The sequence below is a fragment of the Triticum urartu genome, chromosome 3 (genome assembly GCF_003073215.2).
Source record: "Triticum urartu cultivar G1812 chromosome 3, Tu2.1, whole genome shotgun sequence".
NCBI classification, from domain to species: Eukaryota; Viridiplantae; Streptophyta; class Magnoliopsida; order Poales; family Poaceae; genus Triticum; species Triticum urartu.
Genome location: NC_053024.1, coordinates 702,360,191 through 702,432,279, shown reverse-complemented (window position 1 = coordinate 702,432,279; position 72,089 = coordinate 702,360,191). Strand labels below are relative to the sequence as shown.

Sequence of the window (72,089 nt, the reverse complement as noted above, 5' to 3'; positions counted from 1 at the left end):
TTATCCGTCTGCTTGAGAAGCAGCTCTTGAATATGAGGGTCCTGCACCCAGCCCATCGATGGTCCAGCGTCGTCTGCTCCGCCGGCATCATCATCTTCATGATCATGCCGGTCGTCTGCTCCGGCATCTTCCTCATCATCATGTCTTGCCCGGCCCGCCCGATCATCTCCTGGGGATTCTTCGTCTTCTCGCCCGCCCGAGCCGCGGTGGTTGTCTTGCTGACCTTCCTCATTTCTTGCCAGGCCCCCATGGACGACTTCGTAGTCATCTTCATCATCTTGCCACCGATAGCCATCCATGAAACCACGCAAGAGCAGGTGGTCCCGCACCTGCCCGGATTCCGGGTCCGCAATAAGGCTCTTCAGCTTGCATCTTCGACACGGACATCTTATCTCCGTCTCGTTCTTTTGAAGCATCTCGGCCTTCGCGGACCTTAAAAACCTATTCACGATGCCTTCGGTCATCATGCAGACCATGGTCGCCTGCGGGATAGAGCAAAACGATATTTTAGAACCAAGAAAAAATTTGGCATGACTTTCCCTAAAAATATGACCAAAAAGAATGCTTAATGCCAAAATTCTCGCCGAAACGGAAATGAATCAACATTCCGGCAAAATATTGGCAACCATCGCATTTCAAATACCGGTACACATCCAAACACAAACACATATGCAACACCACAAACATATGCAACACCACGAACATACATAGATCTAGCTAGGCCATAAAAAGTGCATGTGCACATTGTTGTAGGGAGAACAACATAAATATAGCTTCCCCCATTACTTACCTATCAAAACAAGGTAATTTAACCACTTAAATTGAATGAATCTATGGTGGAAATGAGGTGAAAAAGAGGAGGCACCCGAGACAAGGAGGAGGTGGAGAGAATGAAGTGGGGAGAAAGTGAGTGTGGGTAGGAGAGGCTCCCCAAAATATCTTGTTGATGCCCACTTACTAATGGCGCACCAACTCGAAATGCGCCATTAGTAATCCAGGTTACTAATGGCGCACCATATGGTGGTGCGCCATTAGTAGTTTTGCAAAAAAAAATTTACTAATGGCGCACTATCACACAGTGCGCCATTACTAGTTTCAACTAGTAATGGCGCACGGTGGAACAGTGCGCCATTAGTAGTTTTGCAAAAAAGGGAATAAAAAATATAATAAAAAACAACATTAGTGGCGCACTCCCCGACCGGTGCGCCATTACTAGTTACAACTAGTAATGGGGCACTTTGTCTGGATGCGCCATCAGTATGTTTGGACAGGCGCACTAGTTCAAAAAAATTGATACTATTGGCGCACCCTTTGCCAGGTGCGCCATTAGTTGTTTCAACTCTAATGGCGTATCAGAAGGTGGTGCGCCATTAGTATATACTAATGGCGCACTGCTTGTCTGGTGCGCCATTAGTGTTAATCCCATCTATAGCCCTTTTTCTAGTAGTGTATGATCGCATTTGTTTTCGCATTGAAATGTTTTACATAGTTTCAATGTATGGTTTAATTAATTAGATGCTCTGGAGAGCTATATGTTATTAGATGAGAACTATGTATGCACTTTGGTTTTAATGTGATGATGAACTTCTATTAATTTGGACACTTAATTATATATAATGCACGCAGATGAACCGGCAATGGATGTACGGTGACAGAGACACCCGCGAGTACATTAAGGGCGTGCATGAGTTTCTCGATGCGGCTGAGGCAAACAAGCAGAATGGTTTTATGTGTTGTCCATGCACTGAATGTGGGAATACGAGGTCTTACCCTAACCGGAAAATCCTTCACTCCCACCTGCTTTACAAGGGTTTCATGCCACACTATAATGTTTGGATGAGGCACGGAGAAATAGGAGTTATGATGGAAGACGGCGAAGAAGAAGAGTACGATGAAAACTATGTGCCCCCTGAATACGGTGATGCTGTAACGGGGGGAGCTGGTGAAGATCAAGAGGAACCAGACGATGTGCCCAATGATGCTGCCACGAGTGAAGCTGCTGAAGATCAAGAGGAACCAGACGATGTGCCCGATGATGATGATCTCCGCCGGGTCATTGTCGATGCAAGGACGCAATGCATTAGTCAAAAGGAGAAGCTGAAGTTCGATCGCATGTTAGAGGATCACAAAAAAAGGGTTATACCCCAATTGCGAAGATGGCAACACAAAGCTCGGTACCGTACTGGAATTGCTGCAGTGGAAGGCAGAGAATGCTGTGGCTGACCAAGGATTTGAGAAGCTACTGAAAATATTGAAGAAGAAGCTTCCAAAGGATAACGAATGCCCGGTATGCCCTCTAGGATTGGAGGTGGAGAAGATACATGCATGCCCTAATGACTGCATCCTCTACCGCGGTGCATACAAGGATCTGAACGCATTCCCGGTATGCGGTGCGTTGCGGTATAAGATCAGACGAGATGACCTCGGTGATGTTGACGGCGAGCCTCTCAGGAAGAGGGTTCCTGTGAAGGTGATGTGGTATGCTCCTATAATACCACGGTTGAAACGTCTGTTCAGAAACGAAGAGCATGCCAAGTTGATGCGATGGCACAGTGAGAACCGAAAGAAAGATGGGAAGTTGAGAGCACCCGCTGACGGGTCGCAATGGAGAAAAATCGAGAGAAAGTACTGGGATGAGTTTGCAAAGGACCCAAGGAATGTATGGTTTGCTTTAAGTGCGGATGGCATTAATCCTTTCGGGGAGCAGAGCAGCAATCACAGCACCTGGCCCGTGACTCTATGTATGTATAACCTTCCTCCTTGGATGTGCATGAAGCAGAAGTTCATTATGATGCCGGTTCTCATCCAAGGCCCTAAGCAACTCGGCAACAAAACTGATGTGTACCTAAGGCCATTAGTTGAAGAACTTTTACAGCTGTGGAATGGAAACGGTGTACGTACGTGGGATGAGCACAGACAGGAGGAATTTAACCTTAAGGCGTTGCTGTTCGTGACCATCAACGATTGGCCCGCTCTCAGTAACCTTTCAGGAAGAATGTATACCTGGACAGACAAACAAAGGATACCACGCATGCACGCACTGTTTAGATGACACTGAAAGTATATACCTGGACAAATGCAGGAAGAATGTATACCTGGGCCATCGTCGATTTCTTCCGACCAACCATCAATGTCGAAAGAAAGGCAAGCATTTCAAAGGTGAGGCAGATCACCGGAAGAAGCCCGCCATGCGCACCGGTCATCACGTGCTTGCTATGGTCAATGATTTACACTACGTAATCTTTGGAAAGGGTCCTGGTGGACTAGCTGTTCCGAATGACGCTGAGGGACACACACCCATGTGGAAGAAGAAATCTATATTTTGGGACCTACCCTACTGGAAAGACCTAGAGGTCCGCTCCTCAATCGACGTGATGCACGTGACGAAGAACCTTTGCGTGAACCTGCTAGGCTTCTTGGGTGTGTATGGGAAGACAAAAGATACACCTGGGGCACGGGAGGACCTACAACGTTTGCACGAAAAAGACGGCATGCCTCCGAAGCAGTATAAAGGTCCTGCCAGCTACGCTCTTACGAAAGAAGAGAAAGAAATCTTCTTTGAATGCCTGCTCAGTATGAAGGTCACGACTGGCTTCTCGTCGAATATAAAGGGAATAATAAATATGCCAGAGAAAAAGCTTCAGAACTTAAAGTCTCATGACTGCCACGTTATCATGATGCAACTGCTTCCGGTTGCATTGAGGGGGCTTCTCCCGGAAAACATCCGATTAGCCATTGTGAAGCTATGTGCATTCCTCAATGCAATCTCTCAGAAGGTGATCGATCCAGAAATCGTACCAAGGCTAAGGAGGGATGTGGCGCAATGTTTTGTCAGTTTCGAGCTGGTGTTCCCACCATCCTTCTTCAATATCATGACGCACGTCCTAGTTCATCTAGTCGACGAGATTGTCATCCTGGGCCCGTATTTCTACACAATATGTTCCCCTTTGAGAGGTTCATGGGAGTCCTAAAGAAATATGTCCGTAACCGCGCTAGGCCAGAAGGAAGCATCTCCATGGGCCATCAAACAGAGGATGTTATCGGGTTTTGTGTTGACTTCATTCCTGGCCTTAACAAGATAGGTCTCCCTAAATCGCGGTATGAGGGGAGACTGACTGGAAAAGGCACTCTTGGAAGAGACTCAATAATATGCAGGGACGGATATTCTTGGTCTCAAGCACACTACACAGTTCTACAGAACTCTACCTTGGTGACCCCGTATGTCGATGAACACAAGAACAGTCTGCGCTCCAAACACCCAGAGCAATGCGACGACTAGATTACATGTGAACACATCAGGACTTTCAGCAGTTGGTTGGAAACACGTCTCAGAGGTGACAACACTGTTTGTGATGAGTTGTACTTGTTGTCCAGGGGACCATCTTTGACTCTATTGACTTACAAAGGATACGAGATAAATGGGAATACATTTTACACGATCGCCCAAGATCAAAAGAGCACCAACCAAAACAGCGGTGTCCGCTTTGATGCAGCAACCGAGAGCGGAAAGGATACATATTATGGTTACATAGTGGACATATGGGAACTTGACTACGGACCTGATTTTAAGGTCCCTTTGTTTAAGTGCAAATGGGTCAATCTGTTAGGCGGCGGGGTACAGCAGGTAGACCCACAGTAAGGAATGACAACAGTGGATCTGAAAAATCTTGGGTACACTGACGAACCGTTCGTCCTAGCCAACGATGTGGCACAGGTTATCTATGTGAAGGGCATGTCTACCAAACCGAGAAAAAGAAAAGATAAGGAAGCGAATACATCATACGATGAGCCAAAGCGCCACATAGTTCTTTCAGGAAAAAGGGACATCCTGGGAGTGGACGGCAAGACAGACATGTCTGAAGATTATGAAAAGTTTCATGAAATTCCTCCCTTCAATGTCAAGGCTGACCCAAGCATCCTGATAAACAATGAAGATTATCTATGGTTACGGCGCAATAAGCAAATGACACAAGCGAAGAAAAAGTGAAGACTTTCTCCCGCAATAAGCAAATGCTATGTGGGTGAAATTATGATACCATCCCAACTTTCAACTTTTTCAGAGTTCATTTGAAATGCTTTCATGTCTTATGGTTTGAAACTTTGATACTTCGAAAGTGATTGTCCATTTTGATACTTTGAATGCCTTCATGTCTTAATTGTAAGTATAAATAAAAAATAAATAGCAAAGAAGAAAAAATTCTAATTTTATAGTAAATTTATTCATAAACTAGTGATTCACACAAATTTTTAAAAATTCAAATTTAAACTATTTAAAATTTAAAACTAATGGCAGTAACAGAAAGTTTATAATTTTTGTGACCTAAAAGCGAAAAGAAATCACTAAAAAACTGTAAGTATTTAGTTGTAAGTAGAAATAAAAAATAAATAGAAAAAAATTCTAATTTTATAGTAAAGTTATTCATAAACTAGTGATTCACACAAATTTTTAAAAATTCAAATTTAAACTATTTAAAATTTAAAACTAATGTCACTAACAGAAAGTTTATAATTTTTGTGACCTAAAAGCAAAAAGAAATCACTAAAAAATTGTAAGTATTTAGTTTTAAGTAGAAATAAAAAAATAAAAAACCAAAAAAATGTAGAAATAAAAAAGAAAAAACCAAAAAAAATGCCACCTACTGGGCCTCCACGGCTTGAATACGACTAGAAACCCTACATGGGCCAGGATTCAGGCCCGCACAGGCCCAATAGGCCCACAGGCAGTAGCAGGTTTAGGCCCGAAAGCCTGCATTAGAGAGGAGCTCGAATGGGGAGGCAGAGCAGCGCTTATAAACCAGTATCGGCGCCCTTCAGCTAGCGATGTGGGACTAAACTTTTGGGCGCGGGGCGCACAAGGGCATTGGTCCCGGTTGGTGGCACCAACCGGGACTAAAGGGGTCATTGGTCACGGTTCGTGGCACAAACCGTGACCAATGCCCCCCTTTAGTCCCGGTTGGTGCCACCAACCGGGACCAATGGCCTTGTGCGACCAAACTTTTGGGCGCGGGGCGCACAAGGGCATTGGTCCCGGTTGGTGGCACCAACCGGGACTAAAGGGGGGCATTGGTCACGGTTTGTGCCACGAACCGTGACCAATGCTCTGGCTATATAAGCCTACACTTGTGAAAATTTTGGATCAGTTCTTCAACCCGCCCCGACGACACCGCCAGGCTGCCCCTCTGCTCGCCTCGCCGTCGCCGCCGTTGCCCCTGCCCCGCCCCCGAGCGCGCCCTGCCTCGCCGTCGTCCGCGGCCGCCCGTCCACCGCCCCTGAGCACCCCCTGCGCCGCCGAGCACCCTCTGCGCCTCGCCCTCGACGCCGTTGTCCCTGCCCGGCCCGCCCCGAGCGCGCCCTACCCCGCCGTCGTCGCCGGCCGCCCGTCCACCGCCCCCGAGCACCCCCTACGCCCCCGAGCCCGTCCGCCGCCGCCGAGCGCGCCCCGCCGTCGCCCTCGCCCTCGCCGACCCCGAGCCCGTCCTCATCGCCGTCGCCCCCGACGCCGGCCGCCCGCGTCTCCTCCCCGATCCCTCCGGGAGAGGTAGCTACCGCCTCCTCCCCCCTTCCTTCCTTCCCTGCTCCTGAATTTGCAGATGTATGTATGTATGTATGATGAATTTTGATATTTGTTCATATATATATACTGTAGATGTATGTATGTATGATGAATTTTGATAATTTTTTTGTTCATATATACTGTTCATATATACTGTAGATGTATGTATGATGAATTTTGATATTTTTTTGTTCATATATACTGTTCATATATACTGTAGATGTATGTATGATGAATTTTGATATTTTTTTGTTCATATATAATGTAGATGTATATGTATGTATGGAATGATATCGATGGATGTATGTATATAGAACGTTCGTAGAAAATATAATGAGAGGAAGAAGAGGATAAAAAAGAAGAGGAATAAGAAAAGAAAAAAGAGGAGAAGATCTCCTCTATTCTTTCTTCTCCTCTTTTTTTTCTTCTTCTTCCTCTTTTTTTTATCGGGAACGAGGGTCGTCGAGGGTCGCCGAGCGGTAGAGGAAGAAGAGGATAAAATAGAAGAGGAAGAAAAAAAAGAGAGGGGTCGAGGGTTGAGAGGGGGTCCAGGGTCGCCGAGAGGGGAGAGGAAGACGAGGAGAAATAAATAAGAAGAAGAAAAAAGAAGAAAAAGAAGAGGACAAGAAGAAATGAATAGAGGAGAAGAAGAGAAAAATAGAATATATTCTATTTTTCTCTTCTTCTCCTCTATTCCTTTCTTCTTCTCCTCTTTTTTTTTCTTCTTTTTCTTCTTCGACACGTGGGGGGGGGGGTCGAGAACACCGGACATTCATGAGAGAGGCGAGGAAGAAGGGGAAGAAGAGGAGAGGAAGAAGAGGAATTCTTCTCCTCTATTCTTTCTTCTCTTCTTTTTTCTACTTCTTCTTCCTCTTTATTTTATCGGGAACGAGGGTCGTCGAGAGGGTCGCCGAGCGGTAGAGGAGAAACCCTAAATAGAAAGTATCGTCGGTGTGAGATACATGTACCGTCGGTGTCGGACACTACATCCACATCCCACAAGTGGCGCGGGCTTCGACGCCCACGTCACTTGTGGGACGTGGATGTAGTGTCCGACACCGAAGGCCACATGTATCTCACACCCACGATACTTGCTAGCTATTTAGGGTTTCCTTTGACACTAGGCAACCTCCCGATCCCTTGGCGATCCTCTCGAACATGAGAGGAAGAAGAGGGTCGTCTAGGGGTCGAGGGTTCGAGGGGTCGAGGATCGCCGAGGGGTCGAGAGAGGTTTCCTAGTATCAAAGTATTGAAGAAATCCATGCCTTCATCATTAGCCGGAAGTAACCAGGGCATGTTGGTACGAAGTTCTGCAAAGTTGTTCTGGAATGGAGTCCTGGATAGAATAATCCGCCTTTTGGTACCAATTCAGCAAAGGCCTTCCAAATAGTGATATTCGGAAGGCTCTTGCTGAACTTTGTACCAAAAAGCGAATTATCCTATCCGGGACTATGTTCCAGAACAACTTTGAAGAGCTTCGTACCATCATGCACATGTTACTTTCGCCTAATGATGAAGACATGGTTTTGTTGAATCCTTTGACACTAGGCAACCTCCCGACCCCTCGGCGATCCTCTCGAACATGAGAGGAAGAAGAGGGTCGTCTAGGGGTCGAGGGTTCGAGGGTTCTTCTCCTCTATTCTTTCTTCTCCTCTTTTTTTTCTTCTTCTTCCTCTTTTTTTATCGGGAACGAGGGTCGTCGAGGGACATAGATGTAGTGTCGTCGTTGTCGATATATACCCCCTCCCGATAGCTTACTATGATTAGGTAGCTAGTTCTACGTTTGGCACTAATATATCCATCTGTCATGTTTGAATAATAATTGCCATGTTGTAAATATTTGTAGAAACTATGGACACCACCCTAGACGAAGCAACAAAAGAAGCGTTGTTGAGGGAGATAATCGCACAAGGAAGTGATGTCGTCTCGTACTATCTCAACGAAACCGATGGTCTGGAAGGAGAGGGTGAACAAGCTGGCTACGGTGACCTAATGCCGGTGCAAGAAGAAGAACATGAGGACGGCTCCGGTGACCCAATGCCGGTGCAAGAAGGAGACCGTGATGACGGCTCCGGTGACCGAACCGAGTCCGGCCAGGTATATATATTAGTTAAGCCTATGCTGACTAGCTGATTGATGCATTCATTGTTTTGGTATGTACACATATTAATTAAGTCTTTGTTCTTTTTTCTAGCCCTCCGGATCGAGCACAACTTCGGTAAAGAGACGAGGCCCGAAGAAAAAGTTGAGCTCGGATGAAAAGCTTGAGATCACAGCAATCGCGCCCGACGGCCAACCTATTGAACCCCTCCGGACAAAGAGCGCATTTGTTGCTCAGTGCGGGGTTCTGGTTAGGGACAAGATCCCGATAAGCATCCAGCAATGGTTTAAGCCGGCTACAGAAGACCCTGAGGTGTCTTATGTCAATGATATGCAGAAAAATGATCTTTGGACTGAGCTGAAGTCAAATTTCACCCTACCGCCAGAGGATAATCCAGAGAACCCAATTAAAGAGAAATTAATCAAGTCTTTTGCTCTGAAGAGGATGGCAGATCTATTCAGGAGGTGGAAGAAAGAGCTGAATAGGTTTGTCGATAAAAAAGAAACACCAGAATTCAAGGGCAGATATGAGAAGATCAGAGATCACTGGCCCGCATTTGTGGCCTACAAGACATCGGAAAAGAGTCAGAAGATGTGAGCGACAAACAAGCAAAATGCTGCGAAGAAGAAGCTTCACCATCGCACGGGGTCAGGTGGCTACCTCGTAGCCCGGCCTAAGTGGTCCAAGGTTGAGAATGATCTGGTTCATAAAGGGATCGAACCAGAGACAAATAACTGGCCAGACCGTTGCCGGACTTGGTTCTTCGGGGCTGGCGGAACCTTGGACCCTGAAACAGGGAAGTGCATTTGGACGAACGAACAAATGGACATACCAGTCAGTAAGCTTAAGCAGTATATCGAAGCAGCGCAGGAAGGGACGTTCTTTCCAGACAGAGAGCACGACGAGCTCACAATGGCCCTCGGGAATCCTGAGCACCCTGGACGGACACGAGGCACGCCAGGCTCCGTTCCGTGGAAGGTTGGGTTTCCGGACGCAGGCGGTTACAAATCCCATGAGAGGAGGAAAAAAGTGCAGCAGACCGAACTGCAGGCGCTGCACGCAAGGGTACAAGAGATAGAGGAACGAGAAGCAAATCGCAGCAAACGTACTGCCGAAGCCTCCCCCGAAGCTACCCCGCCATCTCAGCGCAGAAGCAGCGTGGCTTCCACCGAGCTGCTTCAGCCAGAGCATGCCTTGACGGCTCTTGCCAGCTATCCTGTGGATGCTATAACGGAGTCTCAAAATTGCCACCTTATGACGCAATGGATGAATTTGAAGGTCAAGGCGGCTGTTGGCTCTGTTTATCCTACTGAACCCGGCGCAACTTTTCACTGCCGGACGATTCCAGAAGGATATGCTAGGGTGATGGTGGATGAGATAACGGAGGGATTTGAGGACCTCCAGCTTGACCAGCCAACCGGTGAAGGGGAGACTCGGCCGGGGTCTGCTCTGAAGACTCCATGCCTATGGCGGAAGGACCTCATCAACCTTCTGAACTGGACGCCTCCGCCTCCTCCTCCTCCTCCGGCGAGTTAGGGCACTCCGCCTCCTCCTCCGGCGAGTGACGATCAGGGCCCTCGGCCGTCTCCTTCTCCGGCGCGTGGCGGCACTCCGCCTGCGCCGACGCGCCCGAGCAGCCAGCCTCCTCCTTCTCCGCCTTGTCAGCAAGGGTGGAAGAGACCTGCCGCCGCTCCAGCTGCTCCGGCGGGTCGTAGTCCTTCTCCTCCGCCTCTTAAGCTAGTAAAGAAGACAACCGCTTCGTCTACTCGGCCGGCGTCTAGCAGTACAACCAGAGGCGGGAGGACATACAGATTCGGTCCTTCTCTGAAGACTCCAGAGAAGTTACCATACGAGAGGACCCAGGAGGAGAACGCCGAGATCGCGCGAGAAGAAGTGAGGAAATTCTTTGAAGGGGTGAAAGCAAAGAAACATCCACCTCCGGAGGAGAAGGTAGATCGGGTGAAAGTGAAGCGCACTCTGGCTGCCCTGACAAAACCACCGAAGTCTGATCCGCCGAAAGGAAACTATGACCGCATTATTGGAAAGGAATTTGCCGAAGCGGAACGGTCGGGAAGTACTGTCAGTGATCAAAGGCTGAAAGAACGACGAGCTGGGAAACAAATTGCCCAGCTCGGCAAACAAGCGAAGCAATCATGCCCCCCGCTCAAGGTGCCTAGCCACAACGTCGCTAATGATCCGAGGATGGTGCCCAGTTATAGCAATCTTGCAGATTACCTGCCCGACGAAGTACATTATGAACCCATGGAGATGCAGATACAAAGATACGAGTACGGGAAGCCTCTCGTCAAAGATGAAAGATCTCTATCAACGATGATGCGAAGATTGCATGATTGGTACTTGAAAATCTACAGAGACTCTGGGGGGAGGAGTACTTTGTATGTGAAAGTTAAAAAGGAGCATGACCTCATTGGAATTGATCTGTTGCCTGTTCCATTTGAGGAGTTCTATCAGTTTTTCAATCAATTGGCCCTCGATAAAACAACGGTCGCCTGCTACTGTCTGTATGTAGTACTACTTCTGTCATTAAGTTTCTCTATATAGCTTAGCTCTTTCATTGCATGTATTTATAATCATCCTCACTATATCATGCAGATTGATGATCGTCGAATTGAAGAAAAGACAAGTCGGTGATATTGGGTTCATTAACACATATCTCATAGATGCAACTCAGGTTAAACTTCATGCCGCAGCTACCGAGGCCAACTTGATACAATCGTTCGTAATAAATCAAAACAAAGACATAATACTCTTTCCTTACAACTTCAAGTGAGTGTTACTGTCTTGTGCGTATTCGGTTTCCCTTATATATTAGTCAAGGTTATAGTAATGTAATTCATGAGTTATGCATGCATGTGCAGTTTCCACTATATTCTCCTAGAGATTAAGCTTGAGCAGGGACTAGTAACCGTCTTAGACTCAAAACGAAAAGATCCCCAGGACTATGCAGACATGACTGGAATCCTCAAGAAGTAAGTTAAATCGATCATTATCCACCATATCAGCAACTTTGTTCATTTCCTGATATCAAGTAATTGTTTTCTTTGTCCGGCAGGGTTTGGAGAAAATTCACCAAAAAAGTTCCGGGACTGCCGAAGGAGCTGGAATTTAGACACCCGAAAGTAAGTACTATAGTAGCATGTTCCGCGCATCTCCTAGTGATTCAAGCGCTAGTTTCATCAATACCATTTAGCATTCTTGCTTATCAGTTTGATTGACCTCTATTTCTTGTAAAGTGGTTGTGGCAGGAACAAGGGAATGATTTCTGTGGATACTACATCTGCGAGTCCATCCGCCACACGACGTGTGAGCGGGGCGGGTACTCTAACGAACAATATGAAGTACGTAAATAACAATATTCACAATTTTATTTTATTACCATCATTTGTGTTGAGTTTCATTCATTCATATATATATGTATTGACCCCCTTCTTCAGATTAGATGTTTCGGAAGCGGGATGAACTCCTAGCACCAGCTCGCATGCGAGCAATTCAAGAGGAATTGGCGGCATTCTTTCTTGACCACGTGATCCCTGAAGACGGAGAATTCTATGTGAACCCTGAGTCCGTATGATTATATTTGTAAGAGATAATTATTGTATATATGTAGCCGGTAGTGTCAGATAGATATACGAGAACTTGTTGTTCGACCAATCTCTCGGAGAAGGAGAGGTGGTCGATATCACTTCTCTCTGTATGCATATATGTTCATGACGATCTTCTGTTTCCTTCGTTTGCTTTACTAGCTAGCCAGCGTGTCTAGTCCTCTCTATACGTATGTATAGTACGTAGCGTCGACCAAGCACGGACATAAGAGAGGACACTTCTCTATATTAATTATAGCTAGCTAACACAATATATGAAACACCTAAATTAACCCCCCAAAACCCCCAAACCACCCCCCCCCCCTTAAAAAAAAAAAACAAAAACCCCAGCCACAGAAATGCTGACGCGTGGATGCTTATTGGTCCCGGTTGGTGCCACCAACCGGGACCAAAGGGTCTCCTACCTGGGCTCCGCGCACAGGCCACGTGGAGGCCCATCTGTCCCGGTTCTGGATTGAACGGAACTAAAAGGGGGGAGGTATTAGTACGACACTTTAGTCCCGTTTCAGGAGCCGGACTAAAGGCCCCTTACGAACCGGAACTGTAAGCCCTTTTTCTACCAGTGTAATCAAATTATTCAATGAACTCCCACACAGATAGACATCCCTCAAGTCATCTAAGTATAACATGATCCGAGTTAACTAGGCCGTGTCCGATCATCACGTGAGACAGACTAGTCAACATCGGTGAACATCTTCATGTTGATCGTATCTTCTATACGACTCATGCTCGACCTTTCGGTCTTCTGTATTCCGAGGCCATGTCTGTACATGCTAGGCTCGTCAAGTCAACCTAAGTGTATTGCGTGTGTAAATCTGGCTTACACCCGTTGTATTCGAACGTTAGAATCTATCACACCCGATCATCACGTGGTGCTTCGAAACAACGAACCTTCGCAACGGTGCACAGTTAGGGGGAACACTTTCTTGAAATTATTACGAGGGATCATCTTATTTAAGCTACCTTCGTTCTAAGCAAATAAGATGTAAAACATGATAAACATCACATGCAATCAAATAGTGACATGATATGGCCATTATCATTTGCTCCTTTTGATCTCCATCTTCGGGGCTCCATGATCATCGTTGTCACCGGCATGACACCATGATCTCCATCATCATGATCTCCATCATCGTGTCTTCTTGAAGTTGTCTCGTCATATATTACTTCTACTACTATGGCTAACGCTTTAGCAATAAAGTAAAGTAATTACATGGCGTTTATGTTGACACGCAGGTCATAAATAAATACGAGATCTATTTTCTTTTTCTTTAGCTAAAAAAGGAACGTCGGGAGGAGGATATGTGGCAACCGTTGGATAAAAAATGGTGTGCGCGGAGCACGGATGGGAGTACCGAGCGGGAGCAGGCAAGCCCCGTCCAAGGGGATGGAGTACTGAAGGTCTGGAGGTTGAATGCAAATCTGGCCACACGTGGTCAATCAAACGGTTGAATGAATTTGAGATGACGTGGCTGATTGTAAGGACAGGAAAATCATGTAGTGGGGAGCTTTTATTTAGATATAGTAGATGCAGTACTACAGTTTCCTCCTTATATATAAAACGAAAAATCATCTTCGAAGGCAACACGGCAGGGCGCAAACGGAAGACGTCGTCACGGATCTCATGCGCGTGCGATCAGATCCAATTGCGTGAGAAGTGCACTACGCCGACGGCGCCATGGGCAGCCTGCCGGACGAGCTCCACCTGGAGATCCTCAACCGCCTCCCGCCGCTTCCGCAAGTGCTGGCGCGTGCCTCCGTCGTGTGCAAGACATGGCGCGGCGTCGTGAACGACCCTGATTTCCTCCGCGAGCTACACCGCAAGCACCGCGGGCCTCCGGCCACGCTAGGCTTCTTCCACAACTCAGACGAACTCCCGCACAGGTTCGTGCATGCCGGCGACCCAGCAAGCTTCGCCCTTGGATTCGGTGATCGGAGGACTGACTGGCAGATCGTGGACTGCCGCCACGGCCGCGTCCTCCTTAGCGACGGGTGGGATCATCGGTTCCTAGTCTGGCACCCTATGACCGGCGAGCGCCATCACTTGGCATGCAGGAGGCACCCGACGACAACAACCAGGTCGGTGCCGCGCTGCTCTGCGACTGCGCCACAGGCGAAGAGGGCAAAGGCCAAGGCATGGGGTGCCATGCCAGTCCCTTCCGCGTGGCCGTCGTGTTCAAGAACTCGCAGACGAACTGCATGATCGCCAGTGTCTTCTCCTCGCTCAGCAACCAGTGGAGCACGCCGGCGGAGCTGCCGCTGGGCATGGCAAGTCCGTTCGGAGCCTTGCATCATTGTCGGCAACATCTTGTACCAGCCGCTCACCGACCGTGGTATCCTTGCCTTTGACACGGACGAACGGAGCCTGGCCACGTTGCAGGGACCAACACGCGGTAACGTGCGTCTCCTCAAAGTTGATGGCGGCGTGCTCGGCCTAGCCGGAGTTAGGTGCGAGCTGAAGCTGTGGGCGCTGGAGCTGGACGCTGAGACTTGGATGCTGCGCAAGACAGTTGACCTGAGAGAGATTCTCCCTGGTCTGCTTACGGCGCCGTCCCCCAAAACAGATCCTCGTTTTACTTCTATGCCATGGGTGAAGATCATCGGGGTCGCAGAGGAGGGCGATGCCCTGTTTCTGTGGACCATGATCGGCATATTCATGCTATGTGTTAAATCCATGAAGGTGACCAAGGTGCACGAGACTGCTGAGCTGAAGACCGTTTATCCTTACGCAGCCTTCTATCTCCCTGCTACTACTGGCATGTAGCCATGTAGTCACGTTGTGTCATTTTAAAGTCTGTACGATTCACTCGGATTATATAACAAGTTGATGACGTGAGAATTAGAATTTTGATCAAATATTTACCGGCATATATTGTAAAAACTGTGCACAACTTTAGGGTTTGAATACGCATTATTAAACTCAGCTAGTATACATGTTCGGAGCCTTAGACCTTGCACAATGCAAGACGCTTAGAGGAGATACTTAGAGAAATAAATCGGTGGTTTTTTAAGCACCGGTGTTTATTTGTAGAAGATAGACGCTTACAAGCGTCCCTTCTGTAGAAATAGGCACTAGTGTTTTAGCAAAATTAGGTTTATTTTTCTAAGCACCTAGCATTGTATAAGGCCTTAGGAGCCTGAGAGTTTTACTATCATGCTACTAGTGAAGACATGCTTGTGAGAATTATTTCAGTCATTGTTGGGTTGTCGGATCACCCCCCCCCCCCCCCCCCCCCCCCCCCCAAACCTCCCTTCGATGCCGGCGGAACCTCCATCTGCCGCCACCCATGCCTAGCAGGCACTGCCGCGCGTAGCCCCCCTATAGCACCTGGATAGTGAAGCTTTTTACTAACCTTTGTCTGGTGATGTCACAGCCACATTGTGGGCTCATCGCCGGCTTCACGTACTCTAGGTGGTACCTTGCCGGCGCGACGTGCCCGTCTTCGGCTGACGCAACACGTACACATGAATCAACTGACACATAAAATTTCCCGGTTGCCAGAGGAATAGCAAAACCTACACTGTACACATGAATATATGAGAGATTCGACAGAAGAAACACCCCCTTCCCCTCGTGTCGCTCACGCGAGCGACCGAGGTGGACGCACCCGCCCGTGGCGGCCTCTACGCCTCCTCCTCCCCTCCATCCCCTGTGCGTTGCCAGGCTAAACCAGGCAGGTGCCGGCGGCGGCAGGGCCTCATATCTCCCTGGCGCTGTGGAGTTCGGCGCGAGCCGGGATCCCTGCATGGAGGCGTGTTGCTAGACCGGACGGTGCATCATCCGAGCAGCTCGTCGGTGGCCGGGTTTACTTGGTGGCGTGGTAGGTTGTGCTTGTGGTGTGGGACGGCTGGCGGTGTGCTGTGGCGGCGAGGTGTGCTCGGGGTGGTGGTGAGGGCTGGCCAGATCCAATCTGGGGTGGGGCGTCTCCTCCGGCCGCCGCTCCGCGGGCGACATGGGCTGTGGCGGCGCGGGCCGGCCGCCTCCGGGGGCTGCGGGCACTAGCGGGGTCTGGTGTGGTGGTGTGCCTTGGTGCGGCGTGGCCGTCGGTGAAGGCCACTATTTAGGGTTGTCCAAGGTGTGGGCGGTGCGAGCTGTGGGGCGGTGCTGTCCTCCGGCGGCCGTGCCTCGCAGCGGCGCAGAGTGGTGGTGGCGATCCGGCCATGTGAGCTATGGTGGGAGCATTGTGCTGAGCTTGTGAGTTTCTTTGCAACCATGGAGAAAATATGGACAAGAAGTTGGGAAATTTCAAGCATGAGCTAAATTATTTTGTTCGTTTATTTTTTATTGGTTTAAAACTATTCTTATAAAACACTGAGAAGCCCATATTTAACAAGCTCATTCATGTAATGGAGTGGTAGGCAGCAGCTCTCTCATACTTCATGTAGATGATGAAAACCCAGCTCGACATTATTTTGCTTTTGCTTCAACTTTATGCCTGCTGTTGGAAATTATATAAAAAACGCGTAGATATGACTTTAACCTGGGTCAAATAAAATGGATTTAAGGATCACATCATTAGGCTAGACTGGTGTTCACGCTAAAATTTGAGCCACAAAGCTATGTGTCCTATTATTGAAATTGAAATATATCCAAATCTAATAAAACTTGCATTCATTTGTCCAAAATAAATTTTCAGATGGTTCCTACTATTGTGGCTGGCTTGTGTCAGGCTGGGGGCCCACTGGCACATTTAGTCCCGGTTCGTGTCACAAAGATTATATAATTGAAAACTTCTTTTGAATACGAATTCAATGGTAATTAGTGATATTTAGTGTTATTCATACTGCAATCTCTCTCTAAAAAGATCAGATTTAGTGATATTTAGGGAGCAGCTATGTTTGGATGACATGCAAGTACTAGGAAGCACTGCTGCAAATAACAATGTAGAGAGTGCATGCTAATTCATCCTCCAAAAGCTACTGATTTAGTTTTCCCCCTTCCTCCATGTGCAAATGGATTTCAAGTGCGTACAACAAAGAGATGCTGGCATCCATCGACAGCACTACCTTAGATGGAACAATGAGACATGACATTAACAATGTATCATGCACACTCACCGACAAAATAAACTACCACACGGCCCGGCAATGCCCAACTACTCCCTCTACCCAAATCTAACACACCTAACTTGGAACGGAGGTAATACATAACAGTTCCTCCCTCTACTTTCATCCACTTTGATTCTCCTGCTTCTGAACCTCTCGCCTACTCATCATACTGATGTAATCAGTGGCATGTCTGAGTGCATGAAGAGCTATTTTCTGAACCTTAGTACATACATAATACATGATCTCATGAAAAGAAAAGAAAAGGAAATAACAGGTCTGGAGCTATTAAAACCAACACAAATACGGAATCATAATAAGGATAGTCATATAAGTAAATACATGATTTTTAAACTATCAAACAACATTATCGACAGAACTAGTTAAAGGATGTGTATAAAGAATCTTGTTCGTCGGTACATTTATTATCTTGCATTGAAAGAATCTTGTAACGCGCCGGATACAACTTTTCATATTTGTACTCCGACTCTTGCTTTTTCCGGAGTTGCGATAGGAGATTCCCTTCGTGGTTGGGTTTTGTCTTCGTTTTGCATTTTGTTATTGTCATGCATATCATATCATGTCATCATGTGCATCGCATTTGCATACGTGTGTTTTGGGATGTATATGGGCATGAGCTCTACATGTGTTTTGGGATATGCCATGCCATCTTTACAGTGGTATATGCCATGTATTTTTTGATCAATTTGGTGACTAGCACATGCATGCAAAGTAGCTCTCGTAATATTGCTGATTTCAGAAACTTAGAATTTCACTAAGTCATTTCCCTGCTGTTATTTTTATGCCATGTATTCATGTTGCTACAGAGAGATCCATGCTTCTTTTGAGTATGTTCAGTAAGGATGATTTGAACATATGGTTGTGCTCATCCATCCATGTCCCTGTTTGCATTTATGGAGTGCCCTATTATGACTCTATCTTGCTCTACTTTTGCTATAAAATGTTCCTGGCAGATTGTTTACTTGTCAGTCAATTTTGCCAAGCTTGTTGTAGTTGATCCATGCATGCTATGAGCTTGTTCTTGCTTTGGTTAGCTTCATGAACTTGTCTTCTTGCTGGTAGTATGCTTAGCTTGTCATGTAATGCCTTGTGTTGAGTGCATCGAGCTCGCAAACATGCCTTCATAATTCTGATTATGCCATGCTCTGTTTTCTGCTAAGTCTGAATCTGTTAACGAAACTTGTTGTGTTTACATGGCTTCCATCATATTTTCTGTGACCTTTTCGCTTATGGTCAGTAAGGGACTTTTGTTATATGCTTTGAGTAGATTCATGCCATGCCTTCGTTTGCTATGTCATGTTCCTGTAGCATGTTGTTAGCTTCCTCTAAACATTGCTTCCTCATGTTAATTCCTGACATGTTAGTATTTTCACTAAGTCTGTGATGCTGATATCTTTTGCACTTTTGACATGCTTGTTTGAATCTGCTCTTGTGTGATTTAGCCATAGCTCAGTGTTCATCTTTTGTCAAGCATCTTGAGTAGATCCCTGCCATGTGCTTTGTTGCTATGTTGGAGTGCAGTAGCTTAGTTTTTTTGTTGCATTCTAGATGGCATCGTGCTGTTAATCGCAGATTTGTGCCATTATTGTTTTGCTTGCCATTTGCAAACAGTGCATCCGTTTCCGGTGATCTTTATATCGATTTCGACCGAAATCAACTCATCTTTCCAGCGGCACTCTTTGTTTGCCAAGTTGAGGCCTGGTTCAATCTTTTCCTTCCGGAACATGCATATGCATTGCATATCACATCCCGCATATCATGTCATGTTTTGCATCATGTTGCTTGCGCATTGCACCGTGGTTGATTGTTGTTTCCTTTGCTTGTGGTCTTACCTTGGGTAGAGCCTGGATACGAGTACGTGATCGAGGAACCTGTTGAGTACGCTTATGAGGATCAAGCTTTCGTAAATTTGGAGACATTTGCAGGCAAGATGACCATACCCTCGAAATCACTTCTATCTTTGCTTGCTAGTTGCTCGTTTTTTGCTATGCCGCAATACCTACCACTTGCTATATCATGCCTCCCATATTGCCATGTCAAGCCTCTAACCCACCTTGTCCTAGCAAACCGTTGTTTGGCTATGTTACCGCTTTGCTCAGCCCCTCTTATAGTGTTTCTAGTTGCAGGTGAAGATGGAGTTTGTTCCAAACATGATTATTGTTGGGATATCATTACTATCATATCTTGTTATGCCTCTAAGTCGTGCTCCGACACGTGAGAGATATAGCCGCATCGTGGGTGTTACAAATCTAGAATATATTTTCAACTGGATTATATTTATATTAAACTTTTATACTTATTTATAACTCATCTTTATCAATCAGCAATGAAATTTAATATTCTTTTCATAAATTAAATATGATGATTAATGTTGTTAAATACTTATAATAGTGTTGTCATGATGCATTTGTAATGTCTCACTGGAAGTTGTGCACACACTCAAAATTACATTAGTTTATTTCTTTTTAATGAATTTCACATTACAAGTATTCACACACTACTCCCATACACTTTAGAAACTAAGCAAAACGTAGAATCAGATGGTTTCACAGATTAATTTGTGATACTCTCATGAAATGTTTGTTTGTTTGTGTGTGTGTGTGTGTGTAGATGTGTGTTTATTTAAATATCTTGGGAGAGTTCCTCTTTCAAACATATAGATTCAAAAATGTCCAACCTATCGTTTTCTAATTTATGATTAGATATAAAAAAATGAAAAGGGATTGTATAAAAACATGTACGAGAAGCTTCTCGCATGCCACACTTAGTAAACTATCCTGAGCCAAATGTGTCTCATATTTCATAGAGGGCTCAATAATCGATACATTTATGCTATCTATATTTGGAACAAAATTGTAATTGTTCTAGAAAGGAGGCCTAGGGCCGGCATTGTCCAGTTTTTCTAGAAAGGAGGCCTAGGCCTGGTGGCTAATTAGTAACGCCAGGTAAACATATGACAAATTTAGAAGGTATACGATTTTTGAAGACAACCTTATATTTCACCCGAGAACAGTACTTCAACAAGACCATTGCCAGATACAATCAATAAAAGTCAGACCTTGGGTTTTCATCCTGGGAATCGAGACTCAGTACTCGAGGAGCACCACCAAAAATGCAGTCCTCCAGTGCTGCCGCCCCCGCTTGCCGAGGCCGCTGTTGCAAGTCACCAAACAGCTGGCACACAGTCTTCATCGCTTTCAAGATACCCTTCCACCAAAGCTTCAACCTCCAATCGCAACCGCCATGACTTTCTCCATCTCTATCAATGCCTTAGTAATCTTGACTTAGACATTTCCCATGACACCAATAAGAAATCGAAGCTTCGCGTCGCGCCCTTTTGAGGCCGTGTTGCTTGATAATATGAGCGCGTGCGACCTCTTGGATCTCATTTCATTTTCAGAAATTGTTGTTTGAGTCGTTTGACCCCATGGATCTGCCTGTGTGTGGTCAATGAGTAGAGTTTGTTGTTGCTGAATTAGCTTGTTGTAGACCTTGCTAAATTAGCTTGTTGTGGACCTTGTTGAATTAGCGTAACCTGAAATCTGTTCATTGTTGTTTGAGTCGTTTGACCCCATGGATCTTCATGCATCTATTGGACCCTTGTCTTTGTCCTATTTGTCTGTATAGTATCCATGTCCTACCTTTCTGTATAGTTTCTATCCATTTATTCAAATTTTAATACTTCACCTATAGAGTATCTGAAAATTGTTTTATCTTTTTGTGTTTATGGCATGGATTTGGCCCTCGTAGAAATTGGAGATAACTTTTGTATGTGGTTAACTGCTTATGCATGTATTGCTTCTGGACAAATTTTAGGTGTCGAAATCCTTAAATTCTGTGACATATGGCTTGTTCTGATGTCCTCAAACTCGAGCTTCACAAATTCTCAGTGAGAAACCAGCCCGAACGCCTCAACTCAAGGATGCTAAAATCCACGATGCCATCTTAGGCTATAGTGCGATTTTCTGAAGCTAGGGAAACCCAGCTCCGTGTATACAGGATTTTGGAGTTGAACTTATTTATGACCATAATGCCACCGCCAAAGAAAAAGCTTTGATCTCTCAGCTCCTCCTCGCTCGTATAAGTACCGCATGAACCCACTACTCCTTGTTCGCCCTGAAATGGCAACGGACGGGCCGACAGTACCCCCGGCTGCGCTGCCAGCTCAACATGGCGCTGGGAGAAGCTACAAGACAGAACGCCATGTTTGAGTGCTGGATGTCAGTGTGGGATTTGGTTAAGTTTGGACATCGAGGGGCCCATGGAAAGGAGAGAAAATAACCTCCGAACAATGTGGTATATATATATGGTTATCCATGGAGGAGCAAATCCTACATCTTCTCTACCTGATCACATTGAAATATTTCAAATATCGTATTTATGCCATTAAAATGTGATCCAAGAGTATACGGTGGACTGTACACACTGTCAGCTCTTTGTAATCCATAAAAAAGAATACTTTTATGGTCTCTACTCTTTGGAAACATAGGTGCACCTTGAAACTTAAATCAAAGCCTATAATATGGCTTCTTTTTCTTGTCAATTATTCATTGATTGATTGTAACTGAAAGAAAACCTTTCTGCAGGGGCTTGCTGACCACAAGGGTCGACTTGGAGCTCCTCTCTGCCTCTGCAGGTGATTAACCACCTTGTTATTGGAGCTTGAGAATAGAAGAGGCCCTCGCGCACTCCTCCTCCGCCGCCACGTCTCGTCGCGCTGCGGGTTGCGGGAATGAGCCGAGCCGAGCTCACACCTACGCACTTATTTTTGCCAGTCACTAACGAAGAGTTTCTGACAGCTGGGCCACGATCTGAGAAGTCGGATCGTGGGCTGTCACGGACTCGGACGTGTGTCGAGCCCACGTCTCTTCACGTGGTTGTACCTATATAAGTGAAGGAAATATTCCCCGGAGGCAATAATAAAGTTATTATTTATTTCCTTATATCATGATAAATGTTTATTATTCATAGTAGAATTGTATTAACCGGAAACATAATACATGTGTGAATACATAGACAAACAGAGTGTCACTACTATGCCTCTACTTGACTAGCTCGTTGATCAAAGATGGTTATGTTTCCTAACCATAGACATGAGTTGTCATTTGATTAACGAGATCACATCATTAGGAGAATGATGTAATTGACTTGACCCATTCCGTTAGCATAGCACTTGATCGTTTAGTTTGTTGCTATTCCTTTCTTCATGACTTATACATGTTCCTATGACTATGAGATTATGCAACTCCCGTTTACCGGAGAAACACTTTGTGTGCCACCAAACGTCACAACGTAACTGTGTGATTATAAAGGTGCTCTACAGGTGTCTCCGAAGGTACTTGTTGGGTTGGCATATTCCGAGATTAGAATTTGTCACTCCGATTGTCGGAGAGGTATCTCTGGGCCCACTCGGTAATGCACATCACTATAAGCCTTGCAAGCATTGCAACTAATGAGTTAGTTGCGGGATGATGTATTACGAAACTAGTAAAGAGACTTGCCGGTAACGAGATTGAACTTGGTATTGAGATACCGACGATCGAATCTCGGGCAAGTAACATACCGATGACAAAGGGAACAACGTATGTTGTTATGCAGTCTGACTGATAAAGATCTTCATAGAATATGTAGGAGCCAATATGGGCATCCAGGTCCCGCTATTGGTTATTGACCAGAGAGGTGTCTCGGTCATGTCTACATAGTTCTCGAACCCGTAGGGTCCGCACGCTTAACGTTCGTTGACGATATAGTACTATGAGTTATGTATGTTGGTGACTGAATGTTGTTCGGAGTCCCGGATGAGCTCACGGACATGACGGGGAGCTCTGGAATGGTCCGGAGGTAAATATTCATATATTGGATGATATGGTTTGGCCAAGGGGTCAGGCCCATGGGGCTATAAGTCGGTGCAAAAAGAGTTTTGCGGAGGCCAGGGGGCCAAACGCCGGAGACCTTGGCGTCTGGCCCTGGGCCAGATGCCAAGGATTGTAGCGTTTGGTCCTGGAGTCCGAGTGGGACTCTTTCCTTTCGGGCAAAACCGACTTTGAGGAGGCTTTTGCTCCAAGTTTCGACCCCAGGGCTCAACATATAAATAGAGGGGCAGGGCTAGCACCAAAGACACGTCAAGAAACACCAAGCTGTGTGCCGGCAACCCCGTCCCCTCTAGTTTATCCTCCGTCATAGTTTTCGTACTTCTTAGGCGAAGCCCTACGGAGATTATTCTTCACCAACACCGTCACCAGGCCGTCGTGCTGCCGGAACTCATCTACTACTTCGCCCCTCTTGCTGGATCGAGAAGGCGATGACATCACCGAGCCGAACGTGTGCAGAACTCGGAGGTGTCGTGCTTTCGGTACTTGGATCGGTCGGATCGTGAAGACGTACGACTACATCAACCGTGTTGATACAACGCTTCCGCGAACGGTCTACGAGGGTACGTAGACAACACTCTCCCCTCTCGTTCCTATGCATCGCCATGATCCTACGTGTGCGTAGGAATTTTTTTGAAATTACTACGTTCCCCAACAGTGGCATCCAAGCCAGGTTTTATGCATTGATGTCATATGCACGAGTAGAACACAAGTGAGTTGTGGGTGATATAAGTCATACTACTTACCAGCATGTCATACTTTGGTTCGGCGGTATTGTTGGATGAAGCGGCCCGGACCGACATTACGTGTACGATTACGCGAGACTGGTTCTACCGACGTGCTTTGCACACAGGTGGCGGGCGGGTGTCAGTTTCTCCAATTTTAGTTGAACCGAGTGTGGCTACGTCCGGTCCTTGCGAAGGTTAAAACAGCACCAACATGACAAACTATCGTTGTGGTTTTGATGTGTAGGTAAGAACGGTTCTTGCTAAGCCCGTAGCATCCACGTAAAACTTGCAACAACAAAGTAGAGGACGTCTAACTTGTTTTTGCAGGGCATATTGTGATGTGATATGGTCAAGACGTGATGAGATATAAGTTGTTGTATAAGATGATCATGTTTTGTTGAAGTTATCGGCAACTGGCAGAAGCCTTATGGTTGTCTCTTTATTGCATAAGATGCAAGCACCAAATAATTGCTTTACTTTATCGCTATGCGATAGCAATAGTTGCAAGAGCAATAGTTGGCGAGACGACCATGTGACGACACCTTGATATAGATCAAGATGATGGAGATCATGGTGTCATGCCGGTGACGATGGAAATCATGACGATGCTTTGGAGATGGAGATCAAGGCACAAGATGATGATGGCCATATCATGTCACATATTTTGATTGCATGTGATGTTTATCTTTTATACATCTTACTTTGCTTAGTTATGACGGTAGCATTATAAGATGATCTTTCACTAAATTTCAAGATAAAAAGTGTTCTCCCTGAGTATGCACCGTTGCCAAAGTTCGTCGTGCCCAGACACCACATGATGATCGGGTGTGATAAGCTCTACGTCCATCTACAACGGGTACAAGCCAGTTTTGCACACGCAGAATACTCAGGTTAAACTTGACGAGCCTAGCATATGCAGATATGGCCTCGGAACATTGAGACCGAAAGGTCGAGTGTGAATCATATAGTAGATATGATCAACATAGTGATGTTCACCATTGAAAACTACTCCATTTCACGTGATGATCGGTTATGGTTTAGTTGATTTGGATCACGTGATCACTTAGAAGATTAGAGGGATGTCTTTCTAAGTGGGAGTTCTTAAGCAATATGATTATGTGAACTTAAATTTATCATGAACTTAGTCATGGTAGTATTAGCATATCTATGTTGTAGATCAATAGCTCGCGTTTAGCTCCCCTATTTTATTTTTGATATTTTCCTAGAGAAAAACTAAGTTGAAAAATATTAGTAGCAATGATGCGGATTGGATCCGTGATCTGAGGTTTATCCTCATTTCTGCACAGAAGAATTATGTCCTTGATGCACCGCTAGGTGACAGACCTATTGCAGGAGCAGATGCAGATGTTATGAACGTTTTGCTAGCTCAATATGATGACTACTTGATAGTTTAGTGCACCATGCTTAACAGCTTAGAATCGGGACTTCAAAGACGTTTTGAACGTCATGGATCATATGAGATGTTCCAGGAGTTGAAGTTAATATTTCAAGCAAATACCCGAGTTGAGAGATATGAAGTCTCCAACAAGTTCTATAGCTAAAAGATGGAGGAGAATAGCTCAAGCAGTGAGCATGTGCTCAGATTGTCTGGGTACTACAATCGCTTCAATCAAGTGGGAGTTAATCTTCCAGATAAAATAGTGATTGACAGAATTCTCTAGTCACCATCACCAAGTTACTAGAACTTCATGATGAACTATAATATGCAAGGGATAACGGAAATGATTCCCAAGCTCTTCGTGATACTGAAATCAATGAAGGTAGAAACTCATTTGTGGCACTTATTTGTGGCACTGCCGTTTAGGTCATATTGGTGTAAAGCACATGAAGAAAATCCATGCTGATGGGCTTTTGGAATCACTTGATTATGAATTAGTTGAGGCTTGCGAAACATACCTCATGGTAAGATGACTAAGACTCCGTTCTCTGGAACAATGGAGCGAGCAACAGACTTGTTAGAAATAATACATACTGATGTATGCAGTCCGTTGAGTGTTGAGGCTTGCGGCGGGTATCGTTATTTTTCTGACCTTCCCAGATGATTTGAGCAGATATGGGTATATCTACTTGAAGAAACTTAAGTCCGAAACATTTGAAAAGTTTAAAGAATTTCAGAGTGAAGTGGAAGATCATCGTAATAATAAAATAAACTTTCTACGATCTGATCGCAGAGACGAATATTTGATTTATGAGTTTTGCCTTCAATTGAAACAATGTGGAATAGTTTCACAAACTCATGCCACCTGGAACACCACAGCGTAATGGTGTGTCCGAACGTCATAACTGTACTTTATTTGATATAGTGCAATCTATGATGTCTCTTACCGATTTACCACTATCGTTTTGGGGTTATGCATTAGAGACAGCTGCATTCACGTTAAAAAGGGCACCATCTAAATCCGTTGAGACGACACCGTATGAACTGTGGTTTAGCAAGAAACCTAAGCTGTCATCTCTTAAAGTTTGAGGTTGCAATGCATATGTGAAAATGTTTCAACCTGATAAGCTCAAACCCAAATCGGAGAAGTGAGTCTTCATAGGATACCCAAAAAGAAAATCTTGGGTACACCTTCTATCACAGATCTGAAGGCAAGATATTCATTATTGGGAATGGATCCTTTCTAGAGAAGGAGTTTCTCTCGAAAGAAGTGAGCGGGAGGAAAGTAGAACTTGATGAGGTAACTGTACCTGCTCCCTTATTCGAAAGTAGTTCATCACAGAAATCTGTTCCTGTGACTACTACACCAATTAGTGAGGAAGCTAATGATGATGATCATGTAAACTTCAGATCAAGTGGCTACCGAACCTTGTAGGTAAACCAGAGTGAGATCCGTGTTGGGGAACGTAGCAGAATTTTAAAATTTTCTACGCATCACCAAGATCAATCTATGGAGTCATCTAGCAACGAGGGAGAGAGGAGTGCATCTACATACCCTTGTAGATCACGAGCGGAAGCGTTCAAGAGAACGGGTTGATGGAGTCGTACTCATCGTGATCCAAATCACCGAAGATCCTAGCGCCGAACGGACGGCACCTCCACGTTCAACACACGTACGGAGCGAGGACGTCTCCCACGCCTTGATCCAGCAAGGAGGAGGGAGATGTTGAGGAAGAGGGCTCCAACAGTAGCACGACGGCGTGGTGGTGGTGAAGCTGCAGTACTCCGGCAGGGCTTCGCCAAGCTCTTATGGAGGAGGAGAGGTGTTGGGGAGGGGAGGAGCTGCGCCTTGGATGTTTTATGCAGCCCTCCCCTCACCCCTCTATATATAGGGGAAGGGGGAAGGGGGCCGGCCCCCTCTAGATGAGATCTAGAGAGGGGGGCGGCGGCCAAGGGGAGGGGGCTTGCCCCCAAGCAAGGGGGCGCCCCCCTTAGGCTTTCCCCCAAACCCTAGGCGCATGGGCCCTAGGGGGGTGTGGTGCCCCAGCCCACTTGGGCTGGTTCCCTTCTCCATACAGCCCATAAGGCCCTCCAGAAGAGGTGGCCCCTCCCGGTGGACCCCCGGAACCCCTCCGGTGGCCCTGGTACAATACCGATATGCCCCCGAACCTTTCCGGTGACCGTATGACAACTTCTCCTACATATAAATCTTCACCTCCGGACCATTCCGGAACTCCTCGTGACATCCGGGATCTCATCCGGGACTCTGAACAACATTCGGTAATCACATACAAGTCGTCCTAACAACCCTAGCGTCACCGAACCTTAAGTGTGTAGACCCTACGGGTTCGGGAGACATGCAGACATGACCGAGACGACTCTCCGGTCAATAACCAACAGCGGGATCTGGATACACATGTTGGCTCCCACATGCTCCACGATGATCTCATCGGATGAACCACGATGTCAAGGATTCAATCAATCCGTATACAATTCCCTTTGTTAATCGGTACGTTACTTGCCCGAGACTCGATCGTTGGTATCCCAATACCTTGTTCAGTCTCGTTATCGGCAAGTCACTTTACTCGTACCGTATTGCATGATCCCGTGATCAACCACTTGATCACATTGAGCTCATTATGATGATGCATTACTGAGTGGGCCAGAGATACCTCTCCGTCATACGGAGTGACAAATCCCAGTCTCGATTCGTGCCAACCCAACAGACACTTTCGGAGATACCTGTAATGTACCTTTATAGTCACCCAGTTACGTTGTGACGTTTGGCACACCCAAGGCACTCCTACGGTGTCCGGGAGTTGCACAATCTCATGGTCTAAGGAAATGATACTTGACATTCAGAAAAGGTACAACAAACAAACTACACGATCTTTGAGCTATGCTTAGGATTGGGTCTTGTCCATCACATCATTCTCCTAATGATGTGATCCCATTATCAATGACATCCAATGTCCATAGTCAGGAAACCATGACTATCTTTTGATCAACGAGCTAGTCAACTAGAGGCTCACTAGGGACATGTAGTGGTCTATGTATTCACACATGTATTACGATTTCTGGATAACACAATTATAGCATGAACAATAGACAATTATCATGAACAAAGAAATATAATAATAACCATTTTATTATTGCCTCTAGGGCATATTTCCAACAGTCTCCTACTTGCATTAGAGTCAATATTCTAGTTACATTGTGATGAATCGAACACCAATGCAGTTCTGGTGTTGATCATGTTTTGCTCTAGGGAGAGGTTTAGTCAACGGATCTACTACATTCAGGTCCGTATTTACTTTACAAATCTCTATGTCTCCATTTTGAACACTTTCAAGAATGGAGTTGAAGCGACGCTTGATATGCCTGGTCTTCCTGTGAAACCTGGGCTCCTTGGCAAGGGCAATAGCTCCAGTGTTGTCACAGAAGAGAGTCATCGGGCCCGATGCATTGGGTATGACTCCTAGGTTGGTAATGAACTCGTTCACCCAGACTGCTTCTTGTGCTGCCTCCAAGGCTGCCATGTACTCCGCTTCACATGTAGATCCCGCCACAACGCTTGCTTGCAACTGCACCAGCTTACTGCCCCACCATTCAAAATATACACGTATCCGGTTTGTGACTTAGAGTCATCCAGATCTGTGTCGAAGCTAGCATCGATGTAACCCTTTACGACGAGCTCTTCGTCACCTCCATAAATGAGAAACATTTCCTTGGTCCTTTTCAGGTACTTCAGGATATTATCGACCGTTGTCCAGTGTTCCATGCCGGGATTACTTTGGTACCTTCCTACCAAACTTACGGCAAGGTTTACATCAGGTCTGGTACATAGCATAGCATACATGATAGACCCTATGGCCGAGGCATAGGGGACGAGACTCGTATTTTCTCTATCTTCTGTCGTGGTCGGGCATTGAGCCGTGCTCAATCTCGTACCTTGCAGTACAGGCAAGAACCCCTTCTTTGACTGATCCATTTTGAACTTCTTCAATATCTTGTCAAGGTACATACTCTGTGAAAGACCAATGAGGCGTCTCGATCTATCTCTATAGATCTTGATGCCTAATATATAAGAAGCTTCTCCAAGGTCGTTCATTGAAAAACACTTGTTCAAGTAGGCCTTTATGCTTTCCAAGAATTCTATATCATTTCCCATCAACAGTATGTCATCCACATACAATATGAGAAATGCTACAGAGCTCCCACTCACTTTCTTGTAAATGCAGGCTTCTCCATAAGTCTGCATAAACCCAAACGCTTTGATCATCTCATCAAAAGGAATGTTCCAACTCCGAGATGCTTGCACCAGCCCATAAATCGAGCATTGGAGCTTGCACACCTTGTCAGCATTCTTAGGATCGACAAAACCTTCCAGCTGCATCATATACAATTCTTCCTTAAGGAAACCATTAAGGAATGCCGTTTTGACATCCATTTTCCATATCTCATAATCATAGAATGCGGCAATTGCTAACATGATTTGGACGGACTTCAGCTTCGCTACGGGTGAGAAAGTCTCATCGTAGTCAACCCCTTGAACTTGTCGATAACCCTTAGCGACAAGTCGAGCTTTATAGATGGTCACATTACCATCCGCGTCTGTCTTCTTCTTAAAGATCCATTTATTTTCTATGGCTCGCCGATCATCGGGCAAGTCAGTCAAAGTCCATACTTCGTTTTCATACATGGATCCTATCTCGGATTTCATGGCTTCCAGCCATTTGTCGGAATCCGGGCCCGCCATCGCTTCTTCATAGTTCGAAGGTTCACCGTTGTCTAACAACATGATTTCCAAGACAGGGTTGCCGTACCACTCTGGTGCGGAACATGTCCTTGTGGACCTACGAAGTTCAGTAGCAACTTGATCTGAAGTTTCATGATCATCATCATCAACTTCCTCTCTAGTCGGTGCAGGCACCTCAGGAACATTTTCTTGAGCTGCGCCACTTACCGGTTCAAGAGGCAATACTTCATCAAGTTCTACTTTCCTCCCACTTATTTCTTTCGAGAGAAACTCTTTCTCTAGAAAGGACCCATTCTTGGCAACAAAGATCTTGCCTTCGGATCTGAGGTCGAAGGTATACCCAATAGTTTCTTTGGGTATCCTATGAAGACGCATTTTTCTGATTTGGGTTTGAGCTTTTCAGGTTGAAGTTTCTTGACATAAGCATCGCATCCCCAAACTTTTAGAAACGACAGCTTAGGTTTCTTCCCAAACCATAATTCATACGGTGTCGTCTCAACGGATTTCGACGGAGCCCTATTTAAAGTGTATGCGGCAGTCTCTAAAGCATAGCCCCAAAATGACAGCGGTAAATCGGTAAGAGACATCATAGATCGCACCATATCTAATAGAGTGCGATTACGACGTTCGGACACATCATTACGCTGAGGTGTTCCCGGCGGCGTGAGTTGTGAAACTATTCCACATTTTCTTAAGTGTGTGCCAAATTCGTGACTCAGGTATTCTCCCCCACGATCTGATCGCAAGAACTTGATTTTCCTGTCACGTTGATTCTCAACCTCACTCTAAAATTCCTTGAACTTTTCAAAGGTCTCAGACTTGTGTTTCATTAACTAGACATACCCATATCTACTCAAGTCATCAGTGAGGGTGAGAACATAACGATAGCCACCGCGAGCCTCAACACTCATTGGACCGCACACATCAGTATGTATGATTTCCAATAAGTTGGTTGCTCGCTCCATTGTTCCTGAGAACGGAGTCTTGGTCATTTTACCCATGAGGCATGGTTCGCACGTGTCAAATGATTCGTAATCAAGAGACTCTAAAAGTCCATCTACATGGAGCTTCTTCATGCGTTTGACACCTATGTGACCAAGGCGGCAGTGCCACAAGTATGTGGGACTATCATTATCAACCTTACATCTTTTGGTATTCACACTATGAATATGTGTAGCATTACGCTCGAGATTCATTAAGAATAAACCATTCACCATCGGAGCATGACCATAAAACATATCTCTCATATAAATAGAACAACCATTATTCTCGGATTTAAATGAGTAGCCATCTCGAATTAAACGAGATCCTGATACAATGTTCATGCTCAAAGCTAGCACTAAATAACAATTATTGAGGTTTAAAACTAATCCCGTAGGTAAATGTAGAGGTAGTGTGCCGACGGCGATCACATCGACCTTGGAACCATTCCCGACGCGCATCGTCACCTCGTCCTTCGCCAGTCTCCGTTTATTCCGCAGCTCCTGCTTCGAGTTACAAATGTGAGCAACCGCACCGGTATCAAATACCCAGGAGCTACTACGAGTACTGGTAAGGTACACATCAATTACATGTATATCACATATACCTTTCGTGTTGCTGGCCTTCTTGTCCGCTAAGTATTTGGGGCAGTTCCTCTTCCAGTGACCACTTCCCTTGCAATAAAAACACTCAGTCTCAGGCTTGGGTCCATTCTTTGGCTTCTTCCCGGCAGCTTGCTTACCGGGCGCGACAACTCCCTTGCCGTCCTTCTTGAAGTTCTTCTTACCCTTGCCTTTCTTGAACTTAGTGGTTTTATTCACCATCAACACTTGATGTTCCTTTTTGACTTCTACCTCTGCTGATTTCAGCATTGAATATACCTCGGGAATGGTCTTTTCCATCCCCTGCATATTGAAGTTCATCACAAAGCTCTTGTAGCTCGGCGGAAGCGACTGAAGGATTCTGTCAATGACGGCGTCATCCGGGAGATTAACTCCCAGCTGAGTCAAGCGGTTATGCAACCCAGACATTTTGAGTATGTGCTCACTGACAACTATTTTCCTCCATCTTACAGCTGAAGAACTTGTCGGAGACTTCATATCTCTCGACCCGGGCATGAGCTTGAAAAACCATTTTCAGCTCTTCGAACATGTCATATGCTCCGTGTCTCTCAAAACGCTTTTGGAGCCCCCGTTCTAAGCTGTAAAGCATGCCGCACTGAACGAGGGAGTAATCATCAGCACGTGTCTGCCAAGCGTTCATAACGTCTTGGTTCTGTGGGACGGGTGCATCACCTAGCGGTGCTTCTAGGACATAATCTTTCTTGGCAGCTATGAGGATGATCCTCAGGTTCCGGACCTAGTCCGTATAGTTGCTGCCATCGTCTTTCAGCTTGGTTTTCTCTAGGAACGCGTTGAAGTTGAGGACAACGTGGGCCATTTGATCTACAAGACATATTGTAAAGATTTAGACTAAGTTCATGATAATTAAGTTCATCTAATCAAATTATTCAATGAACTCCCACTCAGATAGACATCCCTCCAGTCATCTAAGTATAACATGATCCGAGTTAACTAGGCCATGTCCGATCATCACATGAGACAGACTAGTCAAGATCGGTGAACATCTTCATGTTGATCGTATCTTCTATACGACTCATGCTCGACCTTTCGGTCTTCTGTGTTCCGAGGCCATGTCTGTACATGCTAGGCTCATCAAGTCAACCTAAGTGTATTGCGTGTGTAAATCTGGCTTACACCCGTTGTATTCGAACGTTAGAATCTATCACACCCGATCATCACATGGTGCTTCGAAACAACGAACCTTCGCAACGGTGCACAGTTAGGGGGAACACTTTCTTGAAATTATTACGAGGGATCATCTTATTTAAGCTACCGTCGTTCTAAGCAAATAAGATGTAAAACATGATAAACATCACATGCAATCAAATAGTGACATGATATGGCCATTATCATTTGCTCCTTTTGATCTCCATCTTCGGGGCTCCATGATCATCGTTGTCACCGGCATGACACCATGATCTCCATCATCATGATCTCCATCATCGTGTCTTCTTGAAGTAGTCTCGTCATCTATTACTTCTACTACTATGGCTCCTATGGCTCCTGCCGGTTGTCATACTCATCGACATGCAAGTCGTGATTCCTATTACAAGAACATGATCATATCATACATCACATATATCATTTATCACATCCTTTGGCCATATCACATCACAAAACACTTGCTGCAAAAACAAGTTAGACGTCCTCTAATTGTTGTTGCAAGTTTTTACGTGGCTGCTATAGGATTCTAGCAAGAACGTTTCTTACCTACGCCAAAACCACAACGTGAATTGCCAATTTCTATTTACCCTTCATAAGGACCCTGTTCATCGAATCCGATCCGACTAAAGTGGGAGAGACAGACACCCGCCAGCCACCTTATGCAACTAGTGCATGTCAGTCGGTGGAACCGGTCTCACGTAAGCGTACGTGTAAGGTTGGTCCGGACCGCTTCATCCCACAATGCCGCCAAATCAATATAAGACTAGTAACGGCAAGATAATTGACAATATCGACGCCCACAACTGCTTTGTGTTCTACTCATGCATAGTAACTACGCATAGACCTAGCTCATGATGCCACTGTTGGGGAACGTAGCAAAATTTTAAAATTTTCTACGCATCACCAAGATCAATCTATGGAGTCATCTAGCAACGAGGGAGAGAGGAGTGCATATACATACCGTTGTAGATGACGAGCAGAAGCATTCAAGAGAACGGGTTGATGCAGTCGTACTCGTCGTGATCCAAATCACCGAAGATCCTAGCGCCGAACGGACGGCACCTCCGCGTTCAACACACGTACGGAGCGAGGACGGCTCCCGCGCCTTGATCCAGCAAGGAGGAGGGAGAGGTTGAGAAAGAGGGCTCCAACAGCAGCACGACGGCGTGGTGGTGGTGAAGCTGCAGTACTCCGGTAGGGCTTCGCCAAGCTCTTATGGAGGAGGAGAGGTGTTGGGAAGGGGAGGGGCCATGCCTTGGATGTTTTATGCAACCCTCCCCTCACCCCTCTATTTGTAGGGGAAGGGGAAAGGGGGCCGGCCCCCTCTAGATGAGATCTAGAGGGGGGGCGGCGACCAAGGGGAGGGGGGGCTTTCCCCCCAAGCAAGGGGGCGCCCCCCTTAGGGTTTCCCCCAAACCCTAGGAGCATGGGCCCTAGGGGGGTGTGGCGCCCCAGCCCACCTGGGCTGGTTCCCTTCTCCATACAGCCCATAAGGCCCTCCGGAAGAGGTGGCCCCTCCCTGTGGACCCCCGGAACCCCTCCGGTGGCCCCGGTACAATACTGATATGCCTCCCCACCTTTCCAGTGACCGTATGACAACTTCCTACATATAAATATTCACCTTCGGACCATTCCGGAACTTCTCGTGACGTCCGGGATCTCATCCGGAACTCCTAACAACATTCGGTAATCACATACAAGTCTTCCTAACAACCCTAGCGTCACCAAACCTTAAGTGTGTAGACCCTACGGGTTCGGGAGACATGCAGACATGACCGAGACGACTCTCCGGTCAATAACCAACAGCAGGATCTGGATACCCATGTTGGCTCCCACATGCTCCACGATGATCTCATCGGATGAACCACGATGTCGAGGATTCAATCAATCCGTATACAATTCCCTTTGTCAATCGGTACGTTACTTGCCCAAGACTCGATCGTCGGTATCCCAATACCTTGTTCAGTCTCGTTACCGGCAAGTCACTTTACTCGTACCGTAATGCATGATCCCGTGATCAACCACTTGATCACATTGAGCTCATTATGATGATGCATTACTGAGTGGGCCCAGAGATACCTCTCCGTCATACGGAGTGACAAATCCCAGTCTCGATTTGTGCCAACCCAACAGACACTTTCGGAGATACCCGTAATGTACCTTTATAGTCACCCAGTTACGTTGTGACGTTTGGAACACCCAAGGCACTCCTACGGTGTCCGGGAGTTGCACAATCTCATGGTCTAAGGAAATGATACTTGGCATTCAGAAAAGTTACAGCAAACGAACTAGACGATCTTTGAGCTATGCTTAGGATTGGGTCTTGTCCATCACATCATTCTCCTAATGATGTGATCCCGTTATCAATGACATCCAATGTCCATAGTCAGGAAACCATGACTATCTTTTGATCAACGAGCTAGTCAACTAGAGGCTCACTAGGGACGTGTTATGGTCTATGTATTCACACATGTATTACGATTTCCGGATAACACAATTACAGCATGAACAATAGACAATTATCATGAACAAAGAAATATAATAATAACCATTTTATTATTGCCTCTAGGGCATATTTCCAACAATCCGCACCAGAGTGGTATGGTAATCCTGTTCTGGAGGACATGTTACTTGACCATGACGAGCCTATGAACTATGGGGAAGTGATGATGAGCCCAGATTCCACAAATGGCTTGAGGCCATGAAATCTGAGATGAGATCCATGTATGAGAACAAAGTATGGACTTTGATTGACTTGGCCATTGATCGGCGAGCCATTGAGATTAAATGGATATTCAAGAGGAAGACGGACGCTGATAGTAGTGTTACTATCTACGAAGCTAGAATTGTCGCAAAAGGTTTTCGACAAGTTCAAGGTGTTGACTACCATGAGAGTTTCTCACTCGTATCTATGCTTAAGTCTATCCGAATCATGTTAGCAATTGCCGCATTTTATGAAATCTGGCAAATGGATAAACAAAACTGCATTCCTTAAAGGATTTATTAAAGAAAGAGTTGTATATGATGCAACCAGAAGGTTTTGTCAATCCTAAAGGTGCTAACAATATATGCAAGCTCTAGCGATCCATCTATGGACTAGTGCAAGCATCTCGGAGTTGGAATATACGCTTTGATAAATTGATCAAAGCATATAGTCTTATACAGACTTGCGGTGAAACCTGTATTTACAAGAAAGTGAGTGGGAGCACTACAGCATTTCTGATAAGTATATGTGAATGACATATTGTTGATCGAAGATAATGTAGAACTATTCTGCAAAGCATAAAGGAGTGTTTGAAAGGAGTTTCTCAAAGAAATACCTCGGTGAAGCTTCTTACATATTAAGCATCAAGATCTATAGAGATAGATCAAGACGCTTGATAAGTTATTCAATGAGTACATACCTTGACAAGATTTTGAAGTAGTTCAAAATGGAACAGTCAAAGAAAGAGTTCTTGCCTGTGTTACAAGGTGTGAAACTGAGTAAGACTCAAACCCCGACCACGGCAAAAGATAGAAAGAGAATGAAACTCATTCCCTATGCCTTGGCCAAAGGTTCTATAAAATATACCATGTTGTGTACTAGATCTATTGTATACTCTACACTGTTTTTGGCAAGGGGTACAATAGTGATCTAGGAGTAGATCACTGGACAGCGGTCAAAATTATCCTTAGTGGAATAAGGATATGTTTCTCGATTATGGAGGTGACAAAAAGGTTCGTCGTAAAGGGTTACGTCGATGCAAATTTTGACACTGATCCAGATGACTCTAAGTCTCAATCTGGATACATATTGAAAATGGGAGCAATTAGCTAGAGTAGCTCCGTGTAGAGCATTGTTGACATAGAAATTTGCAAAATACATACGGATCTGAATGTGGCAGACCTGTTGAATAAACTTCTCTCACAAGCAAAACATGATCACACCTTAGTACTCTTTGGGTGTTAATCACATAGTGATGTGAACTAGATTATTGACTCTGGTAAACCCTTTGGGTGTTGGTCACATGTCGATGTGAACTATGGGTGTTAATCACCTGGTGATGTGAACTATTGGTATTAAATCACATGGCGATGTGAACTAGATTATTGACTCTAGTGCAAGTGGGAGACTGAAGGAAATATGCCCTAGAGGCAATAATAAAGTTATTATTTATTTCCTTATATCATAATAAATGTTTGTTATTCATGCTACAATTGTATTAACCGGAAACATAATACATGTGTGAATACATAGACAAACAGAGTGTCACTAGTATGCCTCTACTTGACTAGCTCGTTGATCAAAGATGGTTATGTTTCCTAACCATAAACATGAGTTGTCGTTTGATTAATGGATCACATCATTAGGAGAATGATGTGATTTACTTGACCCATTCCGTTAGCATAGCACTTGATCGTTTAGTTTGTTGCTATTGCTTTCTTCATGACATTTACATGTTCCTATGACTATGAGATTATGCAACTCCCGTTTACTGGAGGAACACTTTGTGTTCCACCAAACGTCACAACGTAACTGGGTGATTATAAAGGTGCTCTACAGGTGTCTCCGAATGTACTTGTTGGGTTGGCGTATTTCGAGATTAGGATTTGTCACTCCGATTTTCGGAGAGGTATCTCTGGGCCCACTCGGTAATGCACATCACTATAAGCCTTGCAAGCATTGCAACTAATGAGTTAGTTGTGGGATGATGTATTACGGAACGAGTAAAGAGACTTGCCGGTAACGATATTGAACTAGGTATTGCGATACCGACGATCAAATCTCGGGCAAGTAACATACCGATGACAAAGGGAACAACGTATGTTGCTATGCGGTCTGACCGATAAAGATCTTCGTAGAATATGTAGAAGCCAATATGGGCATCCAGGTCCCGCTATTGGTTATTGACCAGAGAGGTGTCTCGGTCATGTCTACATAGTTCTCGAACCCGTAGGGTCCGCACGCTTAACGTTCGTTGACGATATAGTACTATGAGTTATGTATGTTGGTGACTGATTGTTCTTCGCAGTCCCGGATGAGATCACGGACATGACGAGGAGCTCCGGAATGGTCCGGAGGTAAAGATTCATATATTGGATGATATTATTTGGCCAAGGGGTCAGGCCCATGCGGCTATAAGTCGGTGCAAAAGGAGTTTTGCGGAGGCCAAGGGGCCAAACGCCGGAGACCCTGGCGTCTGGCCCTAGGCCAGACGCCAAAGCACATTGCGTCTGGGCCAGACGCCAAGGATTGTGGCGTTTGGTCCTGGAGTCCGAGTGGGACTCTTGCCTTTCGGGCAAAACCGACTTTGAGGAGGCTTTTGCTCCAAGTTTCGACCCCAGGGCTCAACATATAAATAGAGGGGCAGGGCTAGCACCAAAGACACATCAAGAAACACCAAGCCGTGTGCCGGCAACCCCGTCCCCTCTAGTTAATCCTCCGTCATAGTTTTCGTAGTGCTTAGGCGAAGCCCTACGGAGATTGTTCTTCACCAACACCGTCACCACACCGTCGTGCTACCGAAACTCATCTACTACTTTGCCCCTCTTGCTGGATCAAGAAGGCGAGGACGTCACCGAGCCGAACGTGTGCAGAACTAGGAGGTGTCGTGCTTTCGGTACTTGGATCGGTCAGATCGTGATGACGTACGACTACATCAACCGCGTTGAAATAATGCTTCCGCGAACGTTCTACGAGGGTACGTAGACTACACTCTCCCCTCTCGTTGCTATGCATCACCGTGATCCTGTGTGTGTAGGTAATTTTTTGAAATTACTATGTTCCCCAACAATAAGTGTGTGGTGTCTCCTAACCCTAGCCGCCACGATCAGATCACATCTACTCCACACGCACGCCCACCATCGTTCCATTGCTGCTCCTGCCCCCAGTGACTCCATCCCATCCGCTGCGTACACGGTCGATGTCGGTGTCAAAACCGGCGGATCTCGGGTAGGGGGTCCTGAACTGTGCGTCTAGGCCGGATGGTAACAGGAGGCAGGGGACACGAAGTTTTACCCAGGTTCGGGCCCTCTTGATGGAGGTAAAACCCTACGTCCTGCTTGATTAATATTGATGATGTGGGTAGTACAAGAGTAGATCTACCACGAGATCAGAGAGGCTAAACCCTAGAAGCTAGCCTATGGTATGATTGTTGTTCTGTATGTTGTCCTGCGGACTAAAACCCTCCGGTTTATATAGACACCGGAGAGGGATAGGGTTACACAAAGTCGGTTACAATGGTAGGAGATCTACATATCCATATCGCCAAGCTTGCCTTCCACGCCAAGGAAAGTCCCTTCCGGACACGGGACGAAGTCTTCAATCTTGTATCTTCATAGTCCAGGAGTCCGGCCATCCGGACACCCCCTAATCTAGGACTCCCTCGGTAGCCCCTGAACCAGGCTTCAATGACGACGAGTCCGTCGCGCAGATTGTCTTCGGCATTGCAAGGCGGGTTCCTCCTCCAAGTACTTCATAGAAGATTTTGAACACAAAGATAGTGTCCGGCTCTGCAAAATAAGTTTTCACATATTGCCATAGAGAGAATAATATTTACACAAATCTAATCTGCTGACGTATTCCGTAGTGTGACACACCACGGCCAAGCTTTTATCCGAATCGTTTTATTATCCCACCTCAGTGCATCATGCGAGGCGGTTTCCATGGCACGTCTTGTGAAAGCAGAGATCGTGTCCCCTTATTTCGATATTCTCATCAATACGGGCGTGGGTAACCCAACCGCGCCATTGATTACGGCGCTTGGAGATAAGCGAGCTTTACCAGGCTGGTGGGGACACGTAGTTGCGTCCACATATATAAGGGGATAAGGATCCACCTTTTCACCTACGCCTTCTTCCTCCTTTACCTATCCATTCTCGCGCACTCGAGCTCCAGCGCCCAAGTCCGCACTCCTCACCTCAACCTTCTCCAGCCATGTCCGGAGCGGGAGGCAAGTGGATGGTCTCCTCCGTTACGGAGGGACACATCAAAAAACTGAGGAAGGCCGGATACTTTGTCTAACGACATCGTGCACCGGCTTCCCGAAGAGGGGCAGCTCCTCCCCACCCCAAGGCCCCATGAGAGGGTAGTGTTCCTTCCCCACTCCCTGGACTGGGCTTTCCTATCCACCCATTCGTCCGGGGACTCATGTTCTACTACGGCCTGGATTTCCATGATCTGGCCCCGAACTTCATCCTCAACATCTCGGCGTTTATCGTCGTGTGCGAGGCTTTCCTCTGCATCCGCCCCCATTTCGGCCTATGGCTCAAGACTTTCAATGTCAAGCCGAAGGTGGTGCGCGGCAACCAGGCGAAGTGCAGAGGCGCCATGGTGGGCAAGATGCCCAACGTCTTATGGCTCGAGGGCTCCTATGTGGAGACCCTGAAGGGCTGGCAATCAGGGTGGTTTTACATCACCGAGCCGCGTGACCCTGAGTGGGTCGGAGCCCCCGTGTTCCGGTCCAGACCCCCAACGCGGCTCACGTCCTGGAAGGAGACGGGCTTGTCGTGGGGCAGCAAAGGAGAGGTGACTGGACTGCAAACATGCCTCCAAACCCTGGTGGACAAGCAGCTCAAGCTTGTCAACGTAGTCCAGGTTATGCTCATCCGCCTGATCCTCCCGTGTCAACAACGGGCCTTCAATCTGTGGGAGTTCAACCCGGGACAGCACCGAACTCTGACCAGGCTCTTCGACACGACGTACGAAGATGCCTAGAAGGTGCTTTTCAAGGGCGCCGAGGCTCCCGCATCCGCTACCGAGGATCGCGGATTCAGCGCGCAGCGTCACGCTAGCGCGGTAAGTTGTTTTTACCTTTTATAGGGTATTAGTTTTTCATAGTTTAACTCTATGTGGAATCTAAGCTCCCTTACCTTTGACAGGTTTGGCAGGCGAAGTCCGGATAGATCGCCTGTCCGGCTCCTTTGCCCGAAGACCCAGCCGATACCCGCTTGGCGAAGCTGCTGGTTTCGGCACCCCATGCGATGCCTGAGAAGAAGGCCACGAAGAAGGCCATGGGGACTCGAAAGAGTTCCCGGCGCTAGGAGGTGTCGGTTTCATCATCCGACGACTCCAAGGCACATTCCTCGCGTGAAGACGAGGAGGAGGAAGAAGAGACCTCTCCCCCCCCCTGCGGGAGGAGAGAAGAAAACGGAGAGGAGTGGCCGCTCAGGGCCAAGCCCCTGGCGAAATCGTAAGTATCCGGATACCAGAGTAATTCATAGTATTCCTTTATTGCACAACTTTCCCTTATGTCGAATATGTATTATGCAGCCCACCCAAAGACCGGCTCGACGCGTCGTCGAGCGGTTCACTGGACTCGTCGGATGTGAATTCGCTTCCGACGGCTTCCTCCCCCCGCCCTACGGACGACGCCGAAGTGTTGTCCCAACAGGTTCCAAGCCAGGAGGAGGTGGTCCTGGAGGCGCCGCAAGGCGACCTCCCGGACTCCAGGAGTAAAGGGGATAAAACCCCCCAGGGCTCCAAGTCCGGCTCTAGGCCGGACACCGCTCCGGAACCTTCAAAGGTTCCAGAGTCCGGCGGGCGACCTCCTTCCAAGAGGAGCAACCTATGGGTGCCCAGGCGCCTCCATCGACGAGGAGCACCGCACCATTATGAGTGTGGTCCAGAAGGTTCAGTCCGCCAAGAGCGGACTGACTGAAGCTTATACTAGCCTTTTAACAGGCTTTGAGGTAAGTAAAGATGTAAAAATATTACCGCATAGACAGTAGCCCCTGATGCTCTGTTTGGCGTTCGGGAAAGAAAAGCCGAATAGAGGATCTAATAACATTCGCAGCAGTCTAACAAAAGTAAGTCGATATGCGTATGCAGGCTTCGCTGCTAGCATCCGCCGCACTGATAGCGGAGGTGGGCACGCTAAAGCAGAACCTCGAGCGGTCCGAGCAAGAGCTCGGGCGTGCCAAGAAGCAGCTTGAGGACAATGAAGGTAAGAAATACCTTGTTTAAATATATATAAAAAAGGTGCAATTGCAAAAAATGACAGGATTATCGTGGCTATTGTAGGGGCCACGTCTGAGGTGGCGATCCTTAAGCAAGCGCTGGTTGAGGCTGAGAAGAGGGCGGCCACGGAGCACACCGAGCGGGAGAAGTACGAGGTCCAGGTTGGCAAGGTGCGGCAAGAGCTCCAGGCTCTCATGAAAAAACATGAGAGTTTGGAGCTTGACTCAAAGACGCGAGCATCCGAGCTCGCGGTGGCTATTAAAGATGCCAAGTCTGCCAAGGCCGAATCCCAGAAGACCCTCCAAGAGTTGGATGTGGTGAAGAAGATAGCGGCAGGTAAGGCATTATTTATGCAAAGTAAACATGTAAACGTGAGTTACTTGTTACTTACCCGAATCCGGAATTCTCCAGGAGCCTTCGCAGATCTTCCCCGTAGCGTGTCCGATGCCACCGCATTCTATCGAGCCGAGGAGGGCTGGTCTCAGTATGCTGAGGCCGGACACCCCGTGCCCCTGAGCGACCAGCTGAAGCAACTGGTCGAGCTCCACAAGGCGGCCGAACAGGCCATGAAGGGCCTCATAGTTCGACTGTGGCTTGGAGAGGCTCTACCTGGGAGCTATTTCGGGCTGGTGCGGCGACTGGTGGGGGCCTGTCCAAGGCTCGAAGTCATCAAGCGCTCCGTCTGCATTGAAGGTGCCCGTAGGGCCCTTGCCCGTGCTACGGTGCACTGGGGCAAGCTGGATGCTGAGAAGCTTGTGAAGGATGAGCCACCGCCGGGGAAAAAGCATCGCAAGCCCGAGAATTATTATAAGGATGTTTTGAAGGGTGCCTGCCTTATGGCTGATGAATGTTCCAGGGATGTAATTTTTGAGTAAAACTCACTCGTTTTATCCTGTGCGCTGAAAACTTGTTCATATGCGCTAAGCAATGCTGTTGGAATTTAAAATATTACCTTCTGTGCGGCTGTTTATCAATTCTGAGAGATGGCGAATCGTCGGCTTCTGCCCCCGTGTCGCTAGTGTTGGGGTGTTCGGGGATAAACCTGAGCGCTCTTTTTCCCATGTTTGGGTCCTTCGAGGGAGGCGCTCAGCACAACGAACAAGGCAATCGGACTATAATACGTGAACACTCTCACTTAGCCATAGAATTCTATAATTTTAAATTTCGGCGAAGCCCCTGGTATTCGGAAGACCGAGTTCGGGGTGCTATCCACGCCTTGGCTGGACAGAGCCGGCTCCTCGCTCTAAGCGGCATAAGTCTTTAGGGACTCGAAAAACCTCTCGAACAGGGACCAGGTCTCGCTTCATCATGACAGTCAGTTTTAGCTTTCTCTGCTGAGGTGCTCAACCCAGCTCAACTGGGGCACAATCGCAGTAGTTCTTCTAGTGCTACCTTAGCCGGTATAGCGGAATGTAAGTCACTAAAACATAGGAGCCGGGCAAACCCAACTATTGACCCAAGAAATGATTCGGAGTCGATGCATATAATGCTATAAGTTCGGGGTGCCGCACTTATTAAAGTGTTCCGACTTCTCACACCATATTAAGGGGTACTAAATCCCCTGGTGGCCGTACCAAAGTGTACGGGTGCAACATGTCGTTAAGGAACATATATGTAAAAAAAGTAATGCAAAAATAGACAAAAGCTATGCATTTTTTATTAAAAGGGCTGCGATCAAAGCAGAACGATACAAATAATGCGATAAGCAAAAGGTTGGACTATTTAACATGTTGTTCCAGGGGCAGGCTGCGGAATGGTATGCGAAACAGGTATACTGCTCATGATAGAGACCACCTGGGAGTTCCGTAATGCGGCATGGCTTGTCTGCTTCCCTGGTTCTTGCATCGTTTGTGTGGCAATTGAACTGCCGAACAGGCCTTCCGAAGAATGGAGTCCTGAAAGTAAGAGAAAATTAAAAAATCGCAGCCCCTGGTGCGGTTTAAGCCGTGTTTCGGGCGTGCCGTGATGGTGCCCCTCCCCCTGTACCCATGGTATTTCTAGAGCGTAGTTATGTACGCGAAGCACTGTGTCGCATTTTTGCGAGGGCTGGGGTTGGGGCCGCATTGCTACGCCTGCTCGGAACATGCCAGGCGGTCTTGTTGTAGGTTACTCCGGGCGCGCTTGACGGTGTCCGGACGTTTAATGGCCGGACTGGAGAACTGCCTGGAGAGGCTGCTTTGTACTTCCGCTGCAAGGGCCGCCGTGTGCTCCTCCGTTCGGAGGGAGCGTTCGGTGTTTCCATTGACCGTAATTACTCCTCGAGGGCCTGGCATCTTGAGCTTAAGGTATGCGTAGTGAGGTACCGCATTGAACTTGGCAAATGTGGTTCGCCCGAGCAGTGCGTGATAGCCACTACGGAATGGGACTATGTCGCAGATTGACTCCTCGCTTCAGAAATTATCCGGAGATCCGAAGACCACTTCAAATGTGACTGAGCCTGTACAGTTGGCCTCTACACCTGGTATTACGCCTTTAAAGGTCGTTTTGGTGGGCTTAATCCTCGAGGGATCTATGCCCATTTTCCGCATTGTATCCTGGTAAAGCAGGTTTAGGCTGCTGCCGCCGTCCATAAGGACTCTAGTGAAATGAAATCCGTCAATAATTGGGTCTAGAACCAATGCAGCGAATCCGCCATGACAGGTGCTAGTGGGATGGTCCCTTCGATCAAAGGTGATCGGGCAGGAGGACCATGGGTTGAACTTTGGGGCGACTGGCTTTACCGCGTATACGTCCCTTAACGCGCGCTTCCGCTGCCTCTTGGGGATGTGGTTTGCGTATATCATGTTCACCGTCCGCACTTGTGGGGGAAAACCCTTCTGTCCACTGTTGTTCGGCGGCCGGGGCTCTTCGTCGTCATCGCTATGCGGCCCCTTATCTGTATTTTCGGCATGTAACTTGCCTGCCTGCTTGAATACCCAACAATCCCTGTTGGTGTGATTGACCGGCTTTTTGGGGGTGCCATGTATCTGGCACAAGCAGTCGAGTATTCGGTCCAGACTGGACGGGCCCCTAGGATTTATTTTGAATGGCTTTTTTCGCTGACCGGATTTATAGCCTCTGAATCCGGCATTAACTGTCGTATCCTCAGCATTGTCGTCGTTAGTGTGGCACTTCTGCTTGTTGCGACTCGACCTTCCACTACTGTCCCTGGTATCCGAATTACCAGGGTTCTTGATCATATTGTTGCTACGAGCAAGCCAGCTGCCTTCTCCCACGTAAAAGCGGGTCATGAGTGTCGTGAGTGCTGCCATAGATTTTGGCTTTTCCTGTCCAAGGTGCCGGGCAAGCCACTCGTCACGGATATTGTGTTTGAAGGCTGCTAGAACCTCAGCGTCCGGACAGTCGACTATTTGATTTTTCTTTGTTAGGAACCGTGTCCAGAATTGTCTGGCCGATTCCTCTGGCTGTTGAATTACGTGGCTTAGGTCATCGGCGTCTGGTGGTCGCACATAAGTGCCCTCAAAATTGTCGAGGAATGCCACTTCTAGGTCCTCCCAATAACCGATTGATCCTACTGGCAAGCTGTTAAGCCAATGCCGAGCTGGTCCTTTAAGCTTGAGTGGGAGGTATTTGATGGCGTGGAGATCATCGCCGCGGGCCATGTGGATATGGAGGAGATAATCCTCGATTCATACCGCAGGATCTGTTGTGCCATCATATGATTCGATGTTTACGGGTTTGAAACCCTCGGGGATTTGATGATCCATTACTTCGTCTGTGAAGCATAGTGAGTGTGCGGCGCCTCTGTACTGGGCTATATCACGACGTAGCTCGAATGAGCTTTGTCTACTATGTTCGGCCCTACCGGATTTGTGTCCGGCGTGACGGTTACCATCTCGAGTCATGGGGCGCCCACTCGGATTCGTAGATTGGAATCTTTTTGTCCTTGCCTTGTCCTCCAACATATCTCGCAGGTCTGGCGCATTTTCCCGTCCTTGGTATGAGGTGCGGCTTGAGTGGAGGGCCGAGAGGCCTCTCTGTCATGGCCACGAGGTGGCCGATCATCCATATCGAGTGCTGGTGATGTAGGTTTAAGTGCTTCCTCCTCTAATCGGGGTAGCAACCTGCGCTTTGGGTAGCTCTTGGAGGGGCGTTCGAGTTTATGCTCTTCGGCCGCAAGGACTTCAGTCCATCTGTCGACTAGCAAATCTTGATCAGCTCTAAGTTGTTGCTGTTTTTTCTTGAGGCTTCTTGCCGTGGCCATAAGCCTGCGTTGAAAACGCTCTTGCTCGACGGGATCCTCTGGCACGACGAATTCGTCGTCGTCGAGGCTTGCCTCGTCTTCGGAGGGAGGCATATAATTATCGTCCTCGACCTCTCTGTCTGCCGCTCTCTCATGAGGGCTGGTTTCTCCATCCTCCTGTGCTGAATTTGCTGGAGGGGGTTTTCTTCGGCACTCTCCGGAGTATTATTATCTCCGTGCTGGAATCACCGTTTTGTTTTGGCGGGATTTTGAGCGGCGCCGCTGACGCCGGCGCTTAGGTTGTTTCTTGGAGGGGTCATCCTCCGTTGTTCCATCGCCATCTCCTTCTTTTGGGGTGTCCACCATGTATATGTCATATGACGAGGTGGCTTTCCAGGGCCCAATAGGCGCTGGTTCTTCATCGTCTCCAATCGGCGTCCATACCGTCGATGTCTTCGGAGTCGAAGTCGAGCATGTCGGTTAAATCGTCGACAGTGGCTACAAAGTGGGTGGTGGGTGGGCTTTGAATTTCTTCATCGTCCGTATCCCAACCTTGCTGACCGTAGTCCGGCCAGGGCTCTCCTGATAAAGAGAGAGACTTCAATGTCTTCAGAATATCGCCGAAAGGCGAGTGCTGAAAGATGTCCGCGGCAGTAAACTCCATGATCGGCGCCCAATCGGATTCGATCGGCAGGGGCATGCAGGATTCGGAGTCCGGAGAGGAGTCCGGTTCCTTGGAGTCATGAGTCTCACGGGGTGTGGGGCCGGTGTTCGGCTTGATCGCCGTTGGGATCGCAGCCCCCGAGGTGGCGGCCAACCGCCCATCCTCGATCGGCGCAGTTGGCTCCGAATTAAGGGTCGAAGCCGATGCGGGTGCGCCCTCCAGGGCACTGTCCAGCGGCAGAGCTAGATCATGCTCGTTGTGACAGTGTGGCGCACTCGGCAGTGGCTCGAATCCGTCGAAGATCAAGTCCCCGTGGATGTCAGCCTGTAGTTTAAACTTCCAAATCTGACCTGACGGCCAGGGGCGTAGCTTTCGATCTGCTCCAGATGGCCAAGTGAATTGGCCCGCAGTGCGAAGCCGCCGAAGACGAAGATCTGTCCGGGGAGGAAGGTCTCACCCTGGACTGCATCGCTATTGATGATCGTAGGAGCCATCAAGCCTGACGGCGACGACACAGAGGAACTCTCAATGAAAGCACCAAAGTCGGTGTCAAAACCGGCGGATCTCGGGTAGGGGGTCCCGAACTGTGCGTCTAGGCCGGATGGTAACAAGAGGCAGGGGACACGAAGTTTTACCCAGGTTCGGCCCCTCTTGATCGAGGTAAAACCCTACGTCCTGCTTGATTAATATTGATGATATGGTTAGTACAAGAGTAGATCTACCACGAGATCAGAGAGGCTAAACCCTAGAAGCTAACCTATGGTATGATTGTTGTTCTATATGTTGTCCTGCGGACTAAAACCCTCCGGTTTATATAGACACCGCAGAGGGCTAGGGTTACACAAAGTGGGTTACAATGGTAGGAGATCTACATATCTGTATCGCCAAGCTTGCCTTCCACGCCAAGGAAAGTCCCTTCCGGACACGGGACGAAGTCTTCAATCTTGTATCTTCATAGTCCAGGAGTCCGGCCATCCGGACACCCCCTAATCCAGGACTCCCTCAGTCGACGGGAGAGCAGGTCTCCAAAATCCCGCCTCTCTGGATCCTGTACGGGAGAGGTGTGAATAGGTTTTTGGGAAGCGACTACGAGACTGCTCTCCTCCGTCCGTCTGCTTACTCTACGTCCGCGTCATCTTCATCATCACCATGTCGCAGTCCGACGTCGACCGTCTCGCTGCCGAGAAACTTGAAGCCGACAAGAAGGCTGCCGAGGACGCCGCTGCTGCCACCGCCGTCGTTGCCTCTGCATGGCCTACTAGAGAGTATAACTCGTTTATCCCACTCCTACTATTTTCTGTTATAACTATGTTAGCGTTATACGTGGATGTATCTGCCATTAGCATAGCATGTACTTGCATGATTCAATATCAGCATGTTGTTAATTCTGTCAATGCCATACTAGTGATTTATCTATGGATTAAATTAGTCGAAAATTTGCCTATTTACTCAACAGATCCTCATTGAGTAATTCCAGCCACCAAAAATTGTGTAAACGCACATGGTCCAGACGTGATATCTACGTGATCCGTAAACTATACACACACCAAGCAAATAGCATGTCACCAAGCCATTGGTCGCATGGCGAGAGAAGGTGCCACCTGCGAAATCACACGTTGGAGACAAATTCGGCAATCCTATGCTTACATCGCTAGTGTCTATTAGTGGTAAACCTGGGCATCCCAGACAATACACCACAAGGTGTCACTATACCACCAAGTCCATATCACATACAAAGTGCTACACAATGAAGGATCACTGCCACCGTTGCAACGCTCCGCCACGATACCTCAACCACCCAAAAGAGGGCACAAGTGTTCGGATATGCCATTTTGCTTTTCTCCTTATATTACTTTCCCACTGTGTTTTAGAGGAGTTTTTCGTGGCACGTCACAATGCACCCTTTTCGCTTTATGAGTTTTGTCTCAAGGTTCTCATACAAGGTGCTACATGAGGCAATATCTATTCATTAGCATACGTCATACTTTCTATTTTTCCCAGCGGAGTTTTTAAAGGAAGTATACAAGGCACATATCTATTCATCTCTAAACTCAGTAATGAGATTATTTTTGTCCTATCTAGATTTTTCTCATACGAGTTATCAAGGAAATAATAATCATTATTTTTTTTCTTATTTTCTTCTTATTTCCCCGTAGTGTTTAAAGGAGATTTAACGACATATCAAATACATCTCTACTCATATTTTTCCCACCAGGTTTTTGGGGGATAGATTCTCATGATCGAAGTCCATCAAGATTAGAATGAGACATTCAACCACTCAAGGCTATATGATTATGTTCAGGACAATGAAATCTACGACGACAATGTTGACCAAGGCGGAGTGTTAGGAATAGTCGCACTTAGCTTTAGACTTAGGCTAACTTGCAATTACCGTACTATTTAGGCTAACTATTAGCAGTTAGAGTTTTGCTTTGTACAAATGATACTTTCTGGAGAAGCGTCATTGCACCTGTCTTGAAAAGTCGCAAAGCCTTGTAACTGACATGTTTAGTGTCTGTACAGGGGGTATAGTTAGTTACCCTAGATTCTATGATCTATCAAGCATACGATTCCTCTCAATCTTTTATTTTTAAACAGATAGCATGCATCAATGTCCTTCGGTCTAGGTGGACTATGCATGGCGTTTCACCATCTTATTGGGAGCCTTCTGCTGGGCCTGTGAGCTGCTTTGCAACCAAGGAAAAACATCGTCAAAATTTTGTGGATTTTCAGTGATTTTGGGGGTGAGCAAAATACTTTTGTTTTGTTCAAAGAAATACCATATTTAAAATTGTTCTTATAAAATACTGAGGAATCCCACATTTGACAAGCTTGTTTGTATAGTGCAGTGGTAGGCAGCAGTTATCTCATACTTCATGTCTATGGTGGGAGCGAACTGATCATAGCTCAAATGGTTTGGTTTCTTGTGGTGTAACCAACCCATCAGAATTCTAGTACTAAACATGACACCAATTTCTTGGATTTATCTTAGGCCTACCGACGATGTGCGTTCAATGGGAGGAGACGTTCCCGTTAACTATGAATGTGTCTATGTCAATTTCATCAATCTCAGAAGGTGATCATAGGGATAGGGTGTGCATGCCCGCGTTCATAGGCTTGAGTGTATGTATGTGCGTGTTTGTGAACATCTGCTTTGTACTGTATTCAGAAAATAAGTCCATGGTGGGAGCCTTGTGCTGGCCTGTGAGCTACTTTGCGACCAAGGAAAAAAATGGACAAGAAGTTGAGAAATTTCAAGTAAGAGCTAAATTATTTTGTTAGTTGATTTTTTTAGTTGGGTTAAAACTATTCTTATAAAATACTGAGGAAGCCCATATTTAACAAGCTCGTTCATGTAATGGAGTGGTAGGAAGCAGTTCTCTCATACTTCATGTCGATGGTGCAAACCCAGCTCGGCATTATTTTGCTTTTGCTTCAACTTGATGCCTGCTGTTGGAAATTATATAAAAAAATCCACGTAGCTGAGGTTTTAACCTGGGTCAAATAAAATGGATTTAAGGATAACATCATTAGGCTAGACTGGTGTTCACGTTAAAATTTGAGCCACAAAGCTATTTATCCTATTATTTAAATTGAAATATATCCTAATCTAATAAAACTTGCATTGATTTGTCCAAAATAAATTTCCAGATGGTTCCAACTGTGGTTGAATATTTTTTCTGCTTTCAAAATTTGAAACCTTGTTTGCAACACAACGATTCCATGTGGGCAAGCTCCTGGCTTGATGGTTGGTTCTGACGGTGGCCACATAGCCCACCCAAGATCGATCACTTGGACTGACGTGGGTGTCTCACTCGGTGTATTTTTGCTCTTACAGCTACCTCGCACGTCTACGGGCCATAGGGATGACGAAGTACCAGCCGTTTACGGTGTCGGATGGCCTTGGAAATTTCTCAAGACATGTCGCATGTGTATAGGTTGTAGATTTTGACAGATGTCTAGCGAGTGTGCGTAGTGGTGTGTGTGTGTGTTGTGCGTCTTTTCAGCATCTACAACTGGTAAACATGTAATGAGGCACAAAAACCGAAACACGACGATTCCGTCTTGCCCATTCTTTCAGCCAGAACTATTCTCTCGTTTTTCTTTTTAGTTGCTACTCTTTTTTTTTTGCGAAATAGTTGCTACTATTGTTAGAAACTCCTTTACATGTGCGGAGCATGGCTACAACGCTTGATACTTGAACCTCGGCCCGAGGTATTTTCTGTAGCCCTTCTTACCCTGAAAAACACATAGGTCAACTTGTATCCTTAAATCTACGGAAAAACTAACGCCTACATGTGTGAGCGTTTGCAGATCGCCCACACGCCTCCATCACCACTCATTTTGTCACGTATAAATAGATGACATCAGCAGAAATCTTTTTGGTTTTCGGCTTAAAAATGTTTTATCTCCTAAATAAAAAAGCGAACTAAAAATCCGTTTTCACCATTAAATCCGTCTCGATGAGATCTTCAAAACTAGACCCCATGTTGATATATTTCGATGAATTCTTTTTTTTTGCCTAGAAGTTGCCATGATGTTTACACTATAGTTGTCATAGTGCTTAAACTAAAGTTGCCATGTGGCATTCTTAGTTTGTAGATCATGGCAATTTTAGTTTTTTTTATGATGGCAATTCCAATACTTTGACCATGAAAATATTTTTTTATTGAACCATGGCAATTTTAAGTGCATGTATCATGGCAATTTTAGTTTATGGTGCATGGCAAGTCTAGTTTCTTAATCTCTGTTTTATAATATGTTAAAATTTGCTTTTAAATGTAGAATGTGCCTTGTTTCGGCTAAGCTAGCCTCCGTACATGTAGTAGGGACAAAAAGAAGAAGAAGAAATGCACCATGCCCTACAGTATACAAAACGAAGCATCGGTGAAAGCACCATTTTGTCTACTATCCGCTGGAATTCCACTACACAGACGAGCCACAATTTTGGAACCATGTAGACACATACATACCCGGCGTACACGTAGGTCTGGGTCACGGGACAAAAACGGAAAAACAACAGGGCAAAACACGACTTTTCTTCCACTCTCTGGCCTTACGCGTACGTAATTCCACAGGTTTGGAGTTTGGACCGATGCATCCATTCCATGCCCGTCGTACACTTCCGGCCAGGTGACCACACCGCGTGAGGAACCGATCCATGATGTGGAAAACAATGAACGTAACGAGTCTCTCGGGGCGCGACTGGTGCAGTGTCTCGTACGCCACGGTGATTAGGCAGACAAATGGCCGGACCAGACGACCGCCACGTACAGTACGACGGTGCCATCGACGTGCATGCATTGCGTCGGACAGTTGGAAGTCTTGTAAGTACCACACGCCTGGCCATGGAGTGGAACCACCAACCTGGAAACCAGCTGAAAACGATCGAGAGTGGCCATGCAACTCGCCAAACTATTTCAAACTCGCCAACACAAGCCGCCCGCTAGCTCTTGGTTGGAATCCATCCAGTCCTATATATATGGTGGTGTCTGCTCGGTACAGTTGCATGCAAAAGGAGGCCTACCTACTACAGAAGTACCACAGTAGACGAGTACGCCCGTGCATAACAAGCTGACCGAGCTTCTGAAGATGGCGCGGCAGCGTACGTGCTCTGCCTCCGCGCTCGCGCTCGCCGTGGCGTTGGTCGTCGGAGTCTTGGCGTCCATCCCTATCGGTAAGCCACCAACCTGCAAGCATGCATGTCTCCGCTCATCACCAACATCAAACTAATTCTATTTGCACTGTCCACGACGAGCGTGCAGAGGTGGAATCCATCGGGGTGTGCAACGGGATGATAGGCGACAGCCAGTCCCTGCCATCTCGGGCCGACGTGGTGCAGTTGTACAGGACCAAGGGCATCAGCGCCATGCGCATCTACGCCCCGGACCCGGAGACGCTCCAGGCCCTCGGCGACACTGGCATCGACCTCATCATGGACGTCGGCAACGGCAACCTTTCCGCCCTCGCCTCCGACGCCGGTTTGGCCGCGTCCTGGGTCCAAGAAAACGTGCTGGCCTACCCGCACGTCAGCATCAAGTATATCGCGGCCGGCAACGAGGTGGAAGGCGGCGACACGCAGAACATCGTCCCGGCCATGACGAACCTCAACGCCGCGCTCTCCAAGGCCAGCCGCCCTGACGTGAAGGTGTCCACGGCGGTCAAGATGAGCGTGCTCGCGTCCTCCTCGCCTCCCTCGAGCGGCGTGTTCAAAGACGCGTACATGACGGAGGTGGCCCAGCTGCTCAAGGACACCAGCGCGCCGCTGCTCGCCAACGTGTACCCCTACATCGCCAAAAGGGACACCCCGACCATCGACCTCAGCTTCGCGCTCTTCCAGCCGAGCACCAACCAGGTGAACGACAACGGCAACGGCCTCACCTACACTAACCTCTTCGATGCCATGGTCGACGCCATGTACACGGCCATGGAGCAGGCGGGTGCGTCGGACGTGCCCATCGTGGTCTCGGAGAGCGGGTGGCCGTCGGCCGGCGACGACCTTGCAACCCCCACTAACGCGCAGGCGTACAACCAGCACCTCATCGACCACGTCGGCAAAGGCACGCCCAAGAGGGCCGGGCCCCTGGAGACGTACATCTTCGCCATGTTCAACGAGAACCGAAAGGACGGGCCCGACACAGAGAGGAACTTCGGGCTGTTCAACGGCCCCGACAAGACGCCGGTGTACCCTATAAGGTTCACCAATTAGTTAAGAAGACGGCCGGACTATATTTTCATGTATACATGAGTACATACATATCTCTTATTACGGTAGATCTCAATAAGCTGCACAATAATTCGTACAAGCACGTACTAGTATGTTACTCTACTAGATAATGTCATATGAATAAGATCCATCCACTGTGTTTTGGAAATATGGATCGGTTCCTCTCCACTACAGAAGCGTAGTAAACTTGTGAAGTACAGCGTTTGATTCTAATTATTTTCCTTAGAAACAAGTAACTTTGCTAATTCTACGTTGACTGATAATTTCTTTCGACGCCATGGAAAAGTCCATATTTTGTGAGCGCTCAAAAATATTTTACTTGTTTTGCACACATAGGCAAAACAAATACTGTGAATGTTGCTTACATCTATATATATGAACAAACATGTAAAGTTGACTGAGAAAAGAGAAATAAGATTATCTTACTAGTTGCCTAACAGAACCATAATAAATAAACATATATAGGTAGTATATATCACAATGGAAGGATTTTTAAAAAGCCTGTTATTTTTTTAGAAAAATCCCAACAAAAAATAATTGATTTAAAAATACAAATTAAACACCATATAAAATCTCTAAGTTTTTTTCTTTCATAATTAAGTATGTCAAATTTAGAAATACCATGCACGCAACTTTTGTGTCCGCGATCCGTCCGGATGACTGAAATGCAGAATCTTAAGTTTTGATGGAGTAGTATGCAATTTGGCAGGTCTAGAGCAGTTTTACTTTATAAGTTGAATCTGACAAATACATCTATATGCAATGTGTGTTTTGATATGGTATCATGTTGAACAATTGGTCGCCCCAGGCACAAATAGCATGTCATCATACATGTACAAATCTGTACATGTTCTGAAGCGTATTTTTTCTACACCCTTGCTATATCTTTGACCTAGCTTATTTTAATCTGCATCATTCAAATATTTTTGTCCGTTTTGCGGGAGAAGTTCATGAGGATTTCATCATTTATTAAGGTGTAGGGATTGTGTAGGGAACTAAGCTTTTTTTGTGGTTGTTGTTGCAATCGACATGCATGAATTGCGTTGGGCAGTTGGATGGACGTCTTGTACGTACGATCACACCACACACACCTGGCTGCTGGGCAGCTATATATGGAGATGAACCAAACTATTTCAGACTCGCGAGCTATATAAATAGGGCGCGCGCTAGCTCTTGCAATCCATCCATCCGTCCAGTCCTATATATAGCTGGTGGATTGTAGGTACAGTTGCATGCAGAAGGAGGCCTAGGAGCCGGGTACGTACGTGCGTGCATCGACTGTTTCTTCCTCGCACAACAAGCTGGTCGATCGATCGAGCTTCTGAAGATGGCGCGGCAACGTACGGTCGCCATGGCGCTGGTCGTCGGAGTGATCTTGGCGTCCATCACTATCGGTAATTAATATAAGCCACCAACCAACCTGCATTCATGCATGCATGTCTCCGTGGTGTTCATCACCGGTGACGGTGAGGTGACAGGCCAATTAATCGGTTGCATGTTGGTGTCAAACTACGAACTCACTGTTGTCCCTGGCGATTGCGCGGGCAGATCAGGTGCAATCCATCGGCGTGTGCAACGGCAAGGTCGGCGACAACCTCCCATCGCGGGCCGAGGTGGTGCGGCTCTACAAGTCCCTGGGAATCGGCGCCATGCGCATCTACGAGCCGGAACCCGAGACGCTCCTGGCTCTCGACGGCACCGAGATCGAACTCATCATGGACGTGGGTGGCGGCTTCGCCGCCATCGCCTCCGACCCTGCCGCCGCGGCCGGCTGGATCCGGGACAACGTGCTTGCCTTCCCGGGCGTCCGCATCAAGTACATTGCGGCCGGCAACGAGATCGAGGGTAGCGACACGGACAACATCGTCCCGGCCATCAAGAACCTCAACGCCGCGCTCGCTGCGGCCAGCCGCACTGACGTCAAGGTGTCCACGGCGGTCAAGATGAGCGTGCTGGGGTCCTCCTCGCCGCCCTCCGAGGGCGCGTTCAAGGACCCATACATGACGGAGGTGGCCAAGATGCTCAAGGCCACCGGGGCCCCGCTCCTCGCCAACGTGTACCCCTACTTCGCCAAAAGGGACACCCCGGACATCGACCTCGGCTTCGCGCTCTTCAAGCAAAGCACCAGCACGGTGAGCGACAGCGGTCTCACCTACACGAACCTCTTCGATGCCATGGTCGACGCGGTTTACTCGGCCTTGGAGAAGGCGGGTGCGCCGGACGTGCCCATTGTGGTCTCGGAGAGCGGATGGCCGTCGGCCGGCGACGACCTGGCAACAGTCGCTAACGCGCAGGCGTACAACCAGGGGCTCATCGACCACGTCGGCAAAGGCACGCCCAAGAGGCCTGTGCCGCTGGAGACGTACATCTTCGCCATGTTCAACGAGAACCAGAAGGGAGGGGCCGTGACAGAGAAGAGCTTTGGGCTGTTCAACGGCCCTGACAAGACGCCGGTGTACCCTGTAAAGTTCAACAATTAGCTAAGACAGCCGGACTACATATTCATGCATACAATACATATATAGCTGCTGCTTCGATCGATCTAAATATGCTGCAGAATAATTCGTGCAATGTCATATGAACTAGAATGTGACGCGCGCTTTGCTGCGCCGTCCTTCACTCATGGGTTAAGTCTTATATTTGTATTTTGTACCAAGTCTTTCACGGTTAGTTGGCTCGCTATATGCTGATGTTGGTCCGAAGAATAATTGTTGAATGTAAATTACAATTGAGCTCAATTTTTTGTACAATGTCAACTTGATGAAAAACTGGGAACGGAAGAACATGAGTACTGAACTTATAATAAAATATAAACATTAGAGATACAGTCCCACTTAACCTCCGTTGCCCGGAGCAAGGACTACTCTCTCTTTCTAGGGAGCTTCCATGGTGTGCAAATAACTTCATTTTCAGAAAATAGCATAGCTTTGCTATAACAAATCAAAGTTCATTTAGCTTTTTCCAAAACTAAAAAATGATTAGAAACAGCTGTCCTTAACAACAATCTGTTACAAAACTTCTTGCAGTTAAAAGGATCTATGGATCACAATAACCTAACCAGCTTGCTTGCTGGAGGCAACTTCCACAGATGATTAAATAGGTGGGGGCGAAACAATTGATAGTTTTGAGAATCTTAATGTTCTTCTTGTTTTCTCTTTGGACACCAAAGCTTTGGGATCAGGTGCTTAGCTGATCATGCTCCAGTTTGAATCAGTATATTGAACTAACGAAAAAGGATTTCCCCCCGCTTTATATTATAAAGCATACCACCAAGCATCCAACACCAAGCATCCAACATCAAGTACAAGTACAATAAGTCATAGAATCATGTTGGGGGCACAGCAAGACAAGCCCCAAATAAGACTACTAGGAGACGCTAATCTGGCTCAGGAGGGGGTGGGGGAGGTGGCGGGGGAGGAGCAAAAGACGCAGCCGAGGCACGAAGACCCGTCATGATGTTGTCGATGACGCCTCGATCGCTCCGCTTACTAAGCGGTCTCCAGAGCTGCAAGAAGCCACACATTTTGAAGATCACATCAGTCACACGGGACGGAATCACTCGCTCGACGACTAATTTATTGCGGGTACACCAAAGGGACCAGGCAAGGGTACCTAGCGCGACCCAAATAGGGGCGCGCCTAGTCCCGGGGAGCCGGAGGACCTCCCCGAACAAATCCGGGAGGTTGTCATGGCACCATGTGCCCCCAACTACCTCCCGGAAGCAGCTCCATAAGAACTGCGCCGCCGGGCACCGGAAGAAGATGTGGTTGCAATCTTCCGGAACCAGACAAATGGGACATAGACCGTCCCCAGGTCCATTACGCTTACGGACCTCAGTGCCCGAGGGGAGGCGTCCTCTAACCCATTGCCATAAAAATATACGGATCTTTAGGGGAAGTTTGATCTCCCAGAGCACCGTGAGCTCCACTGGACCAACAGTAGGCACAATCGCCTGGTACAGGGATCTAGTCGAAAATCTACCGCTTGGCTCGAGGTGCCAGGAAAGCGAATCCGGTTCTAGAGAAGGAGGATGAAGGGCAATGCATTCAAGTAATTCATCCCATTGCGAAAGTTCGATCGCCCCGAGGGTGCGACGGAAGGCAATCACGCCTAAGTTCTCTAGTGCCGCGGCCACAGAGATCTATGGGTGAACACAGATAGAGAATAGAGCGAAAAAGCGCTCTGCAAAGGGGAGGGGTCCCGCCCATCTATCCAGCCAAAAAAGGGTGGCAGACCCAGAGCCTATCTGGATGGAGGTCCCAATGCGCAGGACCGGCAACAGAGATATCACCGATTGCCAGAATTGGGAGCCTCCAGACCTAGAGGCAAACGCTAATGGCTGCCCGCGAAGGTACTTCCTACGAATAATCTGAAGCCACATGCCGCCTTCCTCGGTCTGGATCCGCCAAAGCCATTTGGACAGGAGGGCAATGTTCATGCGCTTGGAGGAGATGACCCCCAAGCCTCCCTGGTCCTTAGGTTTGCAGATCTCAGACCATTTGACCATATGGTACTTCTTCTTATTGTTTTCTCCCGCCCAGAAGAAGCGGGAGAGTAGTTTGGTAATTTCCTGATGAAGGGATTTATGCAGGCTATAGAATCCCATTATATACATCAGTAGGCTAATAAGGGAGGAGTTCATTAGAATCACTCGAGCGGCTTTAGAAAGCCATGTCCCTTGCCAAGGCTCCATTCTAGGTTGGAGCTTGGCGACTATTGGACGGAAATCCTTTTCCAGGAGTCGTGCATCACTAAGGGGCACGCCAAGATAGGTCATCGGGAAGGAACCCAAGCGGCAATTCAGACCGTTGGCAATCCGCTGGGCCTCCCTTTGGGGATATCCCATGACCATTACCTCGCTCTTGGCAAAGCTTATTTTGAGGCCCGACATTTCCTGGAAGCAGAGGAGGAGGAATTTGAGGTTCTGAATATCCTCATCAGATCCCTCCACCATCATAATGGTGTCATCCGTGTATTGGAGATGGGTTAAACCCCCAGGTGTCACCAAATGAGGACACACCCCTTTAATGTGGCCCGCACGCTTGGCCAAGTCCAGAATCGAGGCGAGCGCATCAACCACAAGGTTGAATAAGAATGGGGAGATTGGGTCTCCCTGCCGGACCGCTTGGCCAGTCATGAAGTAGGGGCCAACCTCCCATTGATGTTAACAGCCGTCTGTCCACTCGTAACTAATTGCATTACCCGGGCTACCCAGTGGGGGTCAAAGCCACGTTTCAGCAACACTTCCCGAAGGAAGGACCAGTGCACAGTATCATAGGCTTTATGGAAATCGATCTTGAAGAGGACCGCACGGAGGTGTTTGCTCTTAACCTCATGGATAATCTCATGGAGGGCAAGAACCCCATCTAAGATATATCTCCCTTTTGTGAAGGCCGACTGGTTTGGATGATGAATCCGGGGGGCAATAAGGGCCGCCCTAGTGGCGTACCCTTTAGGAGGATTTGAAAGATCACATTGAGGACTGTGATGGGACGGAATTGTCTAATGTCCGCCGCTCTCGGTACCTTGGGAATCAAGGAGATAATCCCGTAGTTAAGTCGGGACATGTCTAGGGTACCCCTAGCGAACTCGCTAAACAGATCAAGGATGTCATCCTTGACCATCGGCCAGAAGGCCTGGAAAAAGCGAACCAGCAAGCCATCGGGGCCAGGGGCCGACATCGGGTTCATAGCCTTAACAAAGGTGTCCACTTCCACAGCATCGAAGGGGGCTAGTAGGGTTGCATTTTCCGGGGGGGGGAATCTGTTGGTCGCGTGACCAGATATGGTCAGCTAGGGCGACACCATTCCGCTGCCGGCCTTGAAATAGAGACTTGTAAAAGTCATCAACTAGCAGGCGAATAGCCTGAGGGTCTTGAAACAACTGTCCACCCTCCCAGAGGAGAGGGATGGAACAACGTCGCCTACGGCCATTAGCGATGGCCTGGAAGTAAGCAGTGTTGGCATCCCCAAATAGCACCCAGTTAATGGAGTTGCGTTGGTGCCAAAACTCCTCCTCCTTGGAGTAAATATCCATAAGGGAGTCCTCCAAGGTATATCTATGCATCCATTCCTCTGCGGAGATCCCGGAGATATCTGCGCGGAGGTCAAGCTCTCGGATCTCCTCGAGGAGGGAAGCCTTCTGAATACGAAGATCTCTCCCAATGTTCGCCCCCCATCCCTTCAAGAACTGTCGGGATCGTTTGGACAAGTGATGCCATTCATCGAGAACAGATATCTGCCTATGGGGCTCGGCGCGAGCCGAGACCCAGTGATTCTGGACCGCTTCCATAAAGCCAGGTTGCCAAAGCCAGAAGTTCTCAAAACGGAACCGCGAAGGAGGACGCGACCGTTCATCCATAGAAGCTAGGAGGAGGGGGACGTGGTCAGAGCCAATCCGGGTAATGGCCTGAAGGGATGCCAAAGGGAAACGAAGTTCCCAGTCCGAGGAAACAAACAGCCGATCAAGCACACTAAGGGTCGGGGAGACCTATCTATTAGTCCAGGTAAAACGTGCCCCGACCCTGTCTAACTCACGGAGACCCAGATCCGCGACCCAGTCATTGAAACGACGCATCCCGGCCAAATCCACTCGAGAGTTACTCTTCTCCTCAGCGGATCGAAGGAGGTTGAAGTCGCCTCCAACCACAACCGGGAGGGTCGTGGAGGAGATCTTGGCATGGAGCTCTGCCAAGAAGGCGGCGGATCGACTGTGATCGGCCAGACCATAGACCACTATGATCTCCCACTTGAAGTTTACATCACGTTCCCAGACTTCCATACTAACAAAGTGGGTTCCACAGTCCATGGAGCCCACCTCAAAGGTGGCATCCTTCACACCTAATAGGATGCCACCGGAGTGACCGGTCACCCCACTAGACGGCGACCAGTGCCAGGCGAAAAGATGTCTACTAAGACGCTCAAGTTCCACTAGAGAGAACTCAGTGCGCATTGTCTCTTGGATTGCCACCACATCAATGGCTTCCTCATGCATGTACTCAATGAGCTGCCTGCGGCGGCCATCGTGGCCAAAGCCCCGCAGGTTCCAAAAAAGAGCGCGCATGATCACTCGCCTAATGGGTCCTCCCTGGACCCAACAGTGGGGGCAGCGCTAAGAGCCCGGCGTAGTTGAGCAGTGCGAGACCGAGTACGGCCACGAACCTCACTAGGATCGGCCTAGGGGGGCACGACCATGGGGACGGCGAGGTGGAGGGGTGGGGGCCTCCGCGGCTGCTGCCGCCTCGCGGGCCCTAGTGGCTGCGAGGTGGCCCTCCAGGATTTCTTTTGCCTGGAGGGACGCAAGCTGCTCAAGGGCCGGGCCCTTTTCGCCATGGAACATAATAGCCGAATCAGCCACTACCTTGGCAAGGTGCCCAAGAGGAACCCCGGCAAGAGCGGAAAAGGATGCATCACATAAATCATCAGAATCAGAACAAGGGGCTTGGGATGCAGACGGACCTGGGTCAAGGTTGCGGATAGCGGCACGTCGCGAAGCCTTCTCCACCGTGTTCGGGGACGCCCCGGAAAGACCCAACGCCGCCCCAAGCCTGGCACTCTTTGAAGGAAATATGCCCTAGAGGCAATAATAAAGTTATTATTTATTTCCTTATATCATGATAAATGTTTATTATTCATGCTAGAATTGTATTAACCGGAAACATAGTACATGTGTGAATACATAGACAAACAAAGTGTCACTAGTATGCCTCTACTTGACTAGCTCGTTAATTAAAGATGGTTGTGTTTCCTAAACCATAGACAAAGAATTGTTATTTGATTAACGGGATCACATCATTAGTTGAATGATCTGATTGACATGACCCATTCCATTAGCTTAGCACCTGATCGTTTAGTATGTTGCTATTGCTTTCTTCATGACTTATACATCTTCCTATGACTATGAGATTATGCAACTCCCGTTTACCGGAGGAACACTTTGTGTGCTACCAAACGTCACAACGTAACTGGGTGATTATAAAGGAGCTCTACAGGTGTCTCCAAAGGTACATGTTGGGTTGGCGTATTTCGAGATTAGGATTTGTCACTCCGTTTGACGGAGAGGTATCTCTGGGCCCTCTCGGTAATACACATCACATAAGCCTTGCAAGCATTGCAACTAATGTGTTAGTTGTGAGATGATGTATTACGGAACGAGTAAAGAGACTTTCCGGTAACGAGATTGAACTAGGTATTGGATACCGACGATCGAATCTCGGGCAAGTAACATACCGATGACAAAGGGGACAACATATGTAGTTATGCGGTCTGACCGATAAAGATCTTCGTAGAATATGTAGGAGCCAATATGGGCATCCAGGTCCCGCTATTGGTTATTGACCGGAGACGTGTCTCGGTCATGTCTACATTGTTCTCGAACCGTAGGGTCCGCACGCTTAAAGTTACGATGACAGTTTCATTATGAGTTTATGTATTTTGATGTACCGAAGGTTGTTCGGAGTCCCGAATATGATCATGGACATAACGAGGAGTCTCAAAATGGTCTAGACATAAAGATTGATATATTGGACGGCTATATTCGGACACCGGAAGTGTTCCGGGGAAGTTTCGGATAAAACCGGAGAACCGGGGGGTTACCGGAAGCCCCTGGGGGGTTAATGGGCCTCATGGGCCTAAAGTGGAGAAGAGGAAAGGCAGCCAGGGCAGGCCGCGCACCCCCTCTCCCCCTAGTCCAAATTGGACAAGGAGGGAGGGGTGGCGCCCCCCCCCTTTCCTTCCTCTCCTCTCTTCCTTCCTTCCCCCTCTCCTAGTTGGACAAGGAAAGGGAGGGGAGTCCTACTCCCGGTAGGAGTAGGACTCCTCCTGCGCGCCTCCTACTAGGGTCGGCCGCACCCCCCCTTGGCTCCTTTATATACGGGGGCAGGGGGGCACCCTAGGACACACAAGTTGATCTTCGTGATCGTTCCTTAGCCGTGTGCGGTGCCCCCCTCCATGATATTACACCTCGATCATATTGTAGCGGTGCTTAGGCGAAGCCCTGCGACGGTTAAACATCAAGATCGTCACCACGCCGTCGTGCTGACGTAACTCCTCCCCGAAGCTTTGCTGGATCGGAGGCCGGGGTGCGTCATCGAGTTGTACGTGCGTCAAGAATTCGGAGGTGCCGGAGTAACGGTACTTGGATCGATTGGACCGGGAGGACGTACGACTACTTCCTCTACGTTGCGTCAACGCTTCCGCTTCGGTCTACGAGGGTACGTAGACAACACTCTCCCCTCTCATTGCTATGCATCACCATGATCTTGCATGTGCGTAGGAAATTTTTTGAAATTACTACGTTCCCCAACACTCTTCTGGGAAGAGGACACCGGGGTAGAGGCCGAGCGAGGACGGCCCCGAGATCTGGGGAGCCTGGAAGACGGGGGAAGGGGAGGAGCCATAGGAGCCTCAGGGGGTGACGGCACCAGGGAGTCCTCCCGGCCTGGCACCGGGGACACCAGCCGCGGAAAGGACGGAGGACGGACCTCCATGCTACCCCGGCGACCTCGCTCTCCTCCTTAGAGACGGACAGCGGAGGCAGGAAGGGTGGGGGGAGAGTAGCGCCAGGGGGGAGGGTGGTGGCCTCATCAAGCATGGCCGCGATCGCCGCGATGTCCTCATAGTCATCTGCAGGATCGGCATCGGAGGCGCCGAGACCCACACTGTGGTGGTCGAGGGATGGGAGGAGCCAGCAGGAGGCCCATCATCCTCCGGATCGGACGAGTCGTCGCCAGAAGCCTCAGAGCGGGGAGAGCGGCGATGGGGATCCCGAGGGGAGCCTGGAGCTTCAGCTCCCCCATCGGACCCTGGGGTGGCACCACCTCCCGCCTTCGGGTTGAGGGGATCAGTGGGAGTCCCACCCTCAACAGAGACGTGCAGGTCGTATCCAACGTCATTGAAGAACATGCGGATCATCGTCTTGAGCTTGGAAGGGTCGGGGGATTTAATCTGCATCCTCACAGCCGGGCCCTTTGGCAGGGACGTGCAGTCCACCGCCACAAACTTGCCCAGCAGGCGGGACAGGCCCCGGAGGACACCCTCATCGCAGGCAGGAGCAGGGAGCCCACGAATCTGCACCCAGACCATGGACAGGGTGGCCACAGCGAGAGGATCCACTGAGGGGACCGAGATGCGGACTGAGAGTTGGTTGAGGGCGAGCATGAGTCTGGCGCTGTGGGTGCCATATCGAAGGTTAACGGGATCGGGGAAGATCACCGTGAACTCCCGGTCTGAGATCGGGGTGACCTCCCAATCCCAGTCCGAGTTGAACAGGTGGCGAAGCTCGTCGGCGATGATGGCCGGGGACGCCGTCTTGCCGTCCAAGACCGAGATGAGAGCGGACATGGGCGGAGCGGCCCGGGTCTCGGGGAGGTCCATCTGGAAGAAGCCCAAATCGTCAAGCGCATAACCGAACAGCCCAAGAGCTCCAATGAGCTGGTGATCGGGGCAGAGCACGGCGGGATGATCAGCCCGTGAGCAGCAGAAGCAGGCCAGTGGCTGAGTACACTCGACCTGGGAGTGTCCGTCCACCCCGCAGTTGAAGCAGGTAGCCACCGACACAGCAGGCGCAGGGGTGGCTGCAACCGGCGGGTGGGTGACCGAAGAAGCCGGACCACCGAGCTGAGATTGTGCTCCGCGCTTCTTCTTCTTCTTAGCGAACGCGCCGCGCCCATTGCGGTTGCCGCCGTTGTTAGGGCCAGCCGGAGGGAACTGGGCCTGGCGGTGAGGAGGGTCGTAGCGTCGAGGAGGAGAGGCCTCAGACCGACCAGACCGGGGCGGCGACCGGGATCGACGGGGAGACGGGCGGTCCCGATCCCGGCCGCGTCCATGCCAGGAGGAGGGGGAAACCTCCCGGTGGCGGGTCGTACGCCAATCGCCACCCTCGGAAGGCGCAGCCTCCTTGTCGCGCACCATAGCTTCCCGGAGCTCGGCCTCCCGACGCGAGCCGTCCGGCGACGGCCGCGGAGCCACATCGCGGCCTGGCGCGCGGCTCGCCGTCACCGGCATCGCGGGCCATGGAAGGCTGGCAGATGGTGGCGGGGGTCGGGGCACGGGAAGCGGTCGGCGGAGAGGGCGATGCAGGGGAGGGCGCGAGGGGGAGGGGGTGGCGGCGCGAGGGGTGCGGGACGGGGCTGGGATGGGGAGCCAGTGTCCAGCGAGGACCCTAAAGGGGGGAGCTGGGCTGGGCCGAGGGAGAGGAGAGACCCACTCAGCCTAGCTTGGGCCGGCCCAACAAAATAGGCCAGGGGGAGGGAAGGATACCCCCCGACGTGGACGGCCCACATGGCCCACGTCGGCCCAGCCCAACACACAAGGGCGCGTGGGGGGAGGGAAGGGTTTCCACCCGCGACCGCAGCGCCGCCGGCGCCGATGGAGAGCATGGCACGGCCGCGACCGGCCGGAAAGCCCAGAACTTTGGGCCCCCACACACTGCGGCGGCCGGAGCCAAGCAGGGAGAGGCCAATTCCAGCCGCGGGGGCTAGCGAACGCCAGCAGCACGCCGCCACGAGGTCGCCGCCGTCCCGAAATCAGCCCGTCCGGCCACCCCCCCAGTTCAAGGACCGGGCCCCACGCCCCCGACGACTAGCACCGCGGCCAACGCCAGGAGGAGGTGGGGAAGGTGGTGCAGGTAGGCGGGAGCCGCCGCGCTGCAAAGGACGGGGAGGGGGGAGCATGGAGGGGACCGGCGGGAAGACAGCGAGGGGGGGTTCGAGAGAGGGGATTGCATCCCCGGCCGGTGGAGCAGCAGGGAGAGCGGGGGCGACAGCCTCCGCCAGCCGGTCACCGAAACGCCGGGGAGGGAAGCGAGCGCCGGCCGCTGCCGCGGCGGCATCCGCGAGGTCCTCCTCCGCAGCCACATCCGCCCATCGCAAGCCGTCCGCGCAAGAGGACGGGAGGGGGGAGGACGGGGAGGGCCGGGGGACCACCGCCGGAGGAGCCGGGGAGAGGGCCGGGGCGGGCAGCAGGGCACCGGCGAGTGACGCGGGGGCGGCGCAGTCACCAGAGGCGAGGCGCGCGAGGTCGCCCATCCAGCTCTACCAAAACACAGTGGTATATTGAACTTCCTAGCACACAGAAGAAAATCCCAGCAAAAATTATGGAGATGTGAACACTTCCGCCGACCCACACAACAACCTAGCTTGCGTAATGGAGATGCCAGCGCTTCTGCAGGCCCATCAAACAACAACCTAGCTTACAGGGGAAAATCACAGTAGAAATGATGAAGATGCCCATGCTAAATCAGAATTAATAAGGTTTCAGGGTTTGTTAATTTTGAAATCAACTTACATGAACACAGAGAGTTTCGCTTTGATTCACAATTTCAGATTTACTGTATTCAAGGGCCTTAGGTTCAATTTTATTCGGCATGAATAACATGCTTCTTCTTTGCAAAAATAAAAAATAAAAATAAATCATGTTTGGCTCTTTAAAACTTTTGTTTCTCTGAAGAACTTTTTCGCCAAAGTACCTCGCAACAAAGAGAGAATTACTGCTAAATCATCTTGTGCACTAAACTACCAGAGTAGATACGACTAAAGTAACCAAATCTAACAAAAACATGTATCAAGCAAGAGAGTAGACAACCTTCAACAATGTTGGCTGGATTAAAAGGAGGGCCATAGCTTCTATGCAAAAATTAGCCAAGCTTATTGGAGCCAAGATGAAGTATCTCATGCTTCTGATTTTAATCCCAAATCCTAAGACACACACATTTTCTAGGCAATAATTCCAACAATGAGATTATAATGAATCTACCGTCTATAACAGAGAAAACTCAGGGTTTTGCTGCAGTATAAATCGTTGGAGTATGGTTGTATATGCCTCTAGCCTCATTTGGATACATATTACACGCTTGCAGACTATTCTGTACTTGCAGAGTGTGTACTCACCTGGTGAAGTCCAAAACTATATAGTTACATAAGGGATATCATCACTTGCTGTAAGAACAAAACTTGGTTATTTTCTTAATCATTTCTAACAAGCTACACATGTTCTGAAGACCAGACCTTCGCTTGCAATTTCAGAAACAGCAAAGGCGCACTATGCTGTTACTCTGAGTTGACTACAGAATTAAAGTCAGTATCCTGGAAATAAGTTCAAAATTAAACAACCAAGGAATTATTTTTGTCAAAAGAAAATTATGCACTTTTCTCGGGAGAACGTAAATTCTACAAATTATCCATGATAATTACTGGAGATCACACAGTTAAGGCACCATATATTTGTATTCATTTCCATCTTCAGATCATGGAATGCCTTTCCCTAATATGAACATACAATAAAAATGCAGAGCTGAACTAAAATACGTTGACAATCTGACATATATACAATGATGCTAACTTGTTTGAACCTATCCCAAGGAAAATAAATACCAAGAATAATAAGATAATCGAGGTAATTTGGATGACATACTACTATGTGATTCAAATTTACTATTGTTGGGGCAGAAATGTTATAATATTTGATTGGAGCAGAAATTTTTTTTTATTCACACCTTCATATACTTGTTGGGGATTCACCGAGCACTTTGTTATACACAAGGTTGTATCATTCCATTCTTTGATTTTTTTTTCCATTCACATATATATATATATACCTAATAATAAAGCAAATTGGGTTTCTTTCGTCCGTCATGACATTTTTCAAAAAAGTCCCTCTATTTCAGAGAATTCAACCCGTAGTCCTGCTTTAAGTTAAAACGAATCGTTATTTTCGTATTTTATACAAAAGTCCTTGCCTTTTCTTGAAATCAACCCGCCGTCCGGATTTAAGTGACACCCGAACCGTTATTTTACATTTTGTGAAAAAACCCCTGATGTTTTAGGTAATTCATCCACGGACCATATTTAAGTCAAACAAATGCTTTTTAAAATCATCCATATCTTTTAAACCGTAACTCCGATTTAAACATGTTATATATGAAATTTGACTAGAAAAATATGTAGAATATGAATATGAGATTATTTTATCTGTTAAGTATTTTTAAATATTATTTTGTAATATATTTGAGTCAAACCAAATGATTTTCTAAATTATCTGTATCTTTTAAACCGTAACTTCGATTTTAACATATTATATATGAAATTTTATTAGAAAAATGTGTGGAATCTGAATATGATCTTAATTTTACCTGTTAAATAGTTTTAAAATGTTATTATGGAAGCAAACTTATAATTTATAGCACAAGATTTGTTTTTTTTTCATACTGGTGCCGATCCGGATTGTAAATAAACACCCCACTATAACCATATACGGAAAAGTAAAACATCGATAACTACACATCCATACCTCTGAAAAATGTCGCAAGGGAAAACAACAGATTTCCCATCGCGATAGTGAGAGAAAGCGAGAGAGAGGGGGGGGAAGAGAGAGAGAGAGAGAGAGAGAGAGAGAGAGTAAGAGGGAGGAGAGAGGGAGAGAGAGAGACGCCTTAGGATTAACCATATTCAACACACGTTTTTTGTTGTTTCGTGTGAACACCGAGGCCATCGTCGGCGAGGGTGAGAAGGAGGATAAGCGGCAACACAAATATGATGCCTCACAAAAATAAAGGAGATGGACCTATTGTGATCTTGAGTGATGGTTGTTGAATTAAGAGCGTGTGTTATGTTTTCTCTCCCGTTGCAACGCCCGAGCTCTTTTGCTAGTGTGTGTGTGTGTGTGTGTGTATAAAATTAAATTTGTGATTTCATAGCACACCTTGTTGGCACAAATAAGTTTGCAACATCTAATTAAATTTCACTTGCACGTTGTAGTACCTACCACTTAGCTAGACACTTAGCAGACCTATCAGGCTAGGAGGAGTGGGGCGAGCAAAGAAGAACTGGCCAATAAATTTAGATGAATATATGCCGCAACAGAAAAAGAGTGTCATGTCCGTGAAGAGGAGGACGATGGCGGAAATCCCCAGCGGCCCTCTAATCAGGAAGACAAAGTACCACAACAACAGTCTATGGACAACACTGGTAGGCTTGCTCTTTCAGTTTTCTAGTTCACAACATACACATGAAGATATCTGACATAGAATCTGATTTCTCTTAATGGGTTTGTTAGATTCCCAAGCAGCAACATTTGACGACGAATATCATGGGGCAAAAAACATGTTACCCAATAATTCATTGGGTTGGTAAATTTCATGGACACTGCACCTTGCCTCCAGGCAAAAATTAAGTGAAAAAAAACAATATCTCAACAAAATGAAATATGCCACACTATAACATTGACAACACAAGTTCGTCAAATAAGCCATGATATTTTTGGCAGCACAGCTCCAGCCAAACTATAAGACTCTGCAACCAACTATCGGCTTGCTTTTCGTACCAAATCATCGGAAAGAGGATTCTTGCTTTTTGGAACTTGCATAAAGAAATCAATAATGGAAGGTACGGGAATGATAGTTCTCCTGAGTCCTCACTTAAGAATCTGTAGGCACCTTGTTATAAAAGTAAAATTGATAGCTCTTACATCCGGCAATTCCAACCTCGTCCCTGATTATCAAAGCATGGCTACCTTTGGAAATAAATGTGGAAGGAAATTATAGCTGGGAAGGTACTTTTATTTCATATATACATGCTATTAGATGCATAACGGAAGATTCTGCAATATTAAAACTGGGAATCTGAATGTAGCAATTTTTTTCATTAGGTTAAAAACCCACACAAGTCAAAATGATAAGAGACATAACCAAACAAAGGGATGAAATTCCGCCATTCTAGTAAGAAATTTCACACATATTTCTTACCTGTGGGGTGTGGTCATGTTAGCACTGCAGTGGTGAGGGGAGCAAGCGTAAACCACTGGTAGCTGAGCTGATCTCGTTGGTTAGTTGAGGAAGGTCTCCTCGCCCATGTTGCGGTGCTGACATCAACGTGAGTCGTTGTCGGGGCCACACCGTCATCGTGTAGGAAGGCCGGGTGTGGTGGTGGTGGGGGGGGGGGGGGGGGGGGGGGGAGCGAAGGCGGGAAGGGAGAGGGGCGAGGTGGGATGGGGCGGCACGGGATGAAGGTGAGGGCGGCTGTGTATATAGGGCTTGGAGAGTGTAGGACCTCACGGAGTTCTTCTGAATCTCGATGTGCTTCTGGCAGGCTTCGATGCGTTGGCAGCCAGCGCTCCTCCTAGTTACTGGCGGGCAGCGAGCTGCTGTGCAGCAGCGACAATGGTGCCATGGGGAACGGCTCAACATCAGTGTTGAAGAGAAGATGTAGAAACCGAATGCGATGGAGAAGATTGTGTAACTGTTGCCGATTCCTCTGGCGATCCTGCCCCTTCGCCACCCCATCATGGCATGCACGACCGGAGATGACAATGATTGGAGGGGAGGTGCGACGGTGGGCTGGGGACGCGGACGACAGGAGGATGGGCGAGCGGCGCTGGAAACGGGAGGAGGAAGAGGAAGAGATAGCGGCAGCTATGGTCGGTCTTCTTAACAAGCCCATTCAGAACCGACCATCCCAAGAACTGGCCCCACTTACTGTCAAAGCAGCCCCGATTAACCTGACGTCCTCATTTCCTGGGAGCTTAGTACCCGTAGTGATAAGAGCCATCAGTTGTGTTGGCAATAAGAATCGTTTTCTCTCAAGCATTGTAAACTTGTGTTGTACAGCCTTTGATTCTATCACTATTCCCCCCCCCCCCCCCCCCCCCCCTCATAAACAAGTGTTTTTGCTAATTCAAAGTTGGCTGATAAATGTTGCCACGCTGAGAACCGTCGATCCATGGAAAAGTCCTCTCAGAAATATTGTACTGTATTAGTTTTGCACACATAGGCAAACTAATTATAACAATACTGTAATGTTGTCTATGATTTTGTTATAGGATTAATTCACTTGTATAATATGAGCGCCTAGAAAAAAATCATATGGATTCAATCCTCTGAATTTTCAATGAAAATATTTTCAATCAAAGATATCGTAAGGTGGACTAAAAAGACTACAATGGCCACGATTATTATCAAAAGTGGTTGATATTTGTTATGCACTATTTTGACTACAAATAATAGGAAATAGGCCAAACATTTAATAGACTCGGAGAGGATGTGGTGTGCAATGGTGTTGGAGTAGGCAGACGGCTGGAGTAGACGTGGCACGTTGACCCGTTTATATATAATGCTTTTAACCCGTTGCAATGCACATGCATCTCTACTACTATAGTATACCAATTTTCAAACTTTGATTAGCCAGCCACAGTGATGCAGAAGCATTTGTTAGCCGTTGATTTCTTCCACAGAATGAATCACCGCCATTTATCAATGTTGAACCGAACTGATCCAACGTCCCTGATTTGTGGGATTCGCTCCGCACGGCCTCACGCCAAAACAAGGTAGGGGGTGGCGGGGCCATCTTTCTAGAGTTAAACGCAGCTGGCATCTGACGAACCTGACATAAAGTAACTTTCACGTGAGGAGCTTCTCGCCTACGAAGTTCATTCCCGGAACTTTCTAGAGTTAAACGCAGGGGCAGTTCACGTGAGGAGCTTCTAGTCTACAAAGTTCATGTTCGAGAACTTTCACGTGAGGAGCTAGCTTAATGTTGTGAACTGGCCCCGTTAGAAGTGTAGGCTATAGGTTCTAAACAAGTGTGCTTGAAGAGGCTAGCAGCCTATATTACTGCAATAGCAATTTGCTTCTCGCATGAGTAATGTTGAATGCATGCACAGAAGCACTTTTATTTTTCTCAGAAAAAAGTACACTGTAGAAAAAATTGTAACCATGGCAATATTGTTGTTCACTTGAGAGAAATATTCAAACGACCCGAAGGAAATTTAGTTTTAGATTTACATTTTATTTTAATTTTCTTAATGGGATGTTAAGTGATTTAAAGCGTCGTGCGGTCGAGAACACATTAATGATATAGTTTTTATAAGAAAACGCACAGTTTGGAAAGGTGAAAATTATAACATCAAACTAATTTTATCTATATTTTAAGTTTGAATTTAAAAAATAGAAGATTTCACAAACGCGTCAATAGCATTTCTTTTTGGAATAAAACAATTTTTTTCTAATGCACTCTTCATATAGAAATTCATTGTGCTAGCGTGATTTGATACGAATTGTAAACAACAATCCACGAGTTCCCAACATGATAATTTTATTATAATACATGATATTTACTTATAATTTAAATGATTTAGTATTGTGATCACACATAATAATCTAACTTGCAAAGCACATACAAATTACTAGTATTTACTATTGTGTGTGTGTGTATGAAAGCAAAAATTTAGGTCATCGGACCATAAAAAATGCATTTTATGTATATTTTATACTATATATTTTTAAGTTTATAATTTTACATAATATAAAATATTTTTTACAGTGATTATATATTTTCTTAATTTCTCTTTTTACGTCTAAAATAAGACAAAATTAACGGAACGTAAAATTACGATGTGTTGATGTTAAAATAGAGGGGTGAAGAATAACTATTACTTGTCGACCAAGACGTTCTATATGGACTTGTGTCTGTGACTTCTGTTGATCATGGGCTTGTTTGGACTTTCATTGGTCATGTTTGACTTGTGTTGACCAGACACCGTGTAAAACTAGGTAGGACGTGTTATGTTCTAAGAAAAAAGGTAGGACGTGGTATGATTTAACTATTCCATCAACACAATTTCAGTGGCATATCAGTCAAATTTGAACGTGAAATCAAACGCTGTACATCCCAAGTTAACAACATTTTTGTACGGAAGGAGAAACGATCCTTTATGCAACA

The 72,089-nt window shown here is 47.5% G+C and overlaps 3 protein-coding genes across 4 annotated transcripts in view; 2 read left to right on the top strand and 1 right to left on the bottom strand.

Moving 5' to 3' along the window:
* Positions 1 to 52,144: 52,144 nt before the first annotated feature.
* On the top strand, positions 52,145 to 53,574 carry LOC125546029 (glucan endo-1,3-beta-glucosidase GII-like). The gene is made up of 2 exons (XM_048710142.1): positions 52,145 to 52,330; positions 52,419 to 53,574. Exons 1-2 carry the CDS (start codon positions 52,246 to 52,248, stop codon positions 53,360 to 53,362), a joined length of 1,029 nt encoding a protein of 342 aa, XP_048566099.1. The 5' UTR covers positions 52,145 to 52,245; the 3' UTR covers positions 53,363 to 53,574.
* A 1,076-nt stretch (positions 53,575 to 54,650) lies between these two features.
* Positions 54,651 to 55,860, top strand: LOC125549281 (glucan endo-1,3-beta-glucosidase GI-like). 2 transcript variants are annotated; one of them, XM_048712728.1, is made up of 3 exons: positions 54,651 to 54,765; positions 54,824 to 54,846; positions 54,934 to 55,860. In XM_048712728.1, the coding sequence occupies exons 1-3, from the start codon at positions 54,708 to 54,710 to the stop codon at positions 55,858 to 55,860; spliced, it is 1,008 nt and encodes a 335-aa protein (XP_048568685.1). In that variant the 5' UTR covers positions 54,651 to 54,707. The 2 variants fall into 2 exon arrangements, with proteins under 2 accessions (XP_048568685.1, XP_048568686.1); XM_048712729.1 differs by lacking the exon at positions 54,824 to 54,846 and having other exon boundaries at positions 54,651 to 54,774; positions 54,929 to 55,860.
* Positions 55,861 to 70,996: 15,136 nt separating this feature from the next.
* LOC125549280 (glucan endo-1,3-beta-glucosidase GII-like) overlaps positions 70,997 to 72,089 on the bottom strand; it is a 2,416-nt gene continuing 1,323 nt past the window's right edge. The window contains exon 2 of the mRNA XM_048712727.1: positions 70,997 to 72,089. This exon is cut by the window's right edge and continues 1,057 nt beyond it. The gene's annotated coding sequence lies outside the window, so the exon portion shown is untranslated.

What these genes read in the sequence shown, in the direction of transcription:
- LOC125546029 (XM_048710142.1), top strand. Translation starts at nt 52,246, where the DNA reads ATGGCGCGGCAGCGTACGTGCTCTGCCTCCGCGCTCGCGCTCGCCGTG. An exon ending in CTTGGCGTCCATCCCTATCG is followed by an intron (nt 52,331 to 52,418) that starts GTAAGCCACCAA and finishes ACGAGCGTGCAG; the next exon opens with AGGTGGAATCCATCGGGGTG.
- LOC125549281 (XM_048712728.1), top strand. Translation starts at nt 54,708, where the DNA reads ATGGCGCGGCAACGTACGGTCGCCATGGCGCTGGTCGTCGGAGTGATC. An exon ending in CGGAGTGATCTTGGCGTCCA is followed by an intron (nt 54,766 to 54,823) that starts TCACTATCGGTA and finishes CATGCATGTCTC; the next exon opens with CGTGGTGTTCATCACCGGTG. An exon ending in GGTGTTCATCACCGGTGACG is followed by an intron (nt 54,847 to 54,933) that starts GTGAGGTGACAG and finishes CGGGCAGATCAG; the next exon opens with GTGCAATCCATCGGCGTGTG.